The sequence below is a fragment of the Salvia splendens genome, chromosome 10 (assembly GCF_004379255.2).
Source record: "Salvia splendens isolate huo1 chromosome 10, SspV2, whole genome shotgun sequence".
Lineage (NCBI taxonomy): Eukaryota > Viridiplantae > Streptophyta > Magnoliopsida > Lamiales > Lamiaceae > Salvia > Salvia splendens.
Genome location: NC_056041.1, coordinates 532 through 64,916, shown reverse-complemented (window position 1 = coordinate 64,916; position 64,385 = coordinate 532). Strand labels below are relative to the sequence as shown.

The window sequence follows — 64,385 nt, the reverse complement described above, 5'->3', positions numbered from 1 at the left end:
CCTGGCTCGGCATCTCGGCCGCTGGCTCGGCACCTCGGCCGCCTGCTCGGCTCCTCGACCGCCGGCTCGGCACCTCGGCCGCTGGCTCGGCACCTCGGCCGCCTGCTCGGCCAGTGCACACTCCCCTTCCTCCAACTTCCGATTCTCAAACCCTATACAACATTCACACCACACATTCTACGTCCCAAAACACACCCAGACACCTGGGATCATCCCTTCAAAAACTCCCCACAACACCGCCCTAGGCCGGACCCTAAAACTCTCGGCCAACCCACGCGAAACCCTCGAACCAAACACTGATTTTCCCGAGCCATCTCTTGGCCAAACACACCCACATTCATCACAAAAACATATCACTCAGAATCACGCCACTTGCACATGAAAACATCTCCCAAAAACATACAACTCGCGAAACTGCGCAGTTTACTTGCAAAAATCATAATAAAATCATACGACATCCAAAGAGGCTGAAATTTACACACCACACAAAAGACACATTAACCTTTACACAGTTCAAAATTCGTACCCAACGGAGATCGTTTGCTTAGTTAAAAAGGGGTCGGAACCCACTGCCAGATACTATCAAAAACATGCTCAACCATATCACATAGCCACAAACCCTATTCAGCATCTAAACCAACCAAAACGTCCTATATGCATGAGTTTTCGAATTAAACAAGGGTTAGGGGTTACCTTCCCCGGATGGTTCAAACGAAACGCAAAAGCTTTACTTCCTTTTCCGACTCCGATTCACGACGAAGGAGGGTATCACCTTGAGGAATCCAAGAAGGTGATAAGAGGGAGTGAAAGGAAGAAGATAAAAACCGAGAGGGAGAAGGAGGGAGACTTACCAGTGAGAGAGAGCAACTTTGCGAGAGAGAGAGGGAGAGATTGAGAGAGTGACCGAAAAGAGAAAAGAAAAGGAAAGGGGAAGAAAAGGATCGGTTATGTGAGGGTGGAGGAAGTTGAGAACATCATGGGGTGATGGGGAAGGGATTTCGAAAATGGGGAGGGAGAGAGAGGTTTAAATCGATTAATTAGAATTTTAAATCATAGCTGAAATAATAAAACCAAATTTTAATTTGTCTAGGTAGAAAATCCCATATCCACAACAATATTATAAATCAAATAATATTTCCACACCATATATTAAACACAAAATCATAAAAATTTCATCCTTAAATAAAAGAATAAAATTCCACAAATTTTCGGATATTACATTCCTCCCACCTTAACAAAATTTCGTCTCGAAATTTGTTAGATTACTCAAACAGCTCTGGAAACTTCTCTCTCATCTTAACTTCTGATTCCCATGTTGCTTCTTCGGTTCCATGATTCCTCCACCGTACTTTCACCGAAGCAATTGACTTATTCCTCAATTCTTGCACTCTTCGATCCAAAATGGCCTCGGGCTTCTCTTCATAGCTTAGATCAGGATTTAGGACCATCATCTCTTCTTGGTGAACTATGTGTGTGGGGTCAAACACGTACTTCCTCAATTGTGACACATGGAAGACGTTGTGCACATTTCCAAAGCTTGGTGGTAGAGCCAACCTGTATGCTACCACGCCGACTCTATCCAAAATCTCGTATGGACCAATAAATCGGGGTCTCAGCTTTCCCTTCACTCCAAAACGAGTTATTCCCTTAGAAGGGGAAACTTTCAGAAAGACCTTTTCTCCGACCTCGAATTGTAAATCGGTCCTTCGAACATCCGCATAAGATTTCTGTCGATCTTGTGCCTCCTTGATCCTCCCACGGATTTGTCGGACAATCTCTATCATCTCTTCTACAGAGTCTGGTCCGAGAATTCTTCTCTCACCCACTTCATCCCAATAAAGTGGCGATCTACACTTCTTTCCATACAAGGCCTCATATGGGGCCATCTTGATAGTCGCCTGGTAACTATTATTGTAAGCGAACTCTACCAAGGGCAACACTTCTTCCCAACCTACGCCTCGATCTAGCACCACGGCTCGTAGCATGTCCTCCAATGCTTGTATCGTTCTCTCCGACTGCCCGTCGGTTTGCGGGTGGAACGCTGTACTGAAAATCAACTTAGTCCCCAACTCGCGTTGCAGGCTTGTCCAAAATCTAGAAGTGAATTTAGCATCACGATCAGATGTGATTGTCGCTGGAACTCCATGCAAGCGTATAATTTCCCGTACATATACCTTAGCCAACTGATCGGATCCATAAGTGGCACGAACCGGCACAAAATGGGCAGATTTGGTGAGGCGATCTATAATCACCCAAATCACCGTGTTCCCTCGCTGGGATTTTGGTAGTCCTACCACAAAGTCCATTGCAATATGTTCCCACTTCCATTCCGGAATCTCGAGGGGTTGCAATTTCCCATAGGGCCGTTGGTGTAGCGCCTTTACTTGTTGACATGCTAGGCATCTCTCCACAAATGCCGCAACATGCTTTTTCATACCGTTCCACCAAAACTGTCTTTTCAAGTCTTGATACATTTTGGTGCTCCCTGGATGAGCAGCATATGGGGTTTCATGTGCTTCTCTCATGATCTCCATCCTCAGGCCTTCATCCTTAGGCACACACAACCTTCCCTTGTATGTGAGACCATTATCCGCTGCCTCACGAAAATTTCCGAGTTCACCCGTCCTCACTTCTGAGCGAATCTTTTCTAGTAACGTATCTCGCCGTTGAGCTTCTACAATTCTGGCTCTTAAGTCGGGTTCCATCACCAACGTGGCTACTATCCCTTCCACAGTCTCGGGCATTCTCACCACTTCCAAGCGCATCTTACTGAACTCTTGGATTATACTCTCCTCGATAGTAAGAAAGGTGGCCAGCTGAGATTGAGACTTCCTACTAAGAGCATCGGCCACTACGTTTGCTTTTCCCGGATGGTAATTTATACCACAATCGTAGTCCTTCACCAACTCGAGCCACCTACGTTGGCGCATGTTCAACTCCTTTTGCTCAAAGAAGTACTTTAGACTCTTATGGTCCGTGTATATCTCACAACGGACTCCATAAAGATGATGTCTCCAGATCTTCAAAGCATGTACCACAGCTGCCAGTTCCAAGTCATGCGTCGGATAATTCAGTTCATGGGGCTTCAATTGTCTCGATGCATATGCAATCACTTTCCCCTTCTGCATAAGCACACATCCTAGTCCCACCTTCGACGCATCCGTATATACCGCATAGTCAGTCTCTGGCTCCGGCACAGCTAGGATTGGTGCGGTGGTCAATTTCTCCTTCAACAACTGAAAGCTCGCCTCACATTCTGGCGTCCAAACCATCTTGACTCCCTTTTTCAGTTGTTGCGTCATTGGCCTTGCTATCTTCGAGAATCCCTCGATGAATCTTCGATAATAGCCCGCCAGTCCTAAAAAGCTTCGGATTTCGTTTTGTGTAGAAGGTGACTTCCATTCCTGCACCGCTTCTACCTTGGCCGGATCTACACGAATTCCATTTGAAGTTACTACATGTCCAAGAAAATTTACTTCCTTGAGCCAAAACTCGCATTTACTGAACTTGGCATATAGTTTCTCGTCCCTTAGAGTTGCTAGGACGGTTCTCAAGTGCTCTTTGTGCTCCTCCTCGTTCTTTGAGTAAACAAGCACGTCATCGATGAAAACCAGGACAAACCGATCCAGAAATGGATGGAACACGCGGTTCATAAGGTCCATGAACACTGCCGGGGCGTTCGTCAGTCCAAAAGGCATTACAACGAACTCATAATGACCATATCTTGTTCGAAAAGCTGTCTTGGGTACATCTTCTCGCCGAACCCTCAGCTGATGGTACCCAGACCTCAAATCCATCTTAGAGAAGACTCCTGCCCCTCGAAGTTGGTCAAACAAGTCGTCTATCCTTGGTAGTGGATACTTGTTCTTCAGCGTTAGTTTGTTTAGCTCCCGATAGTCGATGCACATCCTCATCGTTCCATCCTTCTTCTTTACGAACAACACTGGTGCTCCCCATGGTGACACGCTAGGTCTAATGAATCCCAATTCCAGTAGCTCTTGCAGTTGCACCTTAAGCTCCTCCAACTCTTTTGGCGCCATTCTATAAGGTGCTTTGGATATTGGTGCCGATCCGGGCTCCAGATCGATCGTGAATTCTACTTGCCTGTCGGGTGGGGGTCCCGGCAATGCATCGGGGAAGACATCGGGATATTCACTCACTATCGCCACATCTTCTATCTTCCTGTCTTTCTTCTCCTCCCCATTCAAATAAACAAGGTACGCTGGACATCCCTTCCTCATCATTGTAGTGGCTTGCAGCGCAGAGATAATGGACTTGCGTCGGCTCATTGGGACTCCGTGAAACTTCATCGGCTCTTTTCCGGGGGTTTCAAACGAAATTTCCCTTTCTCTACAATGAAGGGTAACGTGGTTCTCCGCTAACCAATCCATACCCAAGATTATGTCTACGCTACCCATCGTCATTACTTGCAAATTATAAGCCACTAAACTGAGTTCACCTATTCCAAAGTTCACACATGCACAAGATCGGGATATATCTATAGCCCCGCCTACCGGTGAGGTCACACTCATAGTGGGTTCGGTCTTAACAGTAGGTAATTCCAAAGTATCCACACAAGACGTTGATATAAAGGAATGCGACGCACCCGTATCAAACAAGACAACTATAGGCATATTGAGAAGTGTGCCCATACCTGCCAAGTTTCCTTGCTCAAAGGTTTCTTTCCCGTTTGCCGGCTGTTTCCCCTTCAAGGCGTAGGCCCTTGCTTGCGATGGTAATCCTTGGCGGCGTTGTTGCGGTGGAGGTGCAGGTAGTGCCTGGGATTGTGGACGGAAACCTAGCTGGTTCTGTCTCGTTCCCGTTCCCATGTGCTTGTTTGGGCAATTTCGGATGTAGTGGCCACTCCCACCACAGTTGAAGCACCTAGGGTCTCGACACTCCCCGGCGTGGTACTTGTAGCACCTTCCACATTGAGGGTTCCTCGGCGGAAAGTTTGCCCTCGGTTGGAAAGTATTCTGTCTCCCGCCATTGTAGGGTGGGTTCCTCATGTGTTGTGGCCTCTTACCACCATACTGAGCCTGGTCACCATCCCACCTCCTCTTCTCTTGGTGGCCCGGCTGAGCTTGTAGAGGTGTCGCGTTTGTTGTTGCCACAACTCTTGGCTTAGGGAGTGCATCTTCCACGTCCAGTGCACAAGTCAAGATCTCCGAGTAGGAGAGTTCTCCTCGACAGGCCAATGCGGCCTTTATCTCATCTCTGAGCCCGGCCCGGAACTTCACCGCCCATTTCTCATCGGTGTCCATCAACTCGGGCGCATATCGTGCCATCTGCGCGAGGGCTCGGTCATACTCGGTTACAGTCATTCGGCCTTGGCTTAGTGTGTGGAACTCTACCACCTTGGCCCGTCTGTACGTCTTTGGAACATACTTGTTATCGATCTCCACTTTAAACTCCTCCCACGTCAGCGCCTCCAGGCGGGCAGGATTCATAGTTCTTTGCCGAGTCTCCCACCAGTAATCGGCAGCACCTGACAGTTGAAAGGTAGCACCAGCAATGCGCTCCCTATCTGTGCACTCCATGACCCTGAAGATACGCTCGAGGCCGCGTATCCACTCTTCCGCTTTGGATGGGTCTCCTTGTCCGTCAAATTTTGGGGGATTCTGCCTTGAGAACGTAACTATGAATCTTTCTTGTTGAGGCGGGGGTGGAGGTGGTGGTGGCGGTGGTGGTGGAGGTGGTGCCTCCACGTGGGGTCCTTGTCGTGGTTGGCGTGCACGTCTTGGCGGCATTCTGATTCAATATCCAAAAAGTGTTACTACAATTCTCATCCAAAATTACCACTTTCTCCAAATTTTCTTATAAAACCTTCATGTAGTATAAGATGCAACACATAGGATATAAATCAAAATCAAAATTCTCATTAAAAGAAAGAAGGCCAACATTGTTCCCAAGAGTAGATCGTACTGAAAGCAAAAACTGAAAAGACAACGAACTATTCTAATTCTAGACTACGACTCTATCATCCTCATCCATAGGCCCTTCCTCCGGGTCTTCGTCGTCGTCCTCCTCGGAGTTCCCTGGCAGAGCCTCCTCATAACCAGCTTCATACCCTTGTTCACCCTCGTACATGCTCACATACTTGTCCTGATACACGACCCTCTCTTCCACCTCCTGTGGGGGCTGTTCCTCTCGAGAGTCCACCAGTGCACAATACACGGCTTTCCGAAAGCCAGCCATGTCACCCACCATGTCGTCGGTAGCGGGCTCATGCCACGTGTACCTCCTCGCCGTTCTTTCGGCCCACTCCTTCCAGCTATCGGGAAGCAGATCTATTAGCTTCTCAATGCCGTCATGCTCTGTCACTCCGAACTCCTGAGCTGCCCTCCAGAGGGTGTCGAAGTGTGCCACGAACTCGATCAACGGTACGTGATCCTTCTTCCGGTACACTCTATAATCCCTGAGCACCCTCTGTGCCCTAAGTCTATCGCGATCACTCCGTCGCGGGGTTCGGAACATACGCGCCATCTATAGAAAAACAGAAACAACCGCCTCGCGTATAAAAACAGAGTACATAACCGAAGAAGAGAGAGAGAGAGAGTGTGTATGCACGTATCGCTGTTCTAACCCAAACCCGCTGGTGTTCAAAGGCCAAAAGCTCTTATCTATCATAGGTCCAAGAAGCACTAGTGAAATTCTATCACGTCTAAGTTCAAACATTCAAAAGGCCAACACATACACACATAAAAGCTCACATCAACATTCACGTCATCATATCAACACACATCAGCCACATGCTTTCATATAAGTTCATCATACATCAACAGTTCATAACACCATAACAGTTCATAACTCAAATAATTTCCAACTTTTCCACATCACGTTGTACCCTTCCACATGTCTCAACATTTACTTAAACTTTACATAAAAATCATTTTCAACACCAAAATCACAATTTCCTCCACTTCCATATACTTTCCAAAATTTCGAAATTTTCATTACCTCATTTCAGGTTGAGTGCGATGAGTCGGATGTTGAGCCAATGACACTTTTGAAAACTTACTCCAGTCAGAAAAAGAATTTTTTGGGTCCAGAGCAGAAAGAGAAAACCTAGGCTCTGATACCACTCTGTCACGCCCGCATTTCCTAAGGATAGGAAGTACGGTGGACCGCGACTAGGGGAGGAATAAAGAAGCGGGGAAGAAAGGGGAGAACAGGAATCTTTGACCCAAAAGCATTTATTAAAAAGAAGTTCACTTCAAACATTGTACTAAGAAGACATTTCTAAAGTTAATGTAAACAGAGTTAAATAAAAACAATGTATCGGATTACAAAGCAGCGGAAAAGACCAAAAGACAGATGATGCCGGGTATGACGACACGACACCATCCAAAGACCAAGTAAAACACTCATTTGGCTTTCACTGCTCAACATCCGTCATCCCCATCGCCGCTCAACCTGCACATTAAGAAAACAACATGCAGGGCTGAGTACTTATTGCACTCAGTGGACACACGCCAAAATCATAGTTTGTCATGCCACATCAGTGTAACCTTGGGGTTTTAAGTGTAAGAAAGTAACCCAAGTACACAAAATATATTTCATAAATTCGACTGCGCAGTCATTTTCGGATATTGCCACCCTTATTCCCACTATCATACACTATCTGATCCAACCATGACAAGGGGCGTGGCCACACCCCAGGTCAACTAGACCGGCCAACTTGCTCTCAGATGGCTCCCGGTCTCGTGTACACTAGCCTGAGGGTTCGCAGCCCAACAGACCCGAATTCGATTAAACATATGTGGTAAACCACTTCAGATAGGTTTCAAAACAAAACAATTGGCAAGACAAACAGTTCACCTCCATAAACATTTCCGGAACAAAGTCCGTATTTAAAGATAACCCACATAAAAGTAGGGTAGAAAAGCCCACCTCGATTGCTTAGCTTTTAAAACAGTTCCCTTCAACCACACTTTCCTCGAAAAAGATCACCCTTTTGAAAGATAAATAAATCATGATTAGAGTCAGGGTAGACGATGTTTAAACGACAATGCATGATTCCTACGTGGACGACTTCAACATCTAGCACGTTACACGAACACACACTTAACAACATCTCATAAGCCAAACACACAAAGACACGCCCGAAAACACACCCCGCACGCACCCGACACGCATACGACGTACCCAAAACGCGCACACGACACACACACAACACTCAAACTCCTGGCATACCCTTACTGTGCAACGGCTCACTTGGCTCGGAAAAGGTTCGGAAAAACTCGGAAAAAGGATCGGCGTCTCGACATGGCTCGGTGTCTCGGCCGCCTGGCTCGGCACGTCGGTCGCTGGCTCGGCACCTCGGCCGCCTGCTCGGCACCTCGGCCGCTGGCTCGGCACCTCGGCCGCATGCTCGGCACCTCGACCGCCGGCTCGGCACCTCGGCCGCTGGCTCGGCACCTCGGCCGCCTGCTCGGCACCTCGGCCGCCTGGCTCGGCATCTCGGCCGCTGGCTCGGCACCTCGCCGCCTGCTCGGCACCTCGGCCGCCTGGCTCGGCACCTCGGCCGCTGGCTCGGCACCTCGGCCGCCTGCTCGGCTCCTCGACCGCCGGCTCGGCACCTCGGCCGCTGGCTCGGCACCTCGGCCGCCTGCTCGGCCAGTGCACACTCCCCTTCCTCCAACTTCCGATTCTCAAACCCTATACAACATTCACACCACACATTCTACGTCCCAAAACACACCCAGACACCTGGGATCATCCCTTCAAAAACTCCCCACAACACCGCCCTAGGCCGGACCCTAAAACTCTCGGCCAACCCACGCGAAACCCTCGAACCAAACACTGATTTTCCCGAGCCATCTCTTGGCCAAACACACCCACATTCATCACAAAAACATATCACTCAGAATCACGCCACTTGCACATGAAAACATCTCCCAAAAACATACAACTCGCGAAACTGCGCAGTTTACTTGCAAAAATCATAATAAAATCATACGACATCCAAAGAGGCTGAAATTTACACACCACACAAAAGACACATTAACCTTTACACAGTTCAAAATTCGTACCCAACGGAGATCGTTTGCTTAGTTAAAAAGGGGTCGGAACCCACTGCCAGATACTATCAAAAACATGCTCAACCATATCACATAGCCACAAACCCTATTCAGCATCTAAACCAACCAAAACGTCCTATATGCATGAGTTTTCGAATTAAACAAGGGTTAGGGGTTACCTTCCCCGGATGGTTCAAACGAAACGCAAAAGCTTTACTTCCTTTTCCGACTCCGATTCACGACGAAGGAGGGTATCACCTTGAGGAATCCAAGAAGGTGATAAGAGGGAGTGAAAGGAAGAAGATAAAAACCGAGAGGGAGAAGGAGGGAGACTTACCAGTGAGAGAGAGCAACTTTGCGAGAGAGAGAGGGAGAGATTGAGAGAGTGACCGAAAAGAGAAAAGAAAAGGAAAGGGGAAGAAAAGGATCGGTTATGTGAGGGTGGAGGAAGTTGAGAACATCATGGGGTGATGGGGAAGGGATTTCGAAAATGGGGAGGGAGAGAGAGGTTTAAATCGATTAATTAGAATTTTAAATCATAGCTGAAATAATAAAACCAAATTTTAATTTGTCTAGGTAGAAAATCCCATATCCACAACAATATTATAAATCAAATAATATTTCCACACCATATATTAAACACAAAATCATAAAAATTTCATCCTTAAATAAAAGAATAAAATTCCACAAATTTTCGGATATTACATGCAGTATCTAATTACACTCTTATAACCATAATATACTGACTGTCCTTACTACCCTTGACACCAGATCCATTTCGGTATAATCTCTAGACATTCTTGTAAAACTTGATTAACAATTGACTTTGTATATTCTGGTTGACCTTTTCAAATATGGTGATCTCTAAGCCCTTACCGTGTTTAAATTGATTTATGCTCTGGAATAAATTACGCCTCTTGACACTGAGCATCATAACCTCTTGTTTTCTATTGGCTAAAATTAAAATTCACCAGCAACTTTTCCAGCTGAAAAGAGTGAAGTTTTGAAGGCCTTATTTCGACAATAATGTTGCTGTTTCATTAACCAGCAATTAGCTGTATGTTTATTTATCAGTCGACAAGTACTGGCATGTCTCCCTAATTAATTTATGTTACCTTTTGTAGATAATCACTTTACTTCTTTAGTTAGTTGATCCCAAAATGTTGCAGGAAGATGCATATCTAACTAATCATTTAAGTATATACAACATAATAGAAAAGCTCAAATTAGTTGGCTGCTTTTGATGTTTTTTATTTAACGTTTTCTTATGTTGTCACTAAATCCTTAGGAACTTCGAGTACATGTATTTGAATTTCAATATTAATGGACTACTTGTATTTCATGTTTGTTTGCTGGCACAGGTTTGAACAGTACGTAGAATATGCTCTTGACGTTCCAATCTGAACACTCCTGACAATCCCAACTTTCTGAACATATAGATTTTTCTCTGTTGCAAATAACTTAATCAATTCTAATTTGTTATTTTTTCAGCTCCTGCAACTGCTACTTTGCTTTTAATAGTTCTGCATACTTACATTTATATGTGTCCATTATTGGCCATTAGAGTCATCTCTTTCTAATGATTGCAGCTACTAACAAGTACATCTAGCAATGCACAGAATCTAATGTTATTAGTAGCTGAGTTCATCGCTTAATTTCACAGTAACTAAAATGTGCAAAAATGACTATTTGGATTTAGGATCAGGGAATTTTATTCGTATAAAGAGGTGATATTCATGTGCATACGCATCTTTGCATGCATGTGTAATGTGCCTGCTGCAATATACAGGCTTTTTAGTGCATGAAGTTCCATCCAGAATTGGCTTCATATGATAAGTCCGGTCTTCTACATCAGCAGTCATTAGAATTAGGTCATACTAAGGATTTCACCCTTTTTATGCCCTATTTTCTGCAACTTGTGGTGCTGAGTAAAGCATACAAAGGAGTTTTTGAGCAACATATCTGTATTGAAGTACGGTTACCTTTCTATTTGGGTTCTCGATGGTTGAAATCTGGAGCTATGTTGTCTTTAGTGGTAGAAGATGAGTAACTGCTTGTGATATCTTTTATTATCCAGCAATACCATTTCTGAACTTGCAAGGTTCTTTTATACTGGGCCATGAAGATCCACCCCTTTTAACTGAATTTTCTGTTGTAGGTCCCAGAGAGTGGGCTACAGACGCCATTTTGGGATGGCCTGCTGAAGCATGTCGCACAAGAAGTTGTCAAAATTGCTAAGGTTACTTAACAATAATAACATTTTGTCTTATCCCAGTTTGCTTGATTGTACATAGTATAGCTTTTACTCAGTTATTGGGGCATGAGAAGGTGGAGTGATCTTCCATCATTTCTTCCTTTCCACTGTTTATCTTTGTGTTTCTTTCTCATAGGATGGCTTGGAAAGAAGAGGTTACAAGGAAACTGGATTTTTAAATGAGGTGACTGAAGTTGTTAATACAGGTGAGCAGCGAAGGTAAAAAAAACTTCAACGGTCAAATATCCCTTGGTCTTATCTTTTCATAATTTACTGAGTTAGACATGTGCTAGATGTCTAACAGCTCATTACGAACAAGATGGATGGCGCCTTGCAATTTGCCAATGAAATTACTTTTCATGCATTAATTCTTGGGTTCCTTTTAAATTTACTTCTCATCTTATCAAATATTGACAAAATTACTATTATGGATTATGAAATCTTCTTTGAAACATCCTACTCCTTACCCGTTGTTTGTACCTAAAATGAGTTCACAAGATTTGAATGATTGTCACTATATTTCCATCCTGAGTTCATTATTACATCACCCAAAGAAAACACCCCCTTAGTGTTTGATTATACATGCACTGCTCCTTTAAGACCAAAATGGATTGATGTTTGTTCTGAAAATGCGTAATGCAGGTATAACTCCAGCTGAAAAACTCCTTGCTCTATACCATGAGAAGTGGGGACAAAGTGTCGATCCTGTATTTGATGAGTTTCTCTACTAGAGTTTGTCTTATCATGCTCTCACCGCGCCTCTTTCAAGGTGACATGGATATGTTATTGATGTCATAGATTAGTTTTTCATTCTGGAGCAACCTCACATATTGGCCAGTCTTTTTCAAGATCAGACCAGGACAGTTTGACGTGCCTCCCCTCAAGGTACTTCTGAGCCTTGCGTGCTAAATAATCAGTTGGAAGTTGAAACTTTTCACTGTACCCCTGAGAACTCTGAAACGTACTTTTCCAATATGAACCCGAACAGAAAAAGGTTAGGATTAGTTCTGATGAAGATATCTTACTCTTAAGGGTCATCTTCTCTGTCTCTCTTTTCTCATCTGTTGTGCTTTTTCATGAACAATTTACTCGCACTATGCTATGCAAGACTTTCCTTTTCTTTTTCTAGTAATTTCTAATTTCTTATGATATGGAAACAATGTATGTGTGTGTAGTTGAGGATCCAGCTGCTTCTGAGAGTCCACATCGGTTTGATAATGCGCCATGTGCTTCCATTCTTCCACTTAAACCTACCATATTGCACACTAGATTCCTAGTAACTCCCTTAATTATTAGTGTTAATTGCATGTAAAATCACAATATTCTCCCGTGTCTTTTAAAATTTGTTGAAAAATCTTGAAGTTTTAAAAAATCTCAATTGTCCCATATGACTAAATTTGCTTTATTTTATTTTTATGTTTTTAGTTTCTTAGGTTCAAAGCGTCGTCGTCTGGTTATCCATGTCACCAAAAAAAGTTGTTGTGAGACAATTGAGAATTCTTAAAACTTTGTGATTTGTAATTTTAAATTTTGAAATGTGTGAGGCAAATTATAATTAGATCAAATTTTGTGATTTTATAGGAAATTAATCTATCACAGGTTGAATTTGTTTCTTGATACAAGTGACATATCCGCCTCGCTAGACAACATGCGTACATGTACATATAAAATCACTTTTAATAACAATAACTGAGAATTAAACAGTAAATCTTTTTTAATAAGGCCAAAAGTGAACAGCATGATTGGATGCAAAGTTCAAGATGATTTTTAACAATATGATTTCTCCTCAGCTAATGTAAATCAATACTAACAGAGTACAGAAAACACGTGATGAAAACACTAATTAAATTTTCCTAGGAATAAGATGGCTATAAACATTGTATCCCATATAATAGGCCATGCATTTTGATTTCTTACAAGCTGGATATGTGAGAGAAGGTTGTAATAAAATCGACACTCAATAATTGACAATTTTTTGCCAATTAAGATGCCAGATTACACAAGTTGGCAACCTACGATTACTTTGTCTAAACTCATTATTTATCATTAACACTACTTATCACCTAAAACTGATTAATTAAGAATCGCATTACATCCACCTTCCAATAGTTCACATCAAATTGTCCACGTGACTAATTCCATTGAATGAATTCGATTTTATAATAGTGTCACGTATGATTAGTCTTATCTTATCAGTCTCGGTTGTATGGGTAAATTTAATCTCATGTTGTAACAATTTGATCTCAAAAGTAACTAAACAACCCATTATTGATGTAACAAAACACTAAACATAGACCCAAGCCATAATAAGCATATATGGAGTACATAATTGAATTTGTTGGACAATGTGATTAACGTGCAGCCCACATGAGATAGTTGGGTTGATCAATGATATGGTGGTGTAATGAAAAAACAAATATGAACATGTCGATCAATCATACTAATTAATACTCCATAGTTGTTAATTAGAGAAATCCTCCTCCACATTGAGCAGGGCAGGGTGGATTTGCTGATGGACCTTGAACCAGGCACAATGGACAAGATATTCCGGCCGGCCAAGGGTTTACCGACTCTGTTGTTCGTAAAGAAGATGAGCACCAATTAAGGAGGTGGACCAGCAGATGATCAAAATGTATAAACGAAAATGATCGTGAATGAAACTACTCTATTATGTATGTATTCAATACAATGTCATCGAGTCATTTCGCCAACAATACTGTGATAATTTCCGATACATGCAACATGGCTGACAATGACTACAACATGACGTCATCTTGATTGACTATCCAATGTAATGCCTTCAGGAATCATAGGATAATTAATTGTACTCTAGTTTTAAAACATGAGCATATAAAGATAATTGGCTCAAATAATTTTCAACCACTCAGTTTAACAACAATGCCAAATACAAACAATATACTGAAGCAAATAAAATCATCTAAAAACCAACAAACAAGAAATATACGAGTGTGACAAAATACAAATAAGAAATACAGCATGTCTCTTTATCAACATGGTGATCCATCCCTTTTCACTGCCACTCTTGCTTCTGCAAAGCCAAAGCATTCGATGCGTCAACCCAACGAAACAGCCAATCCAATCATCTCCGTTGGATGCCAATGATAACATTACGCTCTAATAACTTGCTATGACTTTGGTGATGCTGTCCTTGAACCATGTCCCTCCTCATTTATACATGCCTCTCAGCGCCTGAAAATCCCTCAACACCTTTTCCTCTCTCTCAGGATGTTACGTTTCTCTTCTCTTCGAGTATGGACCCTTCTTTGAGTGCAATTTGTGCCTCGTTCTCCCTCCCTAGAGCAAAAAGAGCAGCAGCCTGCAAATACGAAGCTATATGCCAAACCGGAGATATAACTTGTGCTTGCACTGCATCATTGAGGGCCTCCTGTGGCACATCACTCATGAGATGTGACAAACTTCGGCGAGCATAAACAGTTGGGGAGACCATTGTTCCAACCTCAATAAACTGCATAAATGACACAGGAATACGAGATATGACGCTTCATACACCAATTGGGGGATGCTAAAATGCCACACACATATATAAAAGATTTCCAAAGGGAAATGCAACTTCTTACCTGTGTGAAACAATCAATGGCAACCCTAAAATCTTTATGCCGGAAAGCCACATCACCCTTTTTCTTTGAGTTCAATGTATCCTGCATTTGATTTGTCCACATCTGGAACGAAAGCTGCACACATGGAAAACAGTTAGATACGTTTGCTGGTTGCCAGTTGAGAAGGGAAATGCAAAACGAACAGAAATTCAGAAATATAATGTTATCTAATGAGGCATGCAGCTAAAAATGAAAACTTCGATTCTCATGATCTGCTACACAAAATATGCAACCATAAAATGTACTATGGAATTTCATAATTACAAGAAACTCTTTAACATTTGTTTATGGTTTCAAATTCCATCCTCTCAACTATCTAGTAGTAATATATACGTTTGATTAAATAGTTGAGAGAATATACAAAACAATAATGATGATTGAGATCTACAATTACAACAATCAGGAAAACATGTTGCAGCTTCCCCTCCATCAAACAGGATGGAGGCAGGTAGTTAAAAGTTCTCTCGCTAGGTTCAGGCAGGAGTGTGAAGAGAAAGTATTCAGGCTTTCCTTGGGAATTTCACCAGAGTGCTTGTGCATCAATTATACGAGGTACAAGATGAAAAAGTGATGAAACTTGTAAATTTGTAAATTCCTGTTAAATTATCAAGAAGCAAACCTCAGTTGCTGCTCCCTCATCATCATTGTAACTAAGTTTTTCCAATATCTCATGAATGGCAGTTAAATCCATTCTTAAGCATGCTTCGCCAAGGGGTGTCAAAGACACTACCTCTCCACCTTGAGGAATACCCATTAATACATGAGAAGGAACCTGCAGACGAAGTGAACATTAGAACCTATAACTTCCATGCATATAAGCAAATAAAATAAACACATGAGTCAAGTACTGCAATAATAGGAATTTGAGACTCGTGCATTTCTATCCCACAATGAATATATACAATGATGAGACCATATGAACATGCTTGAATGAGTTGCTGCCTAAGAAGCGCATAGCAATTATTCAGCACATGATCAACGTCTCTAATATCGCCTATCCCAGTTTTTTTGAGGACTCCAAATGTCAGAAATGTCTCCAAGAAACCACCAAAGTTCAAATTCTTTCATTGAGAAACATTTTCGTGGTTACATTAACCAAATGATATTTTAAGAGTGTTGTACAACTATGTCCTGTGCATGTCTTATTTCAATTACAATGAATGAAAAGATTTTATGATATCCTCTAGAAATAAACCAACCTCAGTTTCCTTCTGAAGAGGAATCAATGCAGCAACTACTGATTTTGGATTTGGTCTCTCACGTGGTTCATATTGTAAGCATCTTGAAGCCAGGCGGACTAACTCCGTTCCGTCATCATTAGAAAACTGACCTTCCAAACAAGAATCCGTTAACATCTGAAGATTCCGATCCTTAATCAAATCAAGGGCCTGCACCAGTTATATAAAATAATAATGTCAACATGACTGAATAACTTAATCACAAGCTACTGAGAACTAAGAAATACAGTAATAATTAATGATGAATTATATTACAATCAAATTAATGGACAGCTTGGTGTACAGCCCATCAAATGACTAGCGTTCCATTTACATAAATGGCAGAAAGGGTTTCCTAGGGTGAAACTGACACTGAATTCTTATGTTTCAACTGGCAATGTTTCCCTCACAATCCAAAATTCCAATTCTGGAATAACCTTTCAGGGACTATTAATGTACTAGTACATATTTGGTTCTAAAAGTATAAATTTTACAAGCCCTGATAGGACATTTTTAACTAACCATTCAGCAGGTGATTGTGTGCAATTTGATGACTATATTGCAAATACAAGATGACATGGTCCTGACTCCTGAGCTCAAATGTGACAACCAGAACTTTCTTTTCCAAAAACTAGATTACTAGAAAATGTCTCATAAAGTGATTTCGAAAAATAGTAGTACCAGAATATGTCATTATGCCATTTCAAAACGGTCAGCACAAAAACACTTACATGACTTGGTGGGATGTGTTTTCCACTTAGAAGGTCGAGCAAAAGTGTTCCAAAGCTGTAAATTACACTTTCTGGGGTAACTCTTCCTGACAAAAACAGAAGGTCAGTGCTCATCAGTAACAAATCCTAAAATGCAAGAGTGTCAGATCAGATACTATAGACAAGAGCAAAAGTGTTCCAAAGTTGTAAATTACACTTTCAGAGCATAAATCTTTTGGAAACAAAATAACAGTATCAGTATGGTGGTGAATGCAGTAGACTGAGTAGCAACGGTTTCAAGATGTATTACTCCCTCCGTCCCAAGGAAGATGACCCCTTCCTTGGGAGGCACGGGATTTTATGCAACCTTAGTTTGTGTGTTGAGTGGAGAGTAAAATAAAAGAGGGGGAATAAAGTAGAGATAAAGGTGTTTCCATTTTAAGTAATGGGTCATCTTGGTTGGGATGGATGAAAAAGGAAAGTTGGTCATCTTCAATGGGATGGAAGGAGTATAATATAATCCAAGGTTTAAGAGCAATATGCATGATAAACAATTATTTATAAATATCCCCCATTATTTTAATAGAAAGGCTACAGTTTCTATTCCAGGTAAGATTTCAAAATGTTGTCCAAAAAAAGCCATAGGGGCATAATCTACCAAAAAACGATGTTATGGATCTCTATTAACATTATTTTTCTCTCAAGCATATCACATGTTCAGGACATAGAACTATGATGGACTTATTAGGCATTAGATACTCCCCAGGTCTGCAATATTGTGGTGTTGCATGCTTATATTGCATTGTATACTCATTTACATCTATGATTGGTCACACAATAACCAGCATGCTATCCAAAATGTCAGGGATGAAGAATACTACTGTGATGAGAGATGGCTTATTCTTTCAAGAATTCCATCTACTAACTCTATAAGACCCAGCATGTCAACCAGTATTGACCTACAGCCACATAGTACTAAGTAATAACCCAAATGCAGACTTCCTGAACAAAAATTATACTTATTCATGCTACATAGCTTCAAAAGTTCAAATAATCTATGATACAATCATAACAGGCAGTAAACAATTCTACATTTCTCATACAAAAAAAAGCAAAGCAAACTATCTACCAAAAAGATTTGGTGTTTCAATAATTCAAGCTTAAGTGACCCTCACAATTGCTCAGTATGACATAGTTTTGCATATGGGCCATAATTTTTTGCTTTTAAGAATGATCATTTAGTTGCATTGTAGCACTAGATAAACTGAGCTTCAAGTACAAAACAATGCAACATTGTTGACCTAACTAATTGACCTTTATTTCCGAATTGCGATCACAATCCACAGTTTAGACATGAGCACATTTCTGTGGGCAAGCTAAATGTTATATTCTAGAAATTCCTAAATTATTGCTACAAACCATTATAGGTAACGGTAGTTCATTCTAGATGAGATATTATACCAGTCCTTAGGTACTCTGGTGGAGTAAATGCCAAGTTTGTACTGTAGCTTTTCCCATCTCTACTATTCTTCATCAATCCAAAGCATGACAATCTGGGATTCCCATCCTATAAGATACAAAACAACCCAATAGGAAGAAACACTATCAAAATGCAGACAACTGAGAAGTAAAAGAAAAGAACAAATGCTAACTTGGAGCTTACGTAATCAAAGACAATTCTGTAGGCATTAAGATCATGATAAAGTGCCCGACCCTTGCTCGTGCAATATTCTAAAGCTTGTGCAATATATAAAGCGACTCTTAATCGCATTGCCCACTTCATAGGTTGTGTTTCCCCTGAGTTCACATAAAATTAATGAATAATGATAGAACAAAGGACTAATTATATATCTGAATTGAGATCATATCGTTCACAACTTAAAGCACATTTGATCCAATAAACTCGATTATACATCAAAACTAGCCAACCAGACTGTCTTTAGCATTACATATATCGAAAAGTAATTACTCCACTTAAGTCAATATCATTTGTAAGGCAGATGGTTTAGACATTAGCAAGGCATTAATAGGTCAAGATTTCTTATTTGACTTGTAAGAGGCGTGCTAGCAACATTCCACAATGGAGACAACAGCCTTCAACTGCCAGTGGCAAGAGGCTGAACTATAGTAGCCCGAGTGAGATTGGTCCACACCCAGATGCTTACAGTCAAAATGTACTAACAGTGAAACAGAATCTTTAACATCAATCAAAATGTACTCACAGTGAAACAGATGTTTTGCAAGAGTTTCATTGGGCATAAATTCAGCAACCAGTAACCTCTCATCACCTTCACAGCAGCAGCCAAGCAAATTAGCCAATCTGTAGTTCCGCAGTTGGCCAACTGCTTTTGCTTCTTCCTGAAGTATATAAAGTAATGTTCATTTGAAGTGATCAACCAAGTGATAGTCCAACCAATCAAAATATAATAATATTGCAGAAACTTTAGCAATCCATATCTAATTCCATGAATCTCTAGGAAATCAAAGAATAGATCCTAACAAAATTTAGGCGCAGTATAACATATCACTGAAACAAGTTAAGTACACAAAAGAGCATCATGAAAAAGGATCTCCATTAAGATGGAGTCCATTCTCACCATGAACTGGCGCGCATCAGGCCAAGCAGACCTATTAAAACGTTTGACGGCTATCCGCCTCTGATTATCCAATTTCCCCTTATAAACCACATTTGGAGCTTTCTCCCCATGTTCAGAAACTATGTTCTCTACTGCAAACCCAGATGTAGCCGTCCTAAGTTGTTCAACAGAAAATTCACGAAATGTAGGTAAATCACCAATTTCACTTTTCTCCTCGTTCTCTGTATCATCATCACAAACATTAAGTAGGTGTTTGAGAGTCAATAAAAAGTACTAATAGAGAGTTATATGGACAAACCAGCATTACTGGCTTCATGAATAGGTCCATTATGCTCTGAACTAAAACAACACAAGGTCAGCTTTGAACAGTGACAACCCATCCCAACACAACAAATAAAACTAAATACAAACAGATAGGGAATTTCAATCTTCCACTGTGCAAAAACTACAACTCCGTTCCTCGAATGCTAGGACTCCACACGTCCACTATGCATTTACGTAACACTTGATACAAGTGCCAGAGCGCCAATGCTGATTTAGTGTCCTCAGTTAACAAACCTGCAAACATAAAGAATTACGAATAAAAAAAGCGCACCTTCTTAATAGTACAATTAACTACAGATTTCGATTCCACAATAAGTCAGAATTGTCAGAAGTCAATTGCATTATTGCATGCATTTGAACAGATGCAGCATATTGGCATGCCAGAAGTTGCCTGTAAAAGAACAACTGTAAAGAACTCATCCAAACGTCGAATGTTTAGAAAGTAAACTTGAGTCTTACTGAAGTCTTGCAAGTAAAAGAACAAACATTCAACTAGTCCTATTCCAAATAAGTTGAATCTCATCACTACTCACAAATACTACAAATGTAAGTTACTTTTAGCAAATCTTGGTCAACTCGAGGCACCAAATTCAACATTTCCTGAATCCAAAAATCCCTACTTTAGCGCAACGCAGCTCCTCTTTAAGCTGTTTCGGCTCAGCAATTCACCTAAGAAAAGTAAATACACTATGCCATCAAAGTCAATGTCACAAACCCTTATCCCAAGACAAAATCAACTTAGACCCAGTATCAGGAAATCAAAGATTAAACAAAGAGAAAACACATCATCCACAAAAATCTGAATAAAACCCCATGAATGAAGCAGGAAAAAGGAAGAACCTAAAAAGAGGTTTCTTGATTTAGTCAAAGCAGCAGAAGCGAAAGTAGTTGATGCTAAATTTGCGTATGCATTTGGTTTTGCATATGCATGTAGAGACAGGTGAGGCTCAGAAAGGGAGATCGGAGAGAGAAAATGGGAGATCGGAGAGAGAAATTGATTCGGGGAAGATGTAGAGACAGGTGAGCATAAATGATAGATATACAATAGATACAGATGTGTGCGTGTGGTGTGTGTAGATCTATTTAGGGCGTCAAGAGGTGCGATTTTTTATTACAATTTCCACCGACATAATATTCATTATTGCCTTTCTGTGTTCCTTTTTCTAATATAGAAGTACTAGTAATACTCCTATTTTTTTTATTCTCGCCATATATTACTACTCCCTATATAGGAGTATATATTTGCAATATCACCTTTATATTATTATAGATATCAATAACATAATATGAATATGTAATACAATTGTGATTTTGAAATACTATGATTTTCAAGGCTACAGTGGATAACAAAATGTTTTAGAGTTTGTAGTAATTAATTAACTATGCTCGAACATAATTATGTAAGTTACGTTTAATAAATCATGCATTGAATGTAATTCTTAGTTATGATGCACCTAAAATGTTTTTTTACCAGTAATGATCTGACAACTTTTAAATATAAATTAACCTAATGATAGTATTTTTCATAAATGTGAGTATATTGGTAGCACTAAAACCAAATACGTAATGAGAATTCGGCCCACTATTATAAAGGACCACATTACTTTTACAGATCCACTATGAATTTCAATTTGGCCCAAATATTTTAAGAACAAAATATCACCCAAAAAAGGTCCATCAGATAATTAGGCACAGTCCAATTATTTTAATCTTACGTAATATGTACTCTATATTGCAATGATATTTCAATTATTATCTCAATATTAATTTATGCATGCATCGATTAAATCGTTGTGCATTTTTTATGATGTGATTTCCAGAGGTCAATTTGTATCATTTGATTCACATTCTTCTTCTATTTTCATAGTATTTGATAAAGTAATAATTTCACTTTATTGCTAAGATTTTGGATCTGAACTTGCAATATAATTTTCTAATTCAACTTATAATGATGTATTCATGTTTGAATGGGTCTTGTTAATCGACATAGTCTCGACCCTTTACCTTGGTTGTCTGACTTTCGAAAAGCAAAGTGATTATGACATTAAATTAATCAATAAAGTGTTGACACACTTCACCCATCCAATTTCTTCACCAATACGCGTAATTTAGGGAACACTTACCCTCAAGAAAATTATTGAAAAAATCCATTAATTTTCTTTATTTTTAATTATAAAATATTTGTGAAATAATAGTAGTACTAATGTTAAAAAGTGAATTTATTAAAGGTGATAATATCGGTCAAATTGGATGTTATGTGGGTCCCAAGCCGGTCAAAACGAGTTTTAAATGGGTTTGTTTTTTTGGTTTTAGTGACATTTATATGTACTCCCTATCTAAAACAATGCACGTATTAAAAAAGAAGTCTTATTACTATTATAGGAGAATATTCTTTAGGTTATTCACAATGGGGGCCAATCAATTGAGCCTGTAATCGGCTCCCCCATCGACCCCTCATTGTGGAAGAGGGGCCGATCATCCGCCTTCCCACCATCATCACAAAGAGCCGCTGTATCGGCTGTGGCCGATCCTAATAGGGCCTTTGATCGGCCATCCATTATAGAGATAGGACCGATCATCAATTTTTATCTTTTTATTTGTTTTAAATTTATTTTTAATCCTCTATATATACCTCCATACCCTATTATTCACATTCATCATCCCCTCTTCTTACTCTATACTAGGCCTGTCAAATCGGGTACCCGCGGATACCCGATCCGAAAATATCAGGTACCCGATCCCGAATTTCTGAAAATCTGATATCCGATACCCGATTTGAAAATGATTTCGGGTTGCCAGATACCCGACTCACGTATCCAGTTCCGATTGTGGAATTTTTAAATATTTTTTTTATTTTTTAAATAAAATTAACTATAAAATTTTAGAAATACAAACTTGTAGTTCGAATTTGATATAGGCTTGAAGTAGTTCGAGTTTAAGATAAAAAAACTACTACAAATTATTAGAAATAAAACTTAAGAGTGAAGGATTTCGGGAGTACATTTGAATTTTTTAAATAATAAAATAAATACATAATTTATTAAATTTTTAAAAAAAATCATATAATTTGGGTAATTTGGGTGTACCCGATCGGGTATCGGTATACCCAATAATCCAAAATTCCTATACCCGAACCCTATCCCGAAAACCGAAAAATCGAGTTTCGGGTATCCATGTATCCGATATTTCGGGTTCGGATATCGGGTATCCAATTCCCGATCTCCATTTTGACAGGCCTACTCTATACTTCTTATTTACCATTTTATAGCATTTTATTTGGGTGAAATAATTTAAATTAAATTATACAAATATCGATGAAAATGAAAGAAAAGTGGGATAGGCATCCCATTATATGAAGGAGTGAGATAAAATGCTAACTTAAAAATAATTAAGGGGGGAGGGCATTGGGCGGGCCATTCAATAGTGAATGCTCTTAAACATAAAAAGTTTGACATGTAGTCCAAACTTTTTAATGGAAGTAGTAGTAATATTTTAAGCATTTGAGATATAAAGGCGATGAATTTACTCTAGGATTTAAGAAGTCAAAATTATTTCTGTTTTTAATCTAATCCTAGATTTAATTCACCATAAATTAGTCAAAACGAGTTGACTCAAATATAATTTTCGCACGAAAAAACACTACTTGTTATACTCCCTAACTTAGTACTCCCTTATTCAAACAATAAGCAATTCGTATTTTTATCCCAATATGAGTATCACAATTATTTTTTTTTGGCAAAATTAACCGTTTTAATCTCATTTATTTATTTTATTTTATCCTTAGTTAATTCATTTTATACTTATCTATTTTATTATATCTCATGTAACTACTTAATTCAATACTAACTTAATGAACTAAATATCAATTTATAAAATTTTCATGTTCAAGTAAACTACTCCTATCTCATAGAACATATACTCCCCAGTCTGCGAATAGGAGTTTCATTTCTTATCACCACAAGTTTTAAGAAATGTTAAGAAAAGTGGGTGGAAAAAAGTTAATGGTATTTGGGCCTCACTTATATTTATTAGTTTTAAATGAAATGTGTAGTGAAATGTGAGACCTATTACCATTTATAGTACTATAAACGAACTGTGACTCCTATTTGCGGACGGAGTTAATAAATAGTACTCACTCCATCCCAAGATATTAGATTCGTATACCACTTTGGGGTGTCCCAACATACTTGAGTCATTTCTATTTATAGTAAAAATTTACTTTATTACCAAACTCACTTACACCACTAAACAACACCTTTTAAATTCTTGTGTCAAAAGAAATGAGTTTAATATCGGAGGGAAGGGAGCAGTAATAAAAGTAAAATTGTTGATGTATTTAAAAAGGATAATGCTATGCGGCCATAATATGGCTGGCCACACAGGGGCATTTTTGTAAATAGTTGTACACAATAATATAATAAAATGTTAGTTTTAGATAGTGCTCAAATACTTTTACTTAATTGCCCTTTTCCTATCAATTTTGGAGAAAACTAATTATTATCGGATACTTAACTTAAAGCCATGATAACAATTTCTCTCTATAATAATTACAACTCTATTTCCCAGAACTAATTATTATCGGATCCTTAACTTAAAGCCATGATAACAACTTATTATCGAATATTACTAATTATTAGTGTAGTACGAGAACTTGCTAGATTAGGCCATTCTTGTTTTGTTTTTTTGGGAGGGGGATGTAAAGATATATTGACAAAATATCCTTAAATTTTAAATTAATTTTTAATATAAAATTGGTGAAGTAAGTGAGATGTAGACAGAAAAATGAATTAAAATATTGTTAGTGGAAAATGAGTCTTACCTCATTAGAGAGAAAAGACTTATCAAAATTAAAAAGTAGTTATATATATAATAAATAATTAAATAACAAAATATAAAACAATAAATTAAAGTTTAAAAAAACGAAAAGAAATCTGACATAAGGAAACAAGAATAAGCTACATTTTCAAAATTGAATGTTACCAAGATGATTTGGTGATATTTTATAGGTGAACAAAGGGTAAATTAGTCTTAGAAAATTGTTACTTTTAACATGAACTAAATCCAAGTAAATTGGCACTAAGAGCATCCGCAATGGGCGGACGATGGCACGCCCGATGGCGCGCATCGTCCGCACCCATTGCGGGTGCGTGCCATAGGGCGCGGACGATAGCCGCGCCCTATACTTCGGTCGCGGAGGATAGCGCGGACGACATCGTCCGCGCTATAGTCCGCCCCATTGCGCCTGTCGCGGACGATGGTCGCGGATGATGGTCATCGTCCGCCCCATTGTAGAGGTCGCGGACGATCGATGCGGACGATGGCACGCGGTTTTGATTTTCTATTTAAATCTCTTTTCTCATTCAGTTGTGCATACGAACATATCGACTATCTCTTTACATATTCTCTCTCTACATCCAACCAAAATGAATCTCGGCGACACCAATAGTTCTAGTTCGTCTGAATCCGGTGGTTCGCTTGACGAAGCATTAGACGCAGCCGTTGAAGAGGCCATGGCGGCATGTTATGCGCAAATGCAGCGCGAGAAGGAGGCGGCGGCCGCGGCGGCTGAGCAAGTCCATTGGCCTATTCGACATAGGTCGTATGTCCGACGCGACCACCAGGAAGCTCACAGACGTTTGGTTGAAGACTATTTTGCCGATCAACCGCGATGGGGCCCGACTGTTTTCCGCCGCCGGTTTAGAATGTCGAGGTACCTTTTTCTCAGCATTGTTCGTACATTGTCTTCACGTGATGAATACTTCACGTTTCGGGAGGACGGCATCGGGAAACCCGGCCTTACACCATTGCAAAAGTGCATGACTGCTATTCGTCAGTTGGCATACGGTACCACGGCGGACCTTTTTGACGAGTACCTCCACTGTGGGGAGACTACAGGCCGCGAGTGTATGAAGAGCTTTTGTCGGGGGATAGTAGAGCCCTATGGCGACACATATTTGCCCAAGCCGACAGCCACTGATTGCCAGGGTCTGATGCAGATGCACGAGAGGGCGCACGGGTTTCTCGGGATGCTCGGGAGCATCGACTGTATGCACTGGGAGTGGAAGAATTGTCCGACGGCGTGGAGAGGCCAATTCACAAGTGGATACAAGGGCAGCCACCCGACGATGATCCTCGAAGCCGTCGCTGACCATCGGCTCTGGATCTGGCATGCTTACTTCGGCGCAGCCGGGTCGAACAACGACATCAACGTCCTCAACTCGTCCACCCTCTTCACCGACCAATGTAACGGCAACGGCCCGGCCATCGAGTTCACTGCCAACAGACGCCAATACCATATGTGGTACTACTTGGCCGATGACATCTACCCACGGTGGCCAGTTTTCCTAAAGACGGTCAGCTGCCCAATTGGTGAGAAGAGGGTTTTATTTGCGCAAAAGCAGGAGGCGGCGCGGAAGGATGTCGAGCGGGCATTTGGGGTGCTCCAATCACGGTGGGCAATTGTGAAAGGGCTAGCTCGTTTCTGGTACAAGGAAGTCATCGCCGAAGTCATATATGCGTGCATAATCATGCACAACATGATAGTCGAGAGTGAAGGCGGAAGCATCACCGACTGGAGTGAAGACGACCGTGCATCTAGCTCTTCCGGCACATCGACCGACACACCCGATAGAGGGTTACCGTTAGGCTTCGAAGAGGTTCTATCTAGACAGGCCTCAATGCGCAACCAACAGGAGCATGCGCAGCTCATGAGCGACATGATTGAAGAAGTGTGGGCTCGTAACCGCCGTCGCTGAGTTTGCGTTTTTTTTAATTCGCATTGTAATGTATTAATTTTTATTAAATGAAATGAAGTTTTTGAAATTCGTATTTTAATATATTATTTTTTTTAAAAATTCGTATGGATTTTGTAAATATTAAAAAAATGATGACGTGGCGCGCCTTAGGGCGCCCCACTGCAGATGGGGAAGTAGGAGGATAAAACTGCTGACGTGTCACGCCTTAGGGCGCCCCATTACTAATGCCCTAAATGTGAGAGTTTTTTATTAATATTTTATTTTTATGGCCGACCATATTTAATATACACTTGAGAGAACAGTTGCAACTTGTGTTTCATCTGATTAGGACATCTAGGTATGTAGGTGCACCTAACTGTACTCCAATGGAGTGTGAAGACACCTTCAATCCCTTTGAATTTCATTTCTTTTTTATTCAATTCTACACAACAAAAAAGGGTGAGAGTCATAGTCTCCTTTAATTCAAAAGCTCAAAATTTTCTATTCATGTTCACTTTTGTCTTTACCCTCCCTCCTCTTTCCCAAAACTTCTCTGCCCCTCTATCTTCTTCTCTTTCTCTTTCCCTTTCCCTTTCCCTTTCTTGCACATTCTAAATCTAGGGTTTCATTCATTGTTGTCTCCTCTTGTTTTATCAGTGGGGAATTCTGAGCTTAGTCATTGGAGTAGCTGGTGGACAGGGGATCTTCTCCACATTTTTCAGAATGAGCTTATATGTGTGTTCTTGGCAGTCCATTTGTGTCAAATTTCAGTCTTTTGAGTTCCCTTTTCTTTCCATTACTGCAATTTTGTAGGTTGAGCCTAGTGTAATTTCTGTTGGTTAGGTCCGTGATTCATGGAAAGACCCGACATTTTTTAGGTTTTATGTTACAATTATGTGTTTTAGTGCATGTTCCTCATTTGCAGTTAGGGTTCGTCGGTTTCAGATTTGTGGAGTTAGTATATTAGGAGTGGTAGTTCTTTGACTGCGGATTTCTTAAAATTTTGAATAATTTAGTTTGAATTTTGCTCATGGATGGGAGAGAAGGGATGGCATTACAAGGGTCTGCACCATACTACCTTCATAGAGGGGGAATCGGTGGATCTGGTGGTTCAGGGCCTGGCCATACTGTTCATGGCGGTGGCGCCTCCCCTGCCCCGCAGCCTGGTGTAATGCACTCCTCCCCTGCTTTCAAGAATCTTGCAAACTCAAGCATTCAGATGCAGCCCAATGCAGGGAGTGCTGGTGCTTCTGCGAGCAGTTCATCATTCCATGTTGAGAACCCATCACAGAATATCCCTCGCGGCAGAAGCATCATGGTTGCTTTTCCAGGTGGCGAGCCCGTGCAGAAGAAGAAGAGGGGTAGGCCGAGGAAGTATGCCCCGGATGGAGCTAACACGGGCTTAGGATTATCCCCTGTGTCTGCACCTAAGCCTTCTTCCTCTTTGGTGGTCAGCCCTGCGGAAAAGGTGAGACGAGGCCGGCCTCCTGGCAGTGGATGGAAGCAGAAGCTTGCTCCCCTTGGTAATTTCTTGTTCTAGTTGATTATTTGTTCTAAGGGCTGTAGTTCTTTTCACATTACCTTTTTTTATTGCAATCTATACAGAGATTTATGGCGTCATGTGATTAGAAAGAGATGAAAAAACAGATACTGTAGATTCTAGATTTAGGTTGTATTCCATGATTTTTGTGCAGTGTTACTTTCGCTACCCCATTTAGATTCTTTTTTGTGATCTACTAAAAGTGGCCTTAATAGGTGTACTGATCTCATGATCATGGTTCCTCACTCTTCACTATTTTTGCATTTCCAAAAATGCTATATATTGTTGATGATGCATTGATTACTACCCCGACTCCACGAGAAAATGTTGCTCCACTTTTGCCTGGATATCAATGTGAATTGTCGGTTGTACCTGGTAGTATAAATTGTTCTTATACTCCCAGTCATCTAGATGGTATCTTGTTGAGCTTAAGGTTTTTCTTTGATTAGGTGAATGGATGAACAACTCAGCTGGATTAGCCTTTACACCTCATGTCTTGCATGTCGGCGTCGGTGAGGTATATTTCATCTCGAGTTACTGTAATCATTTCTGTTCTGGCCGTTAATGAACTACACTTTCGATTTTCTGTACATCTTATGTTGTTTACCATATTAAGTAAGTATGTTGCAAGAGAAGTACTATTGATTGCTCTTCCTAGCAGGATGTTGCAGAGAAGATTCTGGCATTTGCACAACAGAGGCCAAGAGCTCTATGCATCATTTCTGCAAACGGATCAGTTTCTGTAGTTACACTCTGCCAACCTACAACTTCTAATAGCACTGTTACTTATGAGGTTTTGAAGCACCTGCGATCTCTTCATTATTTACATTGAGTAATCTTGGCTAAAGAGATATCCACATCTAATTTGCTTACCTTATGGTGTTATTGTTGTAGACGATGAATGACAGTTATCACTCTAAATTCTTTTACCTACTAATGCTCTTAAAGTATCATATTTGATGGTTAGCAGTTCAAAATTTACTACATCAGCGATTCTTTAATAGCTGAATGATGTTACACCAAACTGTGTCCAATGGGAACTGATAGTTTTTCCTTCTGGTCAAACTTCAGCCTATGAAAGATATCATTGTTTTGGATGATTTATTTTTTTGCTGATTAACCATACATGTTTTGTTAAATGTTGTATACGATTCACAAGAGCCAATTGTATAAGCAACTGATTCAATAAACGTGCTCTGAGGATCACACACTTAAAAAAGTTAGCTTTTGAACTCTAAACATTACCCATCTATTGTTTCTTCTTGCAGAAAATTGTGATAATATAAGCTATTATGATAATTGACTCACTCTGTCTGGACTGATAGATATTTTTCATTCCCTGATCATCTTCATGATCTTTTCTCAAAATTACTGTTTTTCCAGCTCACACAAGATCTTTGCTCTAGGCAGCTTTGTCTGCAAGAAGCTAATTTGGCTTGTCATTTATGTCAGGGCCGTTTTGAGATACTTTGCTTATCAGGGTCCTACTTGGTTGCTGAAAACGGAGGTCCTCGCAATCGTACTGGTGGAATAAGCATATCTGTCTGCAGTCCCGACGGGCACATCATTGGGGGTGCGATAGGTGGTAGACTCGTGGCAGCAAACCCAGTACAGGTATAGTTTATGCAGTTCTTCCACTAGAAAATTCACAACTCCTTTCTGCAATAAGCCCTAAGTTAACTTGTCGGGAGTCGTCTGTGCAGGTTGTTGCATGCAGTTTTGTTTATGGTGGTACTAAGCTAAAGGGAAAGGTTGAGCCAGCTGCTGAAGATGAAAAACATCTGCCTGAGAAATCTCCAGAAAAGTCGTTGACCCCAATAACTGCAGCTGCTACTCAAAGCTATACACCTAACACTGGAACAAGTATTTGGCCGCCAGTTGCTCGGGCGGAAGTAAAAAATCCCCAGACGGATATTGACCTGATGCGCGGATGAGAGGGACAGCAATAAGCACATGTAAGTTTTTTTTGTATATATGTGTTGTAAATGAAGCACGCCAGGCAGCTAGTTTCATGCTAACAAGTTCATCCTTGTAGTGTTATCTTTAGGATTTAGTAGAATTATGGATGGAGAATTTGGAAGTGAGAAAAAGAGAAAGGGTGGATTGACATATTTATAGGTTGTGTTGTTTTTCCTAGTAAAATTGGTGGTAGGTTTGTTTCTTGTTGTGGTCATTGTTGTAGCTATAAACCTAACTTGAATTGTAGAACCTTTTGACAGCCTTGGAATTCCAGCTTGGCATTGCATCTCTAACACTGTGTGTTTTGTTGAGTTTGCGTTTATTTGCTGTAAATAATGCGCCTTTGGATTAAATTTTGTGGTTTAGAAGAAAATCCAATATATTGGAATGATAAGTACTCACTTGGAGTTTCTTTTTTTAGATAATCTGAGGGCAAAACCTCAAATTTATTTTATACAGTAGTGTACTACTATTCCTGAAAGAACCTCAAATTCGTGTTATGCTTGATACAAGTCCAACCTTGACATTTTCAGTTAAAAATATCTAATTATGGTAAAAGTCCTATTTAAGAATTCAACAAGTTAAACTTATTATTCTGTCTTCAAATTATGTTAAGCACGAGCACGACATAAATTTTTTTGCAAAATTGCGATTTTTGTTATTTTCTTTTTCAAATGGAGTATATGAATTATCCTATTCGAAATGATCAATTTTCTTAAGATCTACTCGACACTTATTCATGCAGTCCAAGAAATCCTTCTTTGATAAAAGTAGAGCATGTTAAACATCTTACAATTCTAACCTTATTCGTATACATAATATAGCAAGTTGAACATCTTACAAACTTATTCATACAACATAATATACATATTGAAAATGTTGAAGCTTTTTCCAGACAACATCACAGACGAAAACTCAAAGGATACTAGTAGTGTTCTTAGTCGCTCCATTTATTCTAGCTCGTCGACAATCAAATCCGCAGCAACACTACGCTTTCTCCAGGAGCTTCTTGATATCCTCTGCAAGAACAACAGACTCTTATGTATCTATTGTCATAGCAGAATAGGTTCAACTCATTGTACATTTACCTCTATGCTTAGGGGAGATGTGGTGGAAGCATAGCGATCAACGATATGGCCATCTTTGTCCACGAGAAATTTGGAGAAGTTCCACTTGATCCCATCCCCAAACAAGCCGCCTTTGGCCGACTTCAAGTACTTTTATATCGAGGCAGCATTGGAACCGTTCACTTCCACCTTCATCGATACAAAAGAATGATTTCAGTCCACTGAAAGAACTAGTTGAGTGGTACAAACGAATATCATGTGATCAATAGTCTCCGAGCAGGGATGCATATAATCTGCACAGTCCTTGCAAATGGCACTCTTGAACATGTATGGATGCGTTCATTGATGAACTTTACCTTGTCGAACACGGGATACTCAGCCTTGAAACGAGGGTCTTGTGAGCCAAACTGATTGCATGGAAATGCCAGTATCTCCAATCCTGAGCATCAAGCAGATAGCACGTAATCATACCAGAGATCCTATTACTCGGATTTGGAGCTCATAAATTTCCTAATCTGGCTTCAAGAAGAGGAAACAGAAACACACTTGTGCAGTTGCCTTGTAATGAGCTAATGATGTGCCTCATAAAAACAAGAAACAAGCATACTAACTAAACAGATATGTAAACCTAATCACACCTTGATCGTTGTGTTTCTGATATAACTGTGTCAGCTCAGTGTAATTAGAATTGGCAAGTCCATTGTGTTTCTGATATAACTGTGTCAGCTCAGTGTGATTAGAATTGGCAAGTCCACTGCAGCAAGCAATGACATAAAATTATACTTGCGAGAAGAAGCTCAAACGTATGACCTTTTTGCCATATCCCAGAATACAGAAAATTTCAGAATGAAGCCACCGTATTCAGTGTTCTTTATCACCTCAGCAAGATCATCTAAGAAAATTCAACAAAAACCATTTCTCACTTCATAACCAGACATGAATCTTAGAACACTAAGCAATGCATACCATTGTGATGCACCTTGCCCTTGTATGTATATAGATTGATATCATCGCCTTTAACTTTATACAATAATAATACATCAACAAAAAATCTTTTTCCCCAAAATAAAATTTGAAAAAGTCACACTTGAATGTTATGAATCACATAAATGAAAAAGTGACCTAAAGAATTCCACCTATTCCCCAAACCAATCTACTATAAACAAAACAGTTAATCAACTTAAACTAAGCAATTAAAGAAGCAACTGCAACAACAACAAAAACAAAAAATCCAGAACAATTATAAATCGCGTAGAGGAGCAACACCAATAAAATATGAGAAGAAGTGAAAAAGAATCCGATTAAAACTAAAATTTACAGTTTCGTAAACGAAGATTGAAGATAATTACAATGGTGAAGTGAACCAAGGATTTGGAATACGGGTAAATATATATAGAAAAAAATAGACAAAAATGATTTATGTAAACAGAATTTTCACAAATCATTCAATCTGGTAGCTCTTTCGAGAAGACTATTTACGGATATCGAAAAAGCATCTTGAAATTTGACAAATTTGGAATGGAGATCGCCATAAACCAATCCAGGCAAGAGCTCAAACACGATATATCTCCTAATATTCTCTCTCTCCTTGGCCGGAATCTTCATCAGCCTCTCCACCACATTCACACTCTTATTCCTGACCTCTTCCTTGTCGATGAACACCGAATACTTCCCCCAATCTTCCGGCAGATGCCACGGATACTGATAGTATGCCGTCATCGGATCAAACAGAACAGGAATGCAACCGGAGATGAGCGAATCAAACACCGATTTCCTCGTGGGGCTGTCTCCTGTGGGCTGCAAGCAGAACTCAGCCGCCGTGAATAGCCCGATGACCGCGTTAGGGCGGTCGCAACGCCCCGGCGTACAGTTCAGGAACCTGCATTGTGCTTCTCCAGCGGACACGCACTGCTCGATCAGTATCGAGCGGATACTCTCTGCGGCGGCCGGCCGCGCCGCGGGGGCGAATCCGACGACTGCATCTCTCGTAGATCTGATCACCTTGAGCTGCCACGAGACGATGTTGTCGTCGGTGCGGGGGTGGAAGTATGTCGGGTGGGGGATTCCGACGTCGTTAGCGAGCCACGGATGGCGCTCGATCAGGAGCTTCATCGGATTCTGCATCTCGTTCAATTCGAGCAGCTTCGTCCCCCACGGATATCTCTCTTGTCTTCGGAAATCCCACGTGATTTTCCCCAGCACGAACACATGATCCTTCCCCATGTTCCTGTACCACGACGGCTGCGATTCCAGCCACCGGACTAAATCCAGCGCCAGCGAGTCCTTAGAGTATCCACTATAAGCCGGACACGCCCAATAGCCCCGCCCCAGTTTTTGTCCATAGCCCCAATTTTGTTGTCCATAGCTCCAAAATTCTATTTCCGCCACTATAGTGGACACCTCCAATAGCCCAAAATTCCAAATACAAAATTCTACATTTTCACATCCTCCAATAGCCGCGTCCTCGCCGCGAACGCGGCTATCCCGCGTCCGCCCCCCCCCCCCCCCCCCCAATAGCCCCAAAAGTTGTCCGCCCACCTTCCCCACTATAGCCGCCCGCCCACCGCCGCCCACCGCCCCCAAGACGCGGCTATAGCCGCGTCCTACTATAGTGGACGCTCTTAACGACGTTGGTAACATTCTTAAAATGCCATCTCAAAACGTCGAGGCCGCCGTAGTAGGGCACATAGAAGAGCTTTGCGTTGGTCGGATCATACACTCTGCAGGGATGGTTAAGCACACGCGCGTGGAAGATGAGCTCCAGCGCATACTGGTGCGTGTTGTACCACGCGCTGCCGAGGCTCTCAACCGCCTCTCCTATCCCACCGTTGCTCAGGTAGCCGCAGAAGTCGACCCACGGCGGGAGCATGTCGTTGCACTGAGCTATCAAGTCCTTGTTGAACTTGGATGGAAGGTCGTACACGTAAATCCCTCTTCCTTCTCATGTTGTCGGATTTGAACTCCAACTCCATGACCGGTGCAGCTTCAGCTGCTCCTCGACCTCTGTGTAGGCGTTTCCGCCATTGACAACAAGAATCTTATTCGTAATATTCTCTCCCACACTGTCATCAACCGGAATGTTGATATTACCCGGTCTGGCACTGTTATCAGTACGGACTGTACTGTTGGTATCAGTAGGGACTGGAATGTTGATATCCGGCGAGGAGATGAGTCGTTTTTTAGGAGAGAAAAGTTGGGCTGAGCGCCGGCGGAGAGGCAATAGAGATTATTGAGCTTCCGAGATGATACGCAGAGGTGGACAATGTCGCCGGCGAGAATGGTGGTGGCAGAAGACCAAATGTAGATGAAAGCTAGCATGCAAATGGCTGGTGGCACCTTCACCATAATCTTTTCAATTAAACCTAGCTCATTAGCCTCTGATTTTCTCTGCTTCTTCTTCGGCAAAATTCCAAGAAGAGACGATAAGGCAAAATGTATCCGCCATTTGGACCCTGAAAACACAAGATTCCAGCCATGGTATAGACGCGAGAGGCTCTCGCGTGTTTTAATTAAACACGCTTGAAGCTCTCGCGTGGTTTAAAAGTATAGACGCATCACCTTAATGCGTGTTTAAAGTAAAACACGCGACACGCTCTCGCGTGTATTAAAAGAGAGACGCGTCTTCCTCTCGCGTGTTTAAAGTAAACACGCGACACGCTCTCGCGTGTCTCCCTTGCTTCACATATTCACTCCAGACGGCAGAACATACGGATTACGCGAAGAGGAGACGAAGAGGAGACGAAAACCGGCGAAAATTCTGCCCAACCAGCGAAATTCGAAGCCTAATCTTGAATTTGAAGTGTTGTTAGGTAACTTTCAACCCTTATTTGCGTTTTTATTGGTATAATTTAGGTGGGTATAATAGTTAGGGTTCATGTGGTAGAAAGTATTTGGTTGAATTTGGTGTTGAATTATTCAATTTGGTTGATTTTATCTTGAATTTGGTTGTATTTGATGTTGAATTATTCAATTTGGTTGATGTTTTGTTGAATTTGGTGGTATTTTGGTGAATGTGATTGATATTTTGTTGAATTATTGAATATGGTTGAATTTGATGTTGAATTATTGAATATGGTGTTAATTAGTTGAATTTGATGTTAATTTGTTGAATTTAGTTGAATTTGGTGTTGAATTATTCAATTTGGTTGATTTTATCTTGAATTTGGTTGTATTTGATGTTGAATTATTCAATTTGGTTGATGTTTTGTTGAATTTGGTGGTATTTTGTTGCATTTGGTGTTAATTTGGTTGAATTTATTAAGTGATTTTTTTTTAATAAAATTTGGTTTATAATTAAACATGTTAAATTTTGATTATATTAGGATGTCGCGATATGGACCAGAAGATCCTTCTGTTTTGCATTATCAGCACAGTCATATATCACGCAAGGCGTGGGCAGGCCAGGAAACAACCCCGTTCAATATTTGGGCTTTGAGGGAAATTTCTGGGAAATCGATAATCATCACAGACGCGTGATTGATTATGTTTGTAGATTTGGTTTAGGTGGAGTTCTTTTCTGTGGTAAGGCTCTGGATGTAGATCATGCGTTGATCACAGCTTTGGTTGAGCGTTGGAGGCCAGAGACACATACATTCCATCTTCCCGTAGGGGAAACTACCATTACATTACAAGACGTTCAAGTATTATGGGCTTTACGTGTAGATGGAGTACCCTTCACAGGAAATGGGTTTTGTGAAACTGGGTGGAGGGGTTTATGTGAAGAGCTCTTGGGCTTCTATCCCCTTCAAAGCGAGATGAAGGAAAACGGTATCTTGGCATCCGCGCTAATACATAGGATGACGATTGAACCGTTAGGAGATGGTCTCGAAGACGAAGCCTACATTCAACGGGCACGTATGATTGTGCTTGTGCTATTAGGAGGGCTGATCTTACCCGACGGCTCAGGGTGTAAGATACCTCTCATGTGGTTGACCCAACTTCGAGACGTAGAGGCTGCCTCTATGATTAGTTGGGCGAGTGCTGCGCTTGGTACATTATACCATAATCTCTGTGAGGCGTCTATAGGCAAACGGACAGACATTGGAGGTCCGACAGTGCTCCTACAGCTTTGGGCGTGGGAGAGAATGCCCACTTTGAGACCGGATTTTGTAGCGGCACGTATACATACAAACAACACTCCATGTGCATTAATGTAAGTTTGTTGTTTCGATTTTCGCCGGCTAGAGACGTTAGCCGTCGCTGAGTGCGAGAGAATGAGCGAGCCGGAAGTGAATTCGCGAGTGGAAAGTGAGGTCTCTGCCGTCTGGGCTCGAATTTGTGTCCAACGTAACACGCGAGAGCGTGTCGCGTGTTTAACGAAACACGCGTTTTCCTGATGCGTGTTATGTATACACGCGACAGCTTGATGCGTGTTCTAATTAAAACACGCGAGAGCTTCTCGCGTCTATACCATGGCTGGAAACTTGTTTTTTCAGGGTCCAAATGGCGGATACAATTTGCCATGACGTCCATTCATGGAATTTATCCCTTCTTCTTCCTAGACACAGAAACAGCCATTTTTTATAGTTGGTGGAATCACTCATACTTTTTTTTTTCTATGGTTTAATAGTGGGATTCACCAGAAATGTGGATGGATAGATGGAAGCACGTCGTAGACTATTATGAACACGAACAATTGACTAGATATTAATTATATTACAACAGATCGGAATTCAACTTATGCTTACATTGTATTTGTACTTTATTCGGGGAACTAAGTGTATCAATAACCCCGGCCCGGTTTCAGGCCTCAAGTCCCCTCCACGTCATCATTCCTCTACAGTTGCGGCCCAGGCCCCAACTGCTCTAACCCTGCAGGCCACAACCCGGGCCGCAACTAATAAATGACACTATTCACAACTTCAACATATTTAACTCGTAAATGCAATTCGTTGATCAATTGAAACCGGAAAAATGCATTGTTCATTAGAAATTAACATTACATTTCCTAGACGAAGTAAATTAAAAATACTAGAAACCCAGGCCACAACTACTATTTCTTCATTTGGGCGCGAAGGTAGGCGATCATCTCACGGTGCAACTCGAGATCAAACTCCGACATCGTCGAGGTATCCCTCGATGTCAACTCCGTCAGCTGGCTCATCCGCCATGTAATACTCATCTCCGACAAAGAGTCGGACATCTTATCTAGAGACGGATTGATCGGCGGTGGCACCATGGCAGAGTTGCTCGCAGTTGCCTTCCCCTTTGCTTTCCTCTTTGCCGCCTTTGTTCCCATCGGGCGGCTGAGAGGAGGCGAAGACGTCATCGTCCGTCACGTTGAGGTTGATCGCCGGACCTCCTTCACTCGAAGAGTAGTTTCCGGAGGCGGAAACTTTGGTTCTCTTCGCCGCCCCAGTTGCCGTCGGCTCGGCACCGCTGATGTACTTTGGGCTCTTCTCGACGAGCTTCCAAACGTCGAAGTACTTGAAGGCCTTCTTCCCGTCAGCGAAGAACGCCTCCTTCGCCTTCTCGACGAGGTCCGCCTTGCTGTGCCTGCTCGGCCACATCCGGACTACGTTGGCCACTTTCCATTCCACATGCTCATATCCGCCTGGACCCGACTTCAATGCTTGCGCAGCTTCACGTAGCTAAGCTTGATCGACCCTTTAGGACGTCCGGCGTTATACCTCTCAGCAATCCGCTCACAGAAAACCTTGTCTGATTGCTGGTTGCCGATGATAGGATCCTCGGCGACGTCGATGTAGTTCCTCGCAAGCCACATTGTCTCTTGCGGACTGTACTTCTTCGGCCCATCCTCCTCGTCGATCTTGCCCTTGCCCCGCCCTTGAGCGGGCTCCATCTCACTGATCTCGAACTCTTCAGTGTTGACCGGTGATGTTACGTCGACGTTGCTACCGACTCCCGGACTAGGCGTCGGTTGCGATGGTGGCGACGCCGGCATGTACCAATTGTTCAAGTTAACGAATTCGTCCATCTGACGTTCATTGCTGTTGAACCACTCCATTGACGCCGAAACAAAGGGTATAATAGAGGATTGAAATGGATAATGCACGTAAGAATGATGGACGATAGTCTCGTATTTATAGACACAAAATCGGAAAAAAAAAAGAAAATAATTTTTGGGGACTTGCGGCCCGGCCCGAAGATCATGCAACGCTGGGCCGGGACTCGCGGGATGTGGCCAGTGACGTGTTAACGCCGGCCAGGCCGGGCCGCGGGACCGTCACCGAGCCGCAAATGCGGCCCCGGGACCGGCCTGGGTTGTGACTCGCCTCCATCCAACGCTTGGGACGGGCCGAGACTCGCGATTTGCGTCCCGGCCCGACGCGTTATTGATGCTCTTCACCTAACCATTTAATTATAAAAATATGCTCTGCGTGGCACTTAATTACCTAATTGTGCACAAATAATCAATTTGCATGAGAATGTGGCTAAATACTATACTAATCCTAATACGTTATGTTGATCCATTTTAAGGTTTCATTATTAGCTTCAAGTAATTAAAAGATTAGGCACAATCTTGCATAAATATCGAAATTTGAACAATCAAAGCAACGGGGAAGTAGCTGAATAACAAAAGTAAATCCTATTCTGGCTGGCATAGTCATCTAACTACATTGTTTAGTGTATTGGTCGTTTGAGCCATGTTTAGACATTTTATGGTCGCCGGAAATTGACAATTATACGAGTGATTAATACAACTCGAATTTGGAAATAGAATTATAATTTAGCACGCGCATGAACAAATATTAGCAAATCCAACCAAACACAATTCACAATTCAAGGTGCAAACGTAATAACCTCGCACCACGAAAACTAGTTTTACAAATATAGTAGGAGTAGTAAATGGAGTAGACAACAACACAATTCATGATTATGCAAAAGGAACTACAACATGCTATCCGTCCTTGCCGGAAGACGCCGGAAGAAATTGACGGGCAGTGACGGGAGGCGGTACCGGAACCTCGGGTGCCTCATCATGTACATCCCCGCCAGAGCAGCGATAAGCTGGAACGGTGTGACATACAACACCACGGCTGAGACGAGGCAGAAGGTGACAAAGATGGCCGTGGCACGAGGGTCCCTCCAGCTCAACAACGAGTGGAGGCGTTCGCCCTGCGTTGCAATGTCCCCAACAACTGTCTGGATCCGTCCAGCCACGCTCCGCAGCCGGTCATACCTCATCCTCACCAAGTCCGGGTTGCGGCTCGTCGGGAACGTGTCAAACTCCTCATCAAGCTCATCTGGGTGCACTGCCTCTGCCTGCGAGAGCTTCGTGTTCATGTGGGGCGGATACCTCGGCCGGTATCTGAAGTTCCATATCCCTATCAGAAACATGTAGAGGAAAACAGTTGGTAGAATCAACTCAGGGAATGAAACAAGCATGAGATACAACACATGGACAAGCACTGTTGTCACAGGGTTCTTCCACATGCATATGTCTCCGGACCATCTCCCGACAGCAAATAGCCCGTTGAAGACGGACATCAGGCGGAAGAAGTTCGCCTTGCTCCTTCGCATGCTCCACAGGTGTGAGTCCACATCAGACATGTACTCCACTACCTCCCTTCTAAGGGGTGGCTCCGCCCGGCCTAGCCTCGTTGCCACTATGTTGACAGCCTGGTGTCTCAACATGTCCAGCTGGATCACGCTGAACGGCCGGATGTAGTGCATCTTCGGGAGGAGAGGCCTTGAGTAGATGTAGAGCATGTTAGCGAAAGACGTGGACGTGAAACGCAAGGCCAGATGCAGTTCCCCCATCTTTTTGACACCTGTAGGGTGTAGGACCAGCAGTGGATAAGAATGTGTGTAAACTCTTCCTGTTTCGAGGGTCGAGACTCGTATCCGAACCTTCCCGATCTTTAGGTCCTTGTGGCTGTTGGAGCCCTTTTCACCTAGCTGGCTGTTGTCAAGAACACCAACCGTTAGGACCGTGGCTGGATCGAAGACCTCCCAAGTGTATTGCTCGTTGTACTTGGGAAATAGGTTGTCCACAATGGTACGAGTCCGGACCCACTTATGGCCGTATTTGGCCACACAGTACGTGTCTGATGTGCCCTTCCCGTCCCTTGTTTTCATCGGATGAAGTCCAACAGCGTTCAAGATGCCAAGCTCTAGAACACCTATTGGTGGTTTCCAGAGCTGTTTCGCCGTGGGGCGGAGGTCGCTGCTATAATGAGTCGATTCATCTAGGACGTGGTAGCCTCCGTCTAAGCATACACGTAGGTGAAGCCTGCTCGAAAACTTGTCCTTCTTCAACTGATCAACATCTACAAGAACCGGCTTTTCTAAGTTGAACCAACGAGAGTGAATGATGCGATCATCAGCACGCTTCTCGACCATATTCAACGGGATGATAACCCTCCCGATGATCTCATCTTTTCCGGGAGACACCCTATCCTCGACCGTGAGAACTAGATGGTCTTCAAAAGGCTCAGCAGCTACAAAAAACAGATCTTCATTCCATACAGGGTTGAAATTCCGAGCCTGAGTTGGTTTCGTTCTCATGACCTGGCTTCCTATGTGTGCCTTTACATAGACATCAGGGAACCGATTCCTCTCTGTTGGCACTAAGTCCTGGGCTTCAACGACATTAACACGAACATACCACAAGCGTGGTGCGTGATAGACTTTGGAGCGTATAAGAGTTGATGCAGCAGCTGAGCTATCAATGGGTGTAGCTGCATCAGAGTGCCATGCATCTGGGAAGGCCTCATCCGCTTGAGTGCCGATCCAGACTGCAAGCATCAGCTCACTCTTTATCTTCTCACCTTTCTTATCTTCAAGACGGTACCACTCTGGAGCCAAAGGACTGTCGGGTGGAACGCGCAATGGGACTTCATTAAGGTCAAACCGGACCAAACCAACAAAATCATCTTTCAAGAGATCTTTATCCTTAACAACAACTTCTAGCACAGATGCTTGCATCCTTTCCCTTGAGAAAACAAAAACTACATTCCAAAGAGGGTGTTGTTGTTTCTCGATGTGCCTAGTGATTCCTTTATAGTTTCCGATCCTTACCTCCACGAAGGGATCTAGGCTTCCAGTGACGTCCATGGCAGGAAGCTCACGTGCCTTCACAACTCTAACAAACAGAAAATGCATTTTCTCAACAAGATCATAGGTGCCTACGGCCGCCCTATCAGTTCGGATAACCCTTCCCCCGACAACCCTTCCCCCACCAAGGAAAGGGCTCGTCTCCTTCAGAGCAAAATCAACAGGTTGTGCTAATGATACCGAGTGCATGTGCACAAGCTTCGGAAGCATTGGTTCAAGAGCCTTCATCTCATCACCCATGTACTTTGTAACGTGATGAGGCTCTTCGGTTAAAGAGGTTTGCTCTTCAGTGTCAACGTGTTTTGGGATACTGTGGAACGTATGCCTTGCTGCCTCATGCTTCGTGTGATGATGGCCAGAGCTTGATATCGGTCTGTGACCTGATTCTGACAGCAAATGGGATTCCTCAGCCATGGAAACAGGGGCGGATGACTTTATTGATGGATCGTCCGTGATGTAAACCTTGAGCCCGAGCTCTCCCCTAACACGTGAGAAAATACCACGCTTCTCCAGAGGGTAATGAAGGACAACTGAATCAGGGTAGGGCACAAAGGAAGTCCCATTGATGGTAACCTTTCCGAGAAAGGTTTTGGACTGGATGCCTCGGACATTGTTATAGACGTAAGCTTCAAGAATCAGAGAGTGGAGGATGGCAGGATCAGATATGTTGAAGTAGAAAGTCTCATTCCACACGGGACTAAGATCTTTCTCTTTGGTTGTGGACCGATATCTCTGGCCATCAAAGCAAAGTTCTACGAAAGCACTAGAAGAACCCTGTCCGTCTTTGGGCAAAAGGTTATGAGCACTCACAACATCTACCCCGAGCTTTAGGTTCCCAACAGTCATCGTGCTGCTTACCGAGCTATCAAGAAATGGTTTTCAGAAACCTGAGATAGAAATGAACTGATAAGTGAAATTGGATGCAGAACTGAACTTCAATAATGGAAATAACTACCTAAGCTAGTCAGAAACTTGAAGTAATTCACATCACTAATCAGCAGCTGAAACGGAAAGGATTAATTTAAAAAATTTATCTTTCTTTCCTTTTCTTGAGAGGAATAAGACTACTAATCTTAATCTAGAAGAAGTCATATATAAAAGTGAAGCATAAAGAACCTACACAGAATTCACTATGAATTTTATTGCAAATAACACAACTCATATCAAGTAACATAGTCCATTTTTATTTGATCACCATGTTATTGAAAAAAAAAGAACATCATTGTTAGATCAAACACTTGTATACGTTAACAATAAAATCCAATTTCTTGGGATTTACAGTCACACCCAAAGACTAAAAATAAAATAAAAAGAAAAAGCATCATAAGCAAGAACTATTGAAGAAACATCAAACACTTAGGTTTCCACTTTTCTAGCAGATCAAGCCAAGTAAAGTGTAATAAATAGGAGTAATAATCTAGACATAATAATGAATTGTCTAAGACGATTCCTACCTAAAGCGCAAAGTGATTAAAACGATTGTTTAGAACAAACATACAAACATATTTGCAAAAACAATCAACAGAAAGATCCCACCAGGCCCACAAGCATTAATATTAATAATCTTAACACATAAAAGAAGCCGACAAAAAATGAAATCACATTCAATTGAAATCCCACTTACCAGAAATCAATCCAGCGTTAATGCAAATATAAAATCAGATAATCTCTTTAACCGTCACCAAGAACCTTTCTTTGCTGCAGATAAGAATTAGTCAGCTCAAATTTTAACAAAATCTAATGAATCTTAGAATAAAGGGAAAAGTCACATCTTTAAAGTGAAGTATAAATGCAAGTAAAAGGGAAACACTGAGCAAAATTTGGGTCAATTGTTTAGCATAGGCATGTGATAATGCATGTGTTGCAGAGATCTATAACATAAAAAAGTATATTCTTGGAATTGAAAGAAATAAATAAATACAAGAGCTTGTGAACTGACGCTAAGATTTTCCTTAAAAAACGCTAAGACACATGCAAAGCATTAAAAGGGTGTTTTTTTTTTAAAAAAATATTTACAAAAAAGAAAGAATTAAATTGTAAAAGATTTAAAACAAGAAGCAAAAAAAATGAAGACGCAGCAAACAAGCTTGTGCTTTGTTCAGCTGAGAAAAACTGAATCTTTTCCTTTAATCTTAAAACAAATTACTGTTTTTATTTAGAACCTGGAAAATTGAGCGCCTAAACTTGAAGAAAGTGTTGCACTTGTTGACTAGTCTTGGAGCTAGCAGAATATGGAGGAATCTTAGCTCGCAATGAGTGTGGTTTTCTTCCAAAAATCTCCATCGCCATTACAGAGGAGAGGAAGACAAAAAACTAGATGAGGGAGGTGAAATGATTGGGGATGGGACGACATCACGCAACATTAAAGCTCTCTGAATTTTTGTTTGTGAACCTTAATTGTTATATTGTTAATTTGCATATAGACGTTCTTTGCACTCTTGTATTGTGTGTTTATGGTAGAGATAGTACTAAAGTTGGAGAAATAATAAAGAGTAAATGCCAAAATTGGTCATGAACATATAGCCATTTTACGATTTTGGTCCTAAACATTATCTTTTGGATTTTTTGGTCCTGCACATATGGACATTTGATCATTTTGGTCCTTCGTCAATATTTCCGTTAAAAACTAACGGTCAACATTATCTTTTGTATTTTTTGGTCCTGCACATATGGACATTTGATCATTTTGGTCCTGCACATATGGAATTTTGATCATTTTGGTCCTCCGTCAACATTTTCGTTAAAAACTAACGGTCAACGGCCGATTTTTGACTAAAACAATGGGTTGGGTCGGGTTTGGGTTACACGTTAAGAAAAAAATAATATTTTCTTAAAATCTAAGCATAATATTTTCGTTAAAATCTAAGCATAATATTCTTTAAAAATTAATTAATATTTTTTAATTAATAAAATTAAAGTATAGTATTTTTTAATTAATTTTTTCATGAATTTGAAGAAAATATTATGCTTAGATTTTATTAAAAATAAATTTTTTAATTATTTAATTTTATTATATAGATTTAATATTAGTATACTTTAATTTTATTATTTTGATTAAAAAATGATTATTTTAATTTGGTAATTTTTTATTTTATCGTGTAATATCATGTTTAAATCGTATAATAACATCATGTTTTAGTCGTTATAATATTTTTAATCAACAAAAATAACTAAAAATTAAAGTTTTATAATTTTTTAATTAATAAAAAATAATTATTTTTTTTCTTAAAGTGTAACCCAAACCCGACCCAAACACGACCCGACCCGACCCAACCCATTGTTTTAGTCAAAAATCGGCCGTTGACCTTTAGTTTTTAATGAAAACGTTGACGGAGGACCAAAATGATCAAAATTCCATATGTGCAGGACCAAAATGATCAAATATCCATATGTGCAGGACCAAAAAATCCAAAAGATAATGTTGACCGTTAGTTTTTAACGAAAATGTTGACGGAGGACCAAAATGATCAAATTTCCATATGTGCAGGACCAAAATGATCAAATGTCCATATGTGCAGGACCAAAAAATCCAAAAGATAATGTTTAGGACCAAAATCGTAAAATGGCTATATGTTCAGGACCAATTTTGGCCTTTACTCAATAATAAAATGAGAAATAGATGATACGTTAATTTTTGCTAAAAATAGAAATGATGAAACATTTCAAAATAGAAAACCAACTCTAGTAATGCCGAATTCTCACTTTTCTTTTTGCCATTATCTATTTCTTTGTTGGGTAACTTCTTTGATTTAATCTTTTTATTTGAATTACTATGGAAAAGAGTTCAAATGATATAAATACATTTAGGAAATTCTGTAATATATGCATAGACCATAGTAGAGCGGTGATAGATGGTGAAATGACTGAACCGTTTTTCCAAAGCTATTCATAAATTAAAATACATTCAACCACTTTTATAAAATTTGAAATTTCTATCGCATTTTTATAAAACTAGGATTTACAACACTTGCAGTGGCCATATAAATGTGTCGGACTTAGGCGAGGCACAAGAAGAATCGGGCTGCCGACTGAGCCACTGGCCACACATGTTCACATGTGGTTCGAACACATACTTGATCTCACGGCCTTTCACACCACGTGGTGCACAACACCTGCACACAATTTAATTTAATTTCGATTTTCTTTTTTTTTTAGAATTTTATGTTTCAAATTTCGATCTCTTTCTTCCTTTAATTTTTAGTTTCAAACCTTTTATAATAAATGAGGCTATAGAATGTAATCTCACATCTTAATCTTAAATAGATAGTCCACTAATAATTATTCATAATCACTTTCCTCTAACTAAAATAATCTCATAATTGAATTCTAGATGAATAATATTATAATAATTAATCATGTCAATTGAATAACATCTAAGTATATAAAGAATAAAAGGAGAATAATATATATATATATATATATATATATATATATATAGGGTCTTGTTAGGTTGAGATTTTTTAGCTTAATTGAGAATTGAGATGCATTTTCAGCCACTCATTTTGAAATGTCAACTACAAGTAGATTATATCAACTAAGGGTATTATCGTCATTTCATTTCAATAGCCAGAATATCAAATGTCAACAACTCGTATTAAAATGTCAACAACTAAAAAAAAAATTATTTTTTTATTTTTTTTAAAATTTTTTAAAAATATTTTTTAAAATTTTTTAAATTTTTTTAATTTTCACGCTATGTCAACTACGATGTGTAGCCTGCACATCAAATGTCAATAGCCCTGCACATCAAATGTCAATAGCCTGCACATCAAATGTCAACAGCTTATAGTTGACATTATATGTGTATAGGTGATATGAATCGTATATGTAGTTGACATTATATATGTGCAGTTGACATGAATTGTATATGTAGTTGACATTATATGTGTGTAGTTGACATGAATTGTATATGTAGTTGACAAAAAAAATAAAAATAATAAAAAAAATAAAAAATCGAAAAAATTTTTTAATTTTTTTTTAAAAATAAAAAATATTTATTAAATAAAATGTATGATGAAATTACCATTCTGCCCTTTCACAATTAATTAATGTAAAAATATTTTCCATGTGGTAAATTCTAGACCACTCATTTAATAAAAATGAGTGGCTAATAATGGATCTCAATTCTCAATTAGGCTAAAAATCTCAATTGATCACAACCCTATATATATATATATATATATATATATATATATATAGGGTAGTGTTAATCTCCTTTTCTCCCCTTAGATTTAAGTTCCTTCTCAATTTGGAGCGTTGGATCAGGCGGATGGACGATCCGGATGACAAGCATAGATTTTATCCCGTAGTTCATTATTTGGGGCATTTCGTGCATCATGGGGGTGAATTGGTAAATTTCTATACTAAAAAAACTCCAGAAACGGCATGTGCAAAATTTAAGGGGAGTATACCCACTACTTTATCTCTATTCTACACATCATTCATCTCCAAACGTATTAACTCAAAATCTCGCTACCTGCTTCGTCTCCCCAATTTTGAACCCCTTTCAAAACCCTAACCGCCCTCTATACCCGCTTCGTCTCCAACCCGATTTCTTAGAACTTCAATTGGTGTCTGCATTAGTGACCAACAACCCTTCCGGTTTTGTGCAAGATTCGTCTGCGGTCAAAGAGGAGTTATGGTTTGTCGAATGTTAATTTACTAGTTTACTTTCTGAGTTTCATCTAGCGTTTTCCCCGATTTTCGCACGTAACACACCACCCACACAACGATTCACCCGATTATCACCATAAAGTTGTAGTGCGTGAATTTGTTGATGAAATCGTATAGGGTTATGTTTGTTTGGTGTCTTGCGCAGATTTCAAAATGTCTAAAAGAGGACGTCCGTCAGTTTCACAACAATCGCAGAAAGAGGGTGAGGAATCAATTTCATTTGCATTTTGAATACCTGGACTGTTGGACTGATTCTGTGATTGATATATTTGGGTTTTATCAAATTTCATTCCCACATTGTTTAATCGCGTTTGTACATTATTTTCCAAAGTGTGTGCATTAATTAAACTTATGTAGCCATTATCTGTCTGCTGCTGGTCATTATTCTATGAGTGAATGCAATGTTAGTGTGTTCATTACTGTAATGGATCTGCACATTATATTAGTATTTATATGCATCACAAAATCCTGTATCATGAATCATATATCTGGTGTTTTTAATTGTCGAAGATTAAATGGAATATGTGTATGTGCATTACTGGTCATAATATATGCATTATATGCCTATATGAACACATTATAGTCAATGGTAGAACCTTCAAGCAACTGCAGTTGGTCATAGTTGAAATATCGATTGCAAAAGTTTTATGCTCATTAATTGAATGAGGCTGTTCATTATTTGTCTATTTTTATTCATTATATATCATGTTTCATGCATCATGTCAATGTTGTTTTACATTGTCAAGTAATACATCGAATATTTGTCTGTTCATTACCTGATATAATCTCTGCATTATTTGCATATATGATTGTATTATTTGACTATGTGCATGTATTATGATCACTTCTGTTTTATATTGTCAAACAGTACATGGAATATTTGATCATGCCGAAGATTTGAATCAATCACAGTTTGATGCCGTGTGGGAATGAAGACATGGAAACCCTAAACCCCGCCGCCACCAAGATCCGCAGGTGCCGAACAACCTGCCAAATAACATGTGAAGAACGAAAAGAAATGCCGCGATGCTTGCAGCTATTCCTCTCCGTCCAGATAAACCAGTATACCAAACAGGGAATGATGAAACTAATGTGCAAGGCGGTGGCCCTGTGAGAGGACCTCCACCAAAAACCTAATCTAAGTGCAATGTCAGTGCACGTGTGAATGTGTGTGCTGATGTAAGGGAACCAGCCATCAAAGTAATCCCAAACCGATCTCGCCAGAGGACTCGACACAAACAAATGCTGAAACGACTCGACTGAAATAGAAGAGACACAACAGAGACACTTGGATGCAAGAGAGATACCACGGGCCTGAACATAACACTCAACAGGGAGCCTGTGGAGGAGGAGGCGCCAGATGAAGACAGAGATGGTAGGGGTCAGCCCAGCATTCCAAACCATGCGAAGTCCGAAATGTCTAGGGGACCGTGTCCGAATGAGCTCCCAGGCTGAGGCCGTCGAGAACTCGCCATCGCCAGTGAGGCTCCATCGCATCACATCCCGCCTGCCCACCTCAATCGGGACAGCCCTGATAAGATCCAAAACATGCAAAGGCACACCATACAAAGCCAGATAATCATGCAGTTTTTCAACATGCCAAGTATGATCATGCCAGAACCTAGAAACCTCAGCAGCAGGAAGATCAGTCCCGGGCGGACAATAGGTCCTAAGGGGGAGAGCTGTCCTCAGTCAGGGTTTAGGGTTTAGGGGTTTAGGGTTTAGGGTTTTTTTTTTTTTTAAATTAACTTCATATATTTATATCATATATATGAAGGAGGAAATTACAAATCAACTCCTATAACAAGGAGGAAAGACAAATTACACCACCCAGGGTTCGAACTCGAGACCTCCAAGATTGACGCGGTATCCTGCTGGGTTTTTTTTTTTTTTTTTTTTTTTTAAAAAAAATTAACTTCATATATTTATATCATATATATGAAGGAGGAAATTACAAATCAACTCCTATAACAAGGAGGAAAGACAAATTACGCCACCCAGGGTTCGAACTCGAGACCTCCAGGATGGACGCGGTATCCAGCACCCTTTACCGCTAGGCCAAGGGGCTTGGATGCGGTATCCTGCTGGGTTTAGGGTTTAGGGTTTAGGGTTTAGGGTTCAGGGTTTAGGTTTTTTTTTTTTTTTCCTCAAACACCATCACGGCGGGGGGTTAAGGCGGACCCCCAACCTGTATATATCAAAAATCACCAAAAGAACATACATCAGACGAGCCCAAAAGTGACTCGGTCCGCACGAGAGATACAAAACACAAGAGCTAACAAAGCTACTATGGTATCCCCACAGACCGGGTACTAACCATCTAACTAAAGAGAGAATAAACATAACAAAGCTATACATCATAAAAAGGACAAGGATGATGGCCAAAAGCGGGCCAAATCCAAAGGAAATAAAAAAACCATAAATCAAAACCACGAACCAAGTGAAGTAGTCATCCATCTCGATATCTGAATCTGAAGTTCGGATAGCCCAACTGGTCCATCCTGACGAGCGACTTCAAATACCGAGGCGCTGAATCCGCATCGAAGAAGGTGATGGCAGGGGTCTGGACCCCCCTACCTGCCAAAAAGTCTGCTGGTCGGTTGCCCTCTCGAAAGATGTGAGAGAACATGAACTGTATCTGTGCGAGCAAAGTACGAATGCGAGCCATGTGATGTCTCACATCCGTTCAGGGTTCTTTTTTTTTTTTTTTTTTTTTGTGTCAAACACCATTACGGCGGAGGGTTAGGCGGACCCCCAACCTGTCCATATCAAATCAAACGATAAACTGTCGTACATTGACCAAGCCCAAAAGTGACTTGGTCCACAAAAAGAGATACATATCAAAAAACTTATCTAAGCTACTAGGATATCCCCACAAGCCGGGTATTATCCATCTAGCAAACGAACTAATAAAGCACATAATAACTTGGGCGATGACCAAGGAGTGGTCAAGCCCAAAGGAAATACAAGAAATACATATCAAAATCCATAACAAAAATAAAAACTCATCCATCTCGATATCTGAATCTGAAGTTCGGATAGCCCAGCTGGTCCATCCTCACAAGCGACTTCAAGTACCGAGGCGCTGTATCTGAATCATAGTAAGTGATGGCAGGGGTCTGGACCCCCCTACCTGCAAGAAAATCTGCTGCCCGGTTACCCTCTCGGTGGATGTGAGAGAACCGAACCTGCATCTGTGAGAGCAAAATGCGAATGCGAGCCATGTGATGTCTCACGTCCGCCGCTCCCATGCGTCCCGAAGTGAACACTGCGACCACTGCTGCTGCGTCCATCTCGACCCAAACCTATGATGAGAACTCCATAGCCATCGTCAACCCATGAAGAAGAGCTAGAAGCTCCGCCTCGAAGGCCGACGCAGCTACAAGGGGCGTGCAAAAGGCCCTCAAAAGAGAACCGTCTGAGCCACGAACCACTCCCCCACCACCAGCCTGTCCCGTCGAGGTAGAGAATGCCCCATCTGTGTTCAGCTTCACCCAAGGATCGTCGGGTGGATGCCAAAGCACACTCAAGGACCTCAGAACTCGCCGGCGAGGAGGAACTGAAGGCATGAAGTCGACAGTCGGGGTGCAACCGCGCCAATGAAGTGGGACTAGCACACCCGCCGCCACAAGAATCCGCAAATGCCGAATCACCTGCCAAATAACATGGGAAGAACGAAAAGAAACGCCGCGGTGCTTGCAGCTATTCCTCTCCGTCCAAATGAACCAATATACCAAGCAAGGAATGATAAAACTGATGTGCAAGGTGGGAGCCCTGTGAGAGGACCTCCACCAAAAACCTAATCTAAGTGCAATATCAGTGCACGTGTGAATGTGTGTGCTAATATAAGGGAACCAGCCATCGAAGTAGTCCCAAACAGATCTCGCCAACGGACTCGACACAAACAAATGCTGAAAAGACTCGACTGAAAAAGAAGAGACACAACACAGACACTTGGATGCGAGAGAGATACCGCGGGTCTGAACATAGCACTCAACAGGGACCCTCTGGAGGAGGAGGCGCCAGATGAAGATAGAAATGGTCGGGGTCAGCCCAACATTCCAAACCATGCGAAGTCCGAAATGTCTAGGGGACCGTGTCCGGACGAGCTCCCAAGCTGAGGCCGTCGAGAACTCGCCATCGCCAGTGAGGCTCCATCGCATCACATCCCGCCTGCCCACCTCAATCGGAACAGCCCTGATAAGATCCAACACATGCAAAGGCACACCATACAAAGCCAAATAATCATGCAGTTTATCAACATGCCAAGTATGATCACGCCAAAACCTAGAGACCTCAGCGGCAGGAAGATCAGTCCCAGGCAGACAATAGGTCCTAAGGGGGAGATCCCCGACCCACACGTCATCCCAGAAACTAATCCGCCCTTCGCCGAGGGACCACCTAATGATACCATGAACCTGACCCCTAATGTCCGTGAGACGATGCCATATAGGACTATCATGCACAGAGTAAGGAGAAATGAAGGCACGACCAGCATGGAAACAATACTTGCGCATGGTGAACTGCGCCCATAGTGAATCCTGCGCGAGAAATCTCCACCAGAGCTTGATGCTGAAAGCTTTGACGAGCTCACGAAAACGACGGATGCCAAGGCCTCCCTCATCCAACGGCAAGCAAATCTTCTTCTTCCAGCTAACCCAGTGAATCTTCCTCTGCTCCCCAACCGTGCCCCAAAAGAACCTGGCCAAGATCTGCTCCAAGTCCCTCATCCAGTACTCAAACGGCTTCAGAACCTGGAAGATGTGAAGAGGGATAGTGACAAGGGTGCTCTTGATCAGAGCAAGGCGACCTCCAAAAGAGAGATGTCTGTGGGACCAGCTGTGAATCCGGTCCACCATCTTCTGTCGGATATCTAAAAGGTAGTCGGCCTTCAGCCCCCCCTTATAGGTAGGCACTCCCAGGTAAGTGAAAGGGAGGAATCCCTGCTGGAATCCACTCACCTCTGCCACCTCGGCCGCCCAAGAATTGAACTTCTGAAAGAGATAGAAGTGACTCTTTCCCTTGTTCACCATCTGGCCCGACACGGCAGAATAGTGGTCAAGACAATGTACCAGCCTCTCCACGGACTGTCTGTGCGCCCTGACAAAAATGACAATGTCGTCGGCATAAGACAGATGGGATATGGCCGGCGCGCGTCGAGCACATCTATACTCCATATCAGGATGTGTAGCCACAAGCCTGTCCAAGCTCCTCGACAGATAATCTGCAGCAAGCACGAACAAAGACGGCGATAACGGATCTCCCTGGCGAAGTCCCCTCGTAGAGTGGAAGAAACCTGCCGAAGCCCCGTTCACAAGCACAGAGAACCAGCACGAAGAGATACATCTCCTGACCATACTCACCCACCCCGGCGGGAATCCCATCCTCTCAAGCACCATGAGGAGGAAATGCCACTGCACTCGATCATAGGCCTTCGCCATATCTAGCTTGAGGGCCAGATTAGGGGAGTTAGCCTTCTGAATGAGCGACCTGCTGATATCATGAATCAATTCCTGAGCCAGGAGCACATTATCACTAAGCAAGCGACCCTTGACAAAACCGCTCTGGTTCGGCGCCAATACTAGAGGAAGCAGTGGCGCCAAACGCGATGTCAAGATCTTGGTGATGATCTTGTTGGTCACATTGCAAAGGCTAATCGGCCTGTACTCCGCCCAGGTCGTCGGGCTTGCCTTCTTCGGTAAGAGTATGATGGTCGTGGCTGTGAAGCTGCGGGGCATAGGGGCCCCCAAGAAGAAGTCCTCCACTGCTGCCACCACCTCTGCTCCAACGATGTCCCAACAGTGCTGGAAGAACAGGGACGAGAAACCATCCGGTCCAGAGGCGCTGTCTCCACTGATGCCAAAGACCGCCGCTCTCACCTCATCTGAGTCCGGGACTGCACAGAGGCCCTCGCGGTCCACTGAGTCTGGAAGGCTGCTCAAGAGATCAAGGTCCGGCTGCCCCAACTGCTCAACGTCTGTCGTGAGCAGCTGCTGAAAGAAACCTACCGCCGACTGTCTGATATCGTCCTCTGACGTGAGAGTCTGTCCTCCTGCCTGAATGGCGTGAATCCGTGACTTCACCCGCTTCTGTCGCACCCACCCATGGAAGAATTTGGAATTCCTTTCGCCTTCTGCCGCCCACCGAATGGCAGCCTTCTGCTTCCAGAAATCCTCCTCCATCCTAGTGCAGAGTACATAGAGAGCGGTGCATCGGCTGAGCTCACTCCTATGGGCTCCCGTGGGATCCCCGTCGTAAGCCGCCTGCGCAACGGTAACTGCCTCCTCTGCCTCCCTCAGCCTCTCGAAGATGTTCCCAAAGACCTCTCTGTTCCATCCTTTGAGAAAATTCTTCACTCTGCTGAGTTTGAACTGAAGATTGAGCATGCCGAAGAAGCCCGTCTCCGCCGCCCACACTCTGGTGATCTCATCCCTGAAAGTATGATGCCGTACCCACATGTTGTGAAACCTAAAGGATGGCCTCGGAATCTGGGTAGTGAGCTGGCATCGCACGAGCAAAGGGGCATGATCTGAAGAGATCCTAGGCAAGTGAGTCACCCTAGTAGCTGCAAAGACTGTCGTCCAATGCTCCCCTAGAAGGACTCTGTCCAACCTCTCCCAGAGCCCACTCCTCGTCCAAGTAAAAGGTGGGCCATCAAAGCCTGGGTCCAGGAGCTGGCAGTCTGCAACGGCGTCAGCAAAGTCCATCATCTCTCCGTGCCTATCTGTCGTACTGCCCCGTCTCTCTTCCTCCAACAAGAAGATGTTGAAGTCGCCTCCAACAAGCCAGGGTGCCCCGTCAGTCGCTAAGGAGATGTCCCTGAGCTTATTCCACAAATCGTATCTCCCCTCCCTCGAGCACTTAGCGTACACTACGGAGAGAAAGATTGGAGTAGGAAATAAAGCAGCAGTAACTCGGACATGAAGAACTTGCTCGGAATCGTCGATCACATCGACCTGCCAATCCCTGTGAGAGAAGATCCAAATCTTGCCGTTTGTGTTCGAGCACCTAAATTGCAACCCAAAGCGCCTACTAAAGAAAGAAGGCTGGGGTTCTGTCTGAGGCTCAAGCACTGCGGCAAACAACACACTATACATATCGATCATATTCTTGAAACTGCCTTGGGTAGTAGCGTTCGCTATCCCCTGGGCATTCCAGATCATGAAATGGCTAGACATTGGAAACTCAGCGAGCTCCCGAGGCCGATAGCCTCGCCCTCTTCGATGTACCCTCTGCTGGAGGGGAAGGAGGTCCTATGTACTGAATCACCGGATCTGAGAGTTCAAGCCTCGTCTTCGGTACCTCACAAATCATATGATCCTGGTGGTCATCGCTATCTACCTCAACCTCAGCATCATCCGAGGGAAAATCCTCCAAGGCTCCGAACATGTTGTTGTCATGCAACACCATCGCTAGGGGGCCGAACCCGAGCCCAAGTCGAAGTGTAGGAGAGAGCGATCTAGAACCCCGCTCACTCTCTGACGAGGACTCATCCGCCTCGATGCCATGCTCTCCCTCGCCGTCTGACACTGTCCTTGCTGCGATAGAGGCTGCCCGTCTCTCTGCCCGGCGCTTCTCTCGCCACCTCTGTCGACAAGCAACATTCTTCGCGTTCATCTTCTTCTTAGGGGCGACGAAACCGTCGTCCTCAGCAACCTGTGCACCCTCTGCGGCTGCGGAAGAAGACCCAGGGTGTGAGACAGAGGTGGGGGCCATCTCTCTGACCGCCAACTCCTGCCTGCGTCTCACTTGACACGGAGGCTGGCTAACCTCTGGGGGAGGCCTCTCTGTAGCCTTTCCCGCGCTAGGCTGCTGCCGCTGGACCTGTGTAGGATTACCAGCCGTGGAGGTCGCCGCAAGGGGCTGCTCTGCACGTCGCAACTCGCTCTCTCTGTTGGGAGTCGGTCTGTTCTGTGCGGGCGGCCCGTACGTGTAATCCCTCTTAGGAGGCATGGGGCGCTTCCCAGAAGCGTAGCAAGTCATCGCCGAGTGGCCTACGTGCTTGCACTCGGAACAATATAGGGGAATCTTATCCCATTTCACCTTCAAAGTCACGTGTTTCCCTGCAATGTTAATATCTATCTCCTCTGGAATAGGCCTCGACAAATCAACCTCAACACAAATACGTGCAAAGGACACGCGTGATCTAGAAATAGTGGCACGATCCACTTGTACTGGCTTACCTAGCATCTCACCAATGGCAATTAAGGAGGACTCCTCAAATAAGTGCACAGGTAACGCAAGAATGTTACACCAAATTGCCACAATAGGTATCTCAAAAAAAGGATCAAAATCAGGGGTCCATTTAAAAACACGCATTGGGTGATGTTCAACATACCACACAGGAGAATTATTCGGACCATTTAACAATTTCACATAGTCACGCATATCAGACAATTGTATAAAAATATGTATTGCATTCAAAAAATTCCAAGACATTGCACCCACAAATTTGATATTACCTAAGGCCTTTTGAATTTGGTGGGCAGGGGGGATGGAGTGTGAAAATTTGCCGACGATGGCAGGTCCTAAACGGCCTGCAAGAATAGAAGTTTCATTAGCCGAAAAAAATAAGCACGGTTTACCCTCGACAATGCGGACCTCGCCACGCTTATCGGCTCTTTCACGATCAAGCAATATGGGACCCTCCGCCGGCTGCCCCGACCGAAGAACATCAGCCATGGAGCGGCCAAAATGGATGTTAGGCTGTCCTCCATTGGAGTTTTCGTGCTGATCATGATGGTGAGAATTAGAAGCACCCTCTCGGTTCATTTCCTTTTCCATAGATTCTGGCCCGGTTTTAGTGACATTTGTTGGGTTCGTTGGGGCTGTTTTGGTGGGTTGTCCAGCATGAGGAGCTGGGACTGAGATGGCTGCTGGACTGGTTTGTACAGCAGAGGCTCCGGCAGCCTTTTTCTGACCATTTCCGGCTGACTGCAAGGGAGGAAATTCTGCCATTTCTTCATCTACTAGAGGAGCAGTTTCAATGCGTTGGGGCAATTTTTGTTGGGCAATCTGCTGCCTGGTTCGAACTCCAGAGAACAAGGACGCTGCTATTTCATTATTTTTGAGAATGGACTTGGGTTGGAATTTTTTCTTCTTTTGGGCTGATTTGGCAGGAAGTTTAAAAAGGGAACGTGGTTGGGATTTATTTTTGGTTTGGGCTGCGGTTTTTTTGACGTTGGCAGGTGGGTCGGGCAATTTAGGATGAGACTGTATTTTATTTTGGTTATCGGGTCTGGACTGATGTGTATTGGGTTTAATAGGCTGGTGGGGATTTTCGGGAGGCATGGAATTTTTTAAGAGAGGCGTTGGGCTGGGGGAAACGACTTGTCCAGATAGAACACTTACCTGCTGGGGGATGGGATTATTTAGGCCCATCGAAGGAGGCCCAATTACAGCAGCTTCTCCAACTTGCTGCACCACCAGAGATCGATTCTCCACCATGTCCAAATGAGTGTTTTCCTCCGCATGAAACAAATTACTGACGTCCTTAAAGTTTGCAAGATTCTCGGCCATCACCAAATTATCAGAGTCAGCAATCTCATTAAAACCACTGCCACCAAAATAGGAATGGGATTGATTTGCAGCTGTTACCTCCTCTTCAAATTCACGAATATCTCCCAAAATTAATTCAGGATCCGCGCCTCCACGACTTTGCATAATTCTTCCCCTATTTTCCGCATGCAATCTTTCCAAATCCAGCCTTTTTCCTTCGGTTTGAATTTGAATATGGGGCGTTTTGAAACTGCCCAGATTTCCAAGAATCTCGCTATTCTCCTCAACGCTCCCATCTTCCAAAAAATCGGCCAGATACATGTTGGATATGGCCTTAGCTTTGTGAGTGGCCAAGGAAACCCTAGATGGCGCCGTCGTAGACTGTTCAACGATGAACGAAGACTCCGTCGCCGGAGTTGCGAACTGACTGGACATGGACAGAATGTCATCCCGATGACCACCAAAATGCCCATTCTTCTCATCTGCTCGACGTTGCTCCTCCATCTCCTTCTCAAATTCCTCCGCGACATCCACCGAGCCGTCGGAGGGACAATCTGGAAACTCACCAACGTCCTCTTCCTTCCCTGATTCCTCCATCTTTTCCAAAGAATTCCTCCATTCCTCCTCCGAGATTGAGCGACCACCTCTCTTATCCCAGTCTGCTTGCGTTCCAGGGATCGGCGGCGGCGGATCCGCCATGGCCGGAAATGCTGAAGCTTTCCGACGACCACAAAAACTCACAAAACTTGGGTAGAAAGGTTCAGCGCAACCCACCCACACCAGAACAGGACTCGACGCGACGAACTGGCGGCAAAATCCGCCGGAAAAGAGAAAGAAGACGACGACCAAAAAAAGTGACGACGGAAAAAAACGAAAACTGCCGATTTCCGGCAAAAAACTCGACGCAAAGACAAAAACTAAACGGTAGAAACACTACTAAGACGATTACGAACAGAAAGGACGGAAAAAAACTAACAAAACATGGTTGGTTTAGGGTTCAGGGTTCAGGGTTTTAGGGTTTTTTTTTTTTTTTTTTTTTTTTCCTTCAAACATCATCACGGCGGGGGGTTAAGGCGGACCCCCAACCTGTATATATCAAAAATCACCAAAAGAACATACATCAGACGAGCCCAAAAGTGACTCGGTCCGCACGAGAGATACAAAACACAAGAGCTAACAAAGCTACTATGGTATCCCCACAGACCGGGTACTAACCATCTAACTAAAGAGAGAATAAACATAACAAAGCTATACATCATAAAACGGACAAGGATGATGGCCAAAAGCGGGCCAAATCCAAAGGAAATAAAAAAACCATAAATCAAAACCACGAACCAAGTGAAGTAGTCATCCATCTCGATATCTGAATCTGAAGTTCGGATAGCCCAACTGGTCCATCCTGACGAGCGACTTCAAATACCGAGGCGCTGAATCCGCATCGAAGAAGGTGATGGCAGGGGTCTGGACCCCCCTACCTGCCAAAAAGTCTGCTGGTCGGTTGCCCTCTCGAAAGATGTGAGAGAACATGAACTGTATCTGTGCGAGCAAAGTACGAATGCGGGCCATGTGATGTCTCACATCCGCTGCTCCTTTGCGTCCTGAAGTGAACACCGCGACCACTGCTGCCGCATCCATCTCGACCCAGACATGCGAGGAGAACTGCATAGCCAGTGTCAGCCCGTGAAGAAGAGCTAATAGCTCCGCCTCGAAGGCCGACCCAGCTGCGAGAGGCGTACAAAAGGCCCCCAGGAGAGAACCGTCTGAGCCCCGAACCACTCCCCCACCGCCTGCCTGTCCCGTCGAGCTAGTAAAGGCCCCGTCGGTGTTCAGCTTCACCCAAGGATCGTCGGGTGGATGCCAAAGCACTTGCAGGGACCTCAGAACTCGCCGCCGAGGAGGAGCCAAAGGCATGAAGTCAACGGCCGGGGTGCAACCGCGCCAATGAAGGGGGACTAGCACACCCGCCGCCACCAAGATCCGCAGGTGCCGAACAACCTGCCAAATAACATGTGAAGAACGAAAAGAAATGCCGCGATGCTTGCAGCTATTCCTCTCCGTCCAGATAAACCAGTATACCAAACAGGGAATGATGAAACTAATGTGCAAGGCGGTGGCCCTGTGAGAGGACCTCCACCAAAAACCTAATCTAAGTGCAATGTCAGTGCACGTGTGAATGTGTGTGCTGATGTAAGGGAACCAGCCATCAAAGTAATCCCAAACCGATCTCGCCAGAGGACTCGACACAAACAAATGCTGAAACGACTCGACTGAAATAGGAGAGACACAACAGAGACACTTGGATGCAAGAGAGATACCACGGGCCTGAACATAACACTCAACAGGGAGCCTCTGGAGGAGGAGGCGCCAGATGAAGACAGAGATGGTAGGGGTCAGCCCAGCATTCCAAACCATGCGAAGTCCGAAATGTCTAGGGGACCGTGTCCGGATGAGCTCCCAAGCTGAGGCCGTCGAGAACTCGCCATCGCCAGTGAGGCTCCATCGCATCACATCCCGCCTGCCCACCTCAATCGGAACAGCCCTGATAAGATCCAACACATGCAAAGGCACACCATACAAAGCCAAATAATCATGCAGTTTATCAACATGCCAAGTATGATCACGCCAAAACCTAGAGACCTCAGCGGCAGGAAGATCAGTCCCAGGCAGACAATAGGTCCTAAGGGGGAGATCCCCGACCCACACGTCATCCCAGAAACTAATCCGCCCTTCGCCGAGGGACCACCTAATGATACCATGAACCTGACCCCTAATGTCCGTGAGACGATGCCATATAGGACTATCATGCACAGAGTAAGGAGAAATGAAAGCACGACCAGCATGGAAACAATACTTGCGCATGGTGAACTGCGCCCAAAGTGAATCCTGCGCGAGAAATCTCCACCAGAGCTTGATGCTGAAAGCTTTGACGACCTCGCGGAAACGACGGATGCCGAGGCCTCCCTCATCCAACGGCAGACAAATCTTCTTCTTCCAGCTAACCCAGTGAATCTTCCTCTGCTCCCCAACCGTGCCCCAAAAGAACCGGGCCAAGATCTGCTCCAACTCCCTCATCCAATACTGATACGGCTTCAGGACCTGGAAGATGTGAAGAGGGATGGTTACAAGGGTGCTCTTGATCAGAGCGAGGCGCCCTCCAAGAGAAAGATGTCTGTGAGACCAGCTGTGAATCCGGTCCACCATCTTCTGTCGGATATCTAAAAGGTAGCCGGCCTTCAGCCCCCCCTTATAGATAGGGACACCGAGGTAGGTGAAAGGGAGGAATCCCTGCTGGAATCCACTCGCCTCTGCCACCTCAGCCGCCCAAGCGTCGAACTTCTCAAAGAGGTAGAAATGACTCTTTCCCCTGTTCACCATCTGACCCGACACGGCAGAATAGTGCTCGAGACAATGAACCAGCCTCTCCACGGACTGTCTGTGCGCCCTGACAAAGATGATAACGTCATCGGCATAAGACAAATGGGATATGGCCGGCGCGCGCCTAGCACATCTATACTCCATATCGGGATGTGTGTCAACCAGCCTGTTCAAGCTCCTCGAAAGATAATCTGCAGCAAGCACGAACAGCGACGGCGATAACGGATCTCCCTGGCGAAGTCCCCTCGTAGACTGAAAGAAACCTGCCGGAGCCCCGTTCACGAGCACTGAGAACCAGCAAGAGGAGATGCAACGATCGACCATACTCACCCACCCCGGCGGGAATCCCATCCTCTCAAGCACCAGGAGGAGGAAAGGCCACTGCACTCGATCATAGGCCTTAGCCATATCTAGCTTGAGGGCCAGATTAGGCGACTTTGCCTTCTGAATGAGCGACCTGCCGATATCGTGAATCAATTCCTGAGCCAAGAGCACATTATCACTAAGCAAGCGACCCTTTACAAAACCGCTCTGGTTCGGCGCCACAACCTGAGGAAGCAGCGGCGCCAAACGCGATGTCAAGATCTTGGAGATGATCTTGTTGGTCACGTTGCAAAGGCTGATCGGCCTGTACTCTGCCCAGGTCGCTGGGCTTGCATTCTTCGGCAAGAGAATGATGGTCGTGGCCGTGAAGCTGCGGGGCATGGGAGCTCCTGAGAAGAAGTCTGCCACTGCTGCCACCACCTCTGCTCCTATGATGTCCCAACAGTGCTGGAAGAAAAGAGACGAGAAGCCATCCGGTCCCGAGGCGCTGTCCCCACTGATGCCAAAGACCGCCGCCCTCACCTCATCGTAGTCGGGAACTGCACAGAGGCCATCGCGGTCCACGGAGTCTGGGAGACCGCGCAAGAGATCAAGGTCCGGCTGCTCCAAGTGCTCAACGTCTGACGTGAGAAGCCGCTGGAAGTAGTCAACCGCCGACTGTCTGATGTCCTCCTCCGACGTGAGAGTCTGTCCTCCTGCCTGAATGGCGTGAATCCGGGACTTCACCCGCTTCTGTCGCACCCACCCGTGGAAGAATTTGGAGTTCCTTTCGCCTTCTGCCGCCCACCGAATGGCAGCCTTCTGCTTCCAGAAATCCTCCTCCATCCTAGTGCGGAGTACGTAGAGGGCGGTGCAACGGCTAAGCTCACTCCTGTGGGCTCCTGTCGGGTCCCCGTCGTAATCCGCCTGCGCAGCGGCAACCGCCTCCTCTGCCTCCCTCAGCTTTTCAAAGATGTTCCCAAAGACCTCCCTGTTCCATCCCTTGAGAAAACCCTTAACTCTGCTGAGTTTGAACTGAAGATTAAGCATGCCGAAGAAGCCCGTCTCCGCCATCCACACTCTGGCAATCTCATCCCTGAAAGTGTGATGCCGAACCCACATGTTCTGAAACCTAAACGAAGGCCTCGGAATCTGAGCCGTGAGCTGGCACCGCACTAGCAAAGGGGCATGATCTGAGGAGATCCTAGGCAAATGAGTCACCCTAGTAGCCGCAAAGTCGGTCGTCCAGTGCTCCCCAAGAAGAACTCTGTCCAATCTCTCCCAGAGCCCACTCCTCGTCCATGTGAACGGTGGGCCATCAAAGCCAGGGTCCAGTAGCTGGCAGTCTGCAACGGCGTCGGCGAAGTCCATCATCTCTCTGTGCCTGTCTGTCGTGCTGCCCTGTCTCTCTTCCCCCAACAAGAAGATGTTGAAGTCACCACCAACAAGCCAGGGTGCCCCGTCAGTGGCTAGAGAGATGTCCCTGAGCTTATTCCACAGATCGTATCTCCCCTCCCTCGAGCACTTAGCGTACACTACAGAGAGATTGATTGAAAAGGGGAATATCGCAGCAGAAACTCGGACGTGAAGGACCTGCTCAGAGTCATCAATGACCTCGACCTGCCAGTCCCTGTGAGAGAAGATCCAAATCTTGCCGTTTGTGTTCGAACACCTAAACTGCAACCCAAATCGCCTACTAAAGAAAGAAGGCTGGGGATCCGTTTGTGGCTCAAGCACCGCGGCAAATAAAACACTGTACATATCTATAATATTTTTGAAAGTGCCCTGGGTAGTAGCGTTCGCTATCCCCTGGGCATTCCAGATCATGAAGTGAGAAGACATGGGAAACTCAGTAGGCTCCTGAGGCCGAAAGCCTCGCCTTCTTGGATGAACCCTCTGCGGGAGGGGAAGTGGGTCCAATGTACTGCAGCACCGGATCGTGGGGTTCAAGCCTCGTGTTCGGTACCTCACAAATCATATGATCCTGGTGGTCATCGCTGTCCCCCTCAACCTCGGCCTCATCCGAGGGAAAATCCTCCAAGGCCCCGAACATGTTATCACCGTGCAAAACCATAGCTAGAGGTCCGTACCCGAAGCCGCGTGTAATAGATGGCGATCTGGACCTAGAGACCCGCTCTCTCCCTGACGAGGAATCATCCCCCTCCATACCCTGATATCTCTCTCCGTCCGACACTGTCCGCGCCGAGGTGGCTTTCGCCTGTTTCTTCTTGCCCTTATACTTCTTCTTGCCCTTATTCTTCTTCTTAGGCATGACGAAGCTGTCGTCCCCTGCAGCCTGTGAACCCTCTGCGGCTGCTGAAGAAGGCCCATGGTGTGAGACGGGGCCAGGGGCCGGGTCTCTGATCACCACGCCCTGGTTGCGCCTTTCCTGACGCCGTGGCTGTCCAACCTCCGGGGGTGGCCTCTCTGTAGGCTGGCTAGCAAAAGGCTGGAACCTCGGGCCCTGAGGCTGTCTACCAGGGCCTGCCAGATGCGACTCTCCCTCTCTGTTGGGAGGAGGCCGGTTCTGTGGGTTCAGCCTTTGGGAGTAGTCCCTCTTGGGAGGCATAGGCCGCCTCCCCGAAGCGTAGCATGACATCGCCGTGTGCCCCACATGCTTGCACTCGTTACAATACAACGGGATCTTGTCCCATTTCACCTTAAGTGTCACATGTTTACCTGCAATATCAATATCTATCTCCTCCGGAATAGGGCACGATAAATCAACCTCGACACAAATCCGAGCAAAGGAGACGCGAGATCTAGTAATAGTAGCCCGATCAACCTGGACAGGCTTGCCAAGCATCTCACCAATAGCAATCAATGAGGACTCTTCAAATAAATGCACAGGTAAGGCAAGAATATTGCACCAAATAGCCACAATAGGGATTTCAAAAAAGGGGTCAAAATCGGGGGTCCACTTAAAGACACGCATAGGGTGATGCTCAACATACCAAACAGGCGAGTTATTAGGACCATTCAATATTTTCACATAGTCACGCATGTCGGAAAGTTGAATAAAAATATGCTTTGCATTTAAGAAATTCCAAGATAAAGAACCCACAAGTTTGAGGTTACCTAGGGCCTTTTGAATTTGGTGGGCAGGAGGGATGGAGTGAGAAAATTTTCCGACGATGGCAGGTCCTATACGGCCTGCAAGAATAGAAGTCTCATTAGCCGAAAAAAATAAACAAGGTTTACCTTCGACAATGCGGACTTCGCCTCGTTTATCCGCCTTTTCCCGGTCCAAAAGAATCGGACCTTCTGCCGGCTGCCCCTTCTTTAAAACATCAGCCATAGACCTCCCAAAAAAAATGTTTGAATGGTCTTCATTGATTTCAGCCGAAGGAGACAGTCCCCTCTTTGAACTTTCCCCATGTATTTCTTTCTCCATGTAAGCTTTTTTACCCATCAAATTAGCTCAAGGTTGAGGAGGAGTAGGAGTACTCTTGACAAGAACCGTGGCTTGTTTAGAGGAGCTTGCTTGACCTTTTTCATTGTGAATTGTAGAGCAAAGTTGATTGTAATTATCCACCATGTTTGTGCCATTTGGGGAAGGGAGTAGGGGGCTGCTGAATTTGGTAAAGGGGGGAACTCCATTTCATCCAAGGTTTGCAAGCACGTCGACGTTGAAAGACTTGCACGTTAGGTTTGCTGGGGGCTGATTTGTGCGTGGCTACCCGCCGGCAAAAAAGCCTCGTCAATCTGTTTTCCAGCCAAGACAGTAGCAGGTTGGTATTTTTTATTTTTGGAGTGGGCTGATGGTTTAGACTTAGAGAAGACGTTGGGTGAATTTTTTCCTGGGCTGGGAGTTTGGGTAGAGGGAATCTGGATTTGGGGAGCTTGAGAGAGGATTGGGCTGGATGGTTAGGAAGATTGGGCTGTTGAGGAGGTTGGGCTGGTGGAATTAAAATTGAGGATGGGGCTGTAATGGGCTGGGGCGAAAAAAGGGGTGGGGAATTAAAAACGGAAGGGGAGGAAGAGACAGCTGCACTAACCTGGCCCAATAGCAGCGGCCCGTTTTGATGGCCCGAAGGGATTTGCTGCTCCACCAGGGTTCGAACCTCCACAAGGTCGAGGCTTGCGTTTTCTTCTTCAGTCCCGTGACTCTGCCCAGCTGGCATTTGCGGCGCCTTTTCCGAAGAGCAAGGAACACAGCCGTGGTTTGTTGAACTACCCAAGGGTGAGGAGTCAGCCAAAGTAATAATTCTTTGTTCACTCCCAATGCAGGTATGGTTGAAGATCCTGGCGGCTGTGCACTTCTCGAGAGACGGCTCCTCCATGTTGAGAGGATTGGGGCATGCAACACCATGCTGCATTGGAAAGCAACCACTTTTTCCATGATTGACGTAAAGTTGATCCTTCCCCATGCATGGACTCTCCTCCTCACCCAAGACCGTTTCCTGGTACAGAGCAGCTTCGGTGAACGAGTTGGCAATATATCTCGCCACCT

The 64,385-nt window shown here is 43.3% G+C and overlaps 5 protein-coding genes, 1 long non-coding RNA gene and 2 pseudogenes across 9 annotated transcripts; 2 read left to right on the top strand and 6 right to left on the bottom strand.

Moving 5' to 3' along the window:
- The first annotated feature begins 11,120 nt into the window (after positions 1-11,120).
- On the top strand, positions 11,121-12,403 carry LOC121751600. The gene is made up of 3 exons (XR_006040128.1): positions 11,121-11,262; positions 11,414-11,483; positions 11,920-12,403. It is a non-coding gene; the product is annotated as an uncharacterized LOC121751600 (long non-coding RNA).
- A 1,725-nt stretch (positions 12,404-14,128) lies between these two features.
- LOC121752065 (serine/threonine-protein kinase BSK7-like) lies at positions 14,129-20,842 on the bottom strand. Of its 3 annotated transcripts, none has more exons than XM_042146948.1 (12): positions 20,604-20,842; positions 20,297-20,432; positions 19,738-19,997; positions 19,440-19,660; positions 19,065-19,200; positions 18,506-18,639; positions 18,304-18,409; positions 16,864-16,949; positions 16,115-16,303; positions 15,535-15,687; positions 14,877-14,990; positions 14,129-14,764 (listed from the first exon to the last, which is right to left on the bottom strand). In XM_042146948.1, exons 3-12 carry the CDS (start codon positions 19,817-19,819, stop codon positions 14,519-14,521), a joined length of 1,467 nt encoding a protein of 488 aa, XP_042002882.1. In that variant the 5' UTR covers positions 19,820-19,997; positions 20,297-20,432; positions 20,604-20,842; the 3' UTR covers positions 14,129-14,518. The 3 variants fall into 3 exon arrangements, with proteins under 3 accessions (XP_042002882.1, XP_042002880.1, XP_042002881.1); XM_042146946.1 differs by having other exon boundaries at positions 20,319-20,432; XM_042146947.1 differs by lacking the exon at positions 20,297-20,432.
- A 6,094-nt stretch (positions 20,843-26,936) lies between these two features.
- LOC121750394 (AT-hook motif nuclear-localized protein 5-like) lies at positions 26,937-30,289 on the top strand. Its single transcript, XM_042144923.1, has 5 exons — positions 26,937-28,020; positions 28,487-28,554; positions 28,699-28,830; positions 29,490-29,651; positions 29,741-30,289. Exons 1-5 carry the CDS (start codon positions 27,528-27,530, stop codon positions 29,969-29,971), a joined length of 1,086 nt encoding a protein of 361 aa, XP_042000857.1. The 5' UTR covers positions 26,937-27,527; the 3' UTR covers positions 29,972-30,289.
- A 592-nt stretch (positions 30,290-30,881) lies between these two features.
- LOC121751707 lies at positions 30,882-31,837 on the bottom strand (annotated as a pseudogene).
- A 500-nt stretch (positions 31,838-32,337) lies between these two features.
- LOC121751706 lies at positions 32,338-37,331 on the bottom strand (annotated as a pseudogene).
- Positions 37,332-38,765: 1,434 nt separating this feature from the next.
- On the bottom strand, positions 38,766-43,474 carry LOC121751579 (FT-interacting protein 3-like). Of its 2 annotated transcripts, XM_042146344.1 has the most exons (3): positions 43,246-43,474; positions 42,708-42,781; positions 38,766-41,970 (listed from the first exon to the last, which is right to left on the bottom strand). In XM_042146344.1, exon 3 carries the CDS (start codon positions 41,927-41,929, stop codon positions 38,915-38,917), a length of 3,015 nt encoding a protein of 1,004 aa, XP_042002278.1. In that variant the 5' UTR covers positions 41,930-41,970; positions 42,708-42,781; positions 43,246-43,474; the 3' UTR covers positions 38,766-38,914. The 2 variants fall into 2 exon arrangements, with proteins under 2 accessions (XP_042002278.1, XP_042002279.1); XM_042146345.1 differs by lacking the exons at positions 42,708-42,781; positions 43,246-43,474 and adding an exon at positions 42,039-42,431.
- Positions 43,475-49,485: 6,011 nt separating this feature from the next.
- LOC121751705 lies at positions 49,486-53,934 on the bottom strand. Its single transcript, XM_042146506.1, has 6 exons — positions 52,954-53,934; positions 52,584-52,812; positions 51,718-51,980; positions 51,458-51,510; positions 49,890-49,950; positions 49,486-49,515 (listed from the first exon to the last, which is right to left on the bottom strand). The coding sequence occupies exons 1-6, from the start codon at positions 53,932-53,934 to the stop codon at positions 49,486-49,488; spliced, it is 1,617 nt and encodes a 538-aa protein (XP_042002440.1).
- Positions 53,935-59,907: 5,973 nt separating this feature from the next.
- LOC121751704 lies at positions 59,908-61,693 on the bottom strand. Its single transcript, XM_042146505.1, has 2 exons — positions 61,049-61,693; positions 59,908-59,916 (listed from the first exon to the last, which is right to left on the bottom strand). Exons 1-2 carry the CDS (start codon positions 61,691-61,693, stop codon positions 59,908-59,910), a joined length of 654 nt encoding a protein of 217 aa, XP_042002439.1.
- Positions 61,694-64,385: the final 2,692 nt, after the last annotated feature.

Coding starts and splice junctions, on each gene's coding strand:
- LOC121752065 (XM_042146948.1), bottom strand. CDS start 19,819: ATGGGTTGTCACTGTTCAAAGCTGACCTTGTGTTGTTTTAGTTCAGAG. Junction 18,410..18,505: donor ACAGAATTGTCTTTGATTAC/GTAAGCTCCAAG, acceptor TGTATCTTATAG/GATGGGAATCCCAGATTGTC. Junction 15,688..16,114: donor CTCTTCAGAAGGAAACTGAG/GTTGGTTTATTT, acceptor CTTCGTCTGCAG/GTTCCTTCTCATGTATTAAT.
- LOC121750394 (XM_042144923.1), top strand. CDS start 27,528: ATGGATGGGAGAGAAGGGATGGCATTACAAGGGTCTGCACCATACTAC. Junction 28,021..28,486: donor GCAGAAGCTTGCTCCCCTTG/GTAATTTCTTGT, acceptor TTCTTTGATTAG/GTGAATGGATGAACAACTCA. Junction 29,652..29,740: donor TGGCAGCAAACCCAGTACAG/GTATAGTTTATG, acceptor TCGTCTGTGCAG/GTTGTTGCATGCAGTTTTGT.
- LOC121751579 (XM_042146344.1), bottom strand. CDS start 41,929: ATGACTGTTGGGAACCTAAAGCTCGGGGTAGATGTTGTGAGTGCTCAT.
- LOC121751705 (XM_042146506.1), bottom strand. CDS start 53,934: ATGTCTAGCCATTTCATGATCTGGAATGCCCAGGGGATAGCGAACGCT. Junction 52,813..52,953: donor GCCGATGCACCGCTCTCTAT/GTACTCTGCACT, acceptor CACGCCATTCAG/GCAGGAGGACAGACTCTCAC. Junction 49,951..51,457: donor TTGGAGCAGATCTTGGCCAG/GTTCTTTTGGGG, acceptor TTGCTCTCACAG/ATGCAGGTTCGGTTCTCTCA.
- LOC121751704 (XM_042146505.1), bottom strand. CDS start 61,693: ATGTACAGTGTTTTATTTGCCGCGGTGCTTGAGCCACAAACGGATCCC.